General features: G+C 41.7%; 1 protein-coding gene across 1 annotated transcript; it reads left to right on the top strand.

Moving 5' to 3' along the window:
* Positions 1 to 36130: 36130 nt before the first annotated feature.
* Positions 36131 to 70689, top strand: LOC140063940 (MOB kinase activator 2-like). The gene is made up of 6 exons (XM_072110234.1): positions 36131 to 36349; positions 47134 to 47232; positions 50648 to 50796; positions 56153 to 56246; positions 67893 to 68017; positions 69734 to 70689. The coding sequence occupies exons 2-6, from the start codon at positions 47195 to 47197 to the stop codon at positions 70009 to 70011; spliced, it is 684 nt and encodes a 227-aa protein (XP_071966335.1). The 5' UTR covers positions 36131 to 36349; positions 47134 to 47194; the 3' UTR covers positions 70012 to 70689.
* The last annotated feature ends 1400 nt before the right edge of the window (positions 70690 to 72089 follow it).

Genomic DNA, 72089 nt, shown 5'->3' with positions numbered 1-72089 from the left:
GGCTTATACACAAGTCAATAATAAAAAAAAAATAAATTAATACTCACCCTCCGGCTCTCGGAACCTCGGCGTGGGCTCCCGGTCCTCGGCGGCGGCTCCTGGTTCTCGGTGGCAGCTCCCGATCCTCTGTGGCGGCCCTGCTTCTCTCTTCTATCTTCACTTGCCGGCAGTCGCGTCTATGCGATCTGCAGGCAGGCGCACAATATGATGCAGCGGTGTCGCCGCTGATGACGTCATCAGCGGCGACACCGCTGCATCGCAGTGTGCGCCCGCCGGCAGGTCACATGGACGCGACTGTCGGCTAGTGAAAAAAGAGAACCCGCCGCCGAGGACCGGGAGCCGCCGCCGAGGACCGGGAGCCGTCACTAAGCATCAAAGGTGAGTATCGTCGGAGCGTGAGTATTAAGTTTATTTTTTTATTATTCGCTAGGCATACTGAGGGCAGGCTGTATAATACATGGGGCAGGCTGTATAATACATGGGGGCAGACTGTATAATACATGGGGGCAGGCTGTATACTTTTTGGGGCAGGCTGTATACTTCTTGGGGCAGGCTGTATAATACATGGGGGCAGGCTGTATACTTCTTGGGGCAGGCTGTATACTTTTTGGGGCAGGCTGTATACTTCTTGGGGCAGGCTGTATAATACATGAGGGCAGGCTGTATAATACATGAGGGCAGGCTGTATACTTCTTGGGGCAGGCTGTATAATACATGGGGGCAGGCTGTATAATACATGGGGGCAGGCTGTATAATACATGAGGCTAGGCTGTATAATACATGAGGGCAGGCTGTATAATACATGAGGGCAGGCTGTATAATACATGAGGTCAGGCTGTATAATACATAGGGGCAGGCTGATTGTATACTACGTGGAACAGGCTGTATACTACAGGGGCTGGCTGGTTGTATACTACAGGGGGCTAGCTGGCTGTATACTACACCCTCGGCTTATACTCGAGTCAATAGGTTTCCCCAGTTTTTGGTGGTAAAATAAGGGGTCTCGGCTTATACTCGGGTCGGCTTATACTCGAGTATATACGGTAACTCAGAAATACTGGAAAATCCACAGGATTTCTAATGCTGCACATCTGGCAGCAGAGAGATGCTGTGTGAGGACGTGGCTTTCCCGTTTTATCTATCTCCCTTCTGGCCTTATTTATAGTGCACACTTGCAGATCAGAAGATTCCTTCCATAACCAACACATTATGTTCCTGCCTTTCTCTCAAACGTTTGTATGAAAGCTTCTGTCAGCGATTCTGTGTCCTTGCTAATAACATCAATAAATACAATCTTTGTGTTGCACATTGAATATATAAAATTAATTGTGTGAAAAATAACCTTCTATAATGTGGATCAGCATTTCTGACACTCAGCTCTAGCACAATATATGCTCTTCATTAATTTAAGGGTTCATCTATTAATTCCACAAGTTATTATGTAATGGCTTCTTAATAGGACATCTTGTTTGGTGAATTTCCTTCATTAGGCTTCAGCAGTTAACACAATAATATTAATACCATATATACTCATGTATAAGCCAAGATTTTCAGCACAAAAAATGTGCTGAAAAAACCTCACCTGGCTTATACACGAGTCAATTAAAAAAAAAAAATAAAAAAAATAATACTCACCCTCCGGTGCCCGGATCCACCGGCGGCGTCTCCCGATACCCGGCGGCGGCTCCCAAAGTTCAGGACATGAAATAAATAAACGTAGTTCTCACCTTGCGGCAATACTCACCCCCGATCCTCGGCGCCAGCTTCCGATCCTCGGCGGTGGCTCTCTATCCCTGGCGCCGGCTGTCTTCTTTCTTCTTTTGCCGGCGGAATCGCGATCTTCCATGCGATCTCCCCGCCGGCGCTCACTATGATGCGGCGGTGTGACGTCATCAGCAGCGACACCGCAGCATCATAGTGAGTGCCGGCGGGGAGAGCGCATGGACGCGACTCCCCTGGCAAAAGAAGACAGCCGCCCCTGGGGATCGAGAGCCACCGCCGAGGATCGGGAGTTATTATCGCCGGAAGGTGAGAATTAAGTTTATTTTTTTTTATGTGCTTAACATACAGGGGGGCAGGCTGCCTGTATATATGAGGGGGCAGGCTGTATATATGAGGGGGCAGGCTGTATACATGAGAGGGCAGGCTGTATATATGAGGGGGCAGGCTGTATACATGAGGGAGCCGGCTGTTTATATGAGAGGGCAGGCTGTATATATGAGGGGCAGGCTGGCTGTATACATGAGGGGCAGGCTGGCTGTATACATGAGGGGGCAGGCTGGCTGTATACATGAGGGGGCAGGCTGGCTGTATACATGAGGGGGCAGGCTGGCTGTATACATGAGGGGGCAAGCTGGCTGTATAAATGAGGGGGCAGGCTGGCTGTATACATGAGGGGGCAGGCTGGCTGTATACATGGGGGGGCAGCCTGGCTGTATACATGGGGGGGCAGCCTGGCTGTATACATTAGGGGGAAGGCTGGCTATATACATTAGGGGGCAGGCTGGCTGTATACATTAGGGGGGCAGGCTGGCTGTATACATTAGGGGGGCAGGCTGGCTGTATACATTAGGGGGGCAGGCTGGCTGTATACCACTTGTGGCTGGTTTTATACTACACCCTCGGCTTATACTCGGGTCGGCTTATACTCGAGTATATACGGTAATCAGGAAAAGTACAAGTAAATATTTGTATGACTATGTAAAAGTTTATTGTGACCAGTGTGTATTGAGATAACCCGAGAATAAGTGGAATGTAGAGAAGGGAATGTGGACTTAAAGGGATGTTCCCACAAAGACAACTTTCTTGATATATACTCAGGATAACAAAATAACACATTCTCTAACTCACTGTTATTAACAAAAATACAGCATTTCACAGAAATAATTCCAACTTGTCAGTACAGTACATAACTTCGGTTGTCCCTAGTTTACGACCCTGGATCTTCTGATTTTCGGGTCGGCAGCCATGCTTTTCTGTCTGACGCTGTGGAATTGAGCTGCCCCCTGCCTCTAGCCCCTCCCCCCGCATTCCAGAACAAGCTGACACTCACTGACTTCCTGCTGGTGTAGCGCTCCAAAGTACACCTTTGGGCCCCTTCAACGTTTATTAATGTGATGTTTTGTAATGAATTGCATAGTTTGTAATGTGATAACACTGTTCCTATGTCATTATGCATGCATGTAATGTAAATTGGTTGTACCACTTTAAGGTTCAAGCCCTGCTAGGTCGGGAGGTAGAACCTTGTAGGAGTTACCTAATATTGAGAGTGTCAGAGCAGAGTATATAAGGAAGGGCCCACCCCCAGACATGTGCTAGGTTAGTATGTCCTCAGTCCGTGAGTGTGTGCCGAGAGTGTCACCCTGACACAGCAGCAGGAGCTTGACCACAGGCAAAAGATCATCATCTGCAGCTCACAGATAGGGAGAAAGATAGTCTCTCACCTTGGGTCCAATCACACACGGTACGCCCGCCATGCGGGCATACCGCCGTGTGCTGGGGAGGAGGAGACCCCCCCTCCCGCCATAGAGAATAGCGGTGCACGGCCACACAAACGCATTTTCTAAATTTTTTCGCGGTTTGAGGCCCGGAATGGTGCCACGCATGTGTGGCACTGTATCTGCGCCGCTATTGCCGTCTATGGGGACGTACATGCGGCTGCAAATTTGCGGCCGCATGTACGTCCCCGCAGACGGCCATGTGAATGAGCCCTCACCCAGTCTCCAGGAGTAGCTGGATGAATGTCTCAGTATAGAGGCCATGGCCTACAATACGGAGACCATAGAGAAGCCAGAGGATCTTAGACCCAGATATAAGGGTCCAGTGAAGATAGAGCACTGCCACACGAACCCGCTAGCCACTTTGACCCTACAGCTAGCAAGTCACCCTAATAAGCAGACCGCCATTCAAGGGTCCCGGCATTTTAAAGCCTCTGCGTGGGCCACCACGGTGCCCACGTTAACCACTCAGATGCCACCTCACGTGAGAGGGGTCAGAGCATCCAGCCTGCTGACGGTCACCCATGGGAAAAACAGTGGTCCCGCTCGCTGCACTGGCAAACAGCACATCACATCACATTGTAAGGAGAGCTACAAGCAGATATGTTCTTTATCCAGGGAGGAGGAGGCACATCAGATCTAGCAGTGTGTCGTGGAATAGCGGAGATGTAGCAGAGCTGATCATTGTGTGTAATATCCATCTCATGGTTCTCATCTCTGATGTGTCTTATTTTTCTTTCTATGTGTCAGATACTACTGAAATGTTCAGAAGGTAAATGAAAGTGTATATAAACCTGTACCATGATAATCTAACTAACAGAACTAGAGGGATGTGCCTGCTTAAAGAGTCTCCGCCCACAAATTTTATACCGACCATCACTGTGATAGTAATAGTAAAATTGTAAAGTAAGGGGAGATTTTTTTTTTTTTGTGGGCAAACCCTTTGAAAGAAAATCTACCATTTGTTTTTATGCATTGGGAACCAAAAATATCTTAAGAATGTTGTAGCGACACTGATGCAGAAACATATCTTGTTTAACACCTGAACCAAAAAAACAATTATAAAATTCAGAACCTTGGGAAAGTTGGGTGCCTACATAAACACAATACACATGGAGCTTCCTAAACTGTCCAGACAGGACTAATCAACCTGCGCTGAATGACTTATACGGTACAGAGCAGCCAGGGGATGGTGCAGGGATTGATTACGTCATTACTGTGTTGTCCCTGACAGTCATAAGTATTCTAGGCTTATGCTAGGCAGGACAAGGCTGAAGCATTGCATAATCCATAGTATTGTTAGGATGTGTCCTCAGAGGTACTAAAACAACAAAGAGATGCGACCCTGTTTCGGATTACACAGGAAGCATTTCCCCCAAGGCATTGTAACCGGCAATGCCGCTGTTTTATAGTGCACAGGGTTTTAAACTGTTAGTTTCACCCACATCCAGGGGTGGACCTTAGCAAGGCTTGAAGCCAATTGGACACCAATGAGATTTCTGCTACTATGTAGCCGATGGTGTATACGTAATCATCATCATGGATAGATCCATTCTACAATGGGATTGTCCATCCCAGCTAGTGACGCAACTCAGGATCCGCCCCTCAAGGCGAAATCGTAATGGATCATGCAGACCCAACTCTTAATAGGGTTGTGAAGGAGACCATTGAAAACAGGATATCTCAATTTGGCAGTATGGCCATGGGTATGTATCAACACTCTAATGGCTCATTCAAGATAGGAGCCTCTGTATACAGAACATTCTGTAGGTGACTTCTACTGAACCAAACAGTTCTACTTGTTACTGCTGTCTAACTTTAGGTGATGGCCTTCCCATGCCCAAAACAACTGAACTCCAATCCAGCACATAATTCCCAAGCACAGTGCAAAATTGAGCCAAGTCCTTACTATTTATGGGCTCTCTACACCCAACTTCTACCGGCAAATTGGGCAGTGGATACACAGTCCAGTTAAAGAAACAAATAACTAAACAAAGGCATCAGTGGAATACATTGCTTTTTAGAGAAAGCCATGTTCACTCTTCTTACAAGATGTATTTATGTTTTGGGCACAAAGGGAAATGGTCCAGTCCATTTTGTCAATGACAATAACATTTTAACATTTACTTAGCAGCTAATCCTCTTATCCTATCTAATCCTCTAATACTGAATATAGCTAAGGTCAGAAAAATTAGATTTTGCCTTTCCAATCCCTTCATTTTAATAAACATAGGTGGCACCAGAGGAATACCTTTGAATATTGTATTTATAAGGTCACAGGCAATGGCTGCTAAACAGAAGAAATAGGTATTTTATGCTGCTTCTCTTTCCATCCCTAATACTATAGGCTACATTCACACTACCGTTGTCCGCTGTACAGTAGCACCTCTCCATAGCCTAACATAGAACCCCGCACCGTATTCCGTTGAAACATGCCTTATCTTTCTATGGGGTACGGAGCAGTACGGTGCGGCACTGTACCACTCCCATACCGTGCCGTATATCCCCCATACGTTCGTGTGAATGTAGCCTTAAACTGATTTTATCACAGCAGCCACAGGTTTTCCATGTAACCTTTCTGGTAATGATGTATCAGTGTAACATGGCAGATTTGCCACTTAGGAATACACTGAAGGTGAGCCCTACATTCATATAATGTAGTTTTGTACATTCAGCATTAATCCAGGAAAGCTCTCGGGGTACACACTGAAAGTATCCATAGACATAGGGGCACATTTACCAAGGGTCGCACACTGCACTTTTGTCAGACCATGCACATTCTTCATGGCTAAAACAGTTTGCACAGGTATTTAAGAAGCGTCTGTGCTGCAATTGAGTTGCACGCAACACTTTTGTGGCGTAGCTGCGCTGGCTTCCATGCCACACAAATTATGGGGCGTGCCATCGGACGTTCTGACTGATTCGGACTAAATCAGATTAATGATTTCGGGCACATGATCTTAGCGAATCACATTATAGCATTATAAACAAACAGTGAACTGTTAAGGTTGGGTAACACACGACGGGGGATAGTGTGCCCTGACCATCGTGGGGCGACTACTTGAAGACTCGGAATATACTTATTAAGGCTACATTCACACGGACGTATGAAAATGGCCGTATACGTACCGTTTTTTTACGGGTTACATACGGCCACATTCATTTCAATGGACAATACGTCCAACCATTTATATTGCCGTTTTTGACACTGGAGTGTACCGTACCGTATACTGGCCGTATAAAAATATAGAGCATGTCCTATTTTCTTCCGTATTTCAGTTCTGTATGCCCTAGAAGTCTATGGGCACGTATAAAATATGGGTTAAATACATGCTGCATACGGATGAAAAACGTCACGTATATACGGGCTCATACAGCCCATAAATACAGGACTGGAGAAATCATACGGGCGTGTGAATGTAGCCTAAGTGTGGGAAGGGAACAAGACAGACAGACTAACAAACATAAAGCACAAAAGAGAAGTCAAACTAGCCGGAGTCACAACGAAAGGGAACGTCAAGAGGGTCAACGTCAAAAACTAGCCGAGCTCACAAGAGCAGGTCAAACCTAATGCAGAGAGCAAGCGATGAAAGGGATTTCAAACACTGGCACAGGTGAGTAGTGAAGCTGCAATTTATGCAGCCAGAACCCCACCACCAAAACCTGATTGGAGCTGAACAACTCGAGCTGGGAATTAACCCCTCATGGTGCAGAGCAACAAAGCACAATCGCAGACACCATGCAGAGGTACCACAACTCCCAGCAGTCCGGAAAACAACCCCTAAACAGTGCAAGGTCTTAGCAGTCGCCGCCCGGGGCGCTCGCCAGAGACCACTGGTAGCAGACGAGAGGTGAAGTCTGCACAGAGACCGCAAGGAAGGACCAGAAGTCCCAGCGTTCTCCCCTGCAAACCTGACAGAACTATCCAAATTTGTAAGTAAATGTGCCCCACTGTGGCAGTGATATTTTGCCTGCACAGTATATATCATATCCAGCAGGGAAAAACTGCTTTCTCATTCTGCTGGGAGGTCCCCAGTGATGTACCTTCCACCCTGAAAATGTTAAAACCTCCTCCCGCTTTTATGGGGAAGCAAGTGGTACAGGACAATGTATCCCACTATATGTGTTGGATATGTCCTAGCTATACTTTGTAAGGTTATGTCGGGGAGATATCCTCCCAATGGAGAGCTAAAAACGTGAACCTATCCCGAGATCCATTGGTAGCAGCATACGGCTGGTTGCTTGGGTGAATACTGTACTTTTTTTACATTAAGAACCTACTGGCCTAATATAGAGATAGTCATCAATCATCAGCAGTCACTCTGCAGAACTCTGTGTATTTTAAATCTGTTAATGGCACATATTTTATGAATTAGCCTTTATGAAAGGATGTATTATAAGTTACTGAACCTGTGTCTGGTGATGATTCATCTGGTATTCCTGAACATCTGCCAGCATGTACTGTTCACAGTGCCATATGGCTGCCACGTATGTGGTAACTACTCTGCTGCAGCTCACAGTAGCATTAATATTCATCCAACAACTGTGTTTCTTCTTTCGTCCATCTAAAAACGTACATGAGTGTGTGTGTATATCAATTGCTGATTGCCATACACATTTGACTAGAGGGATGAGTTCCCTGATTTTATTGGTATTGGTGGACCATCTAATATTTAAGGGGTCCTCCCGACTCTCTTCCAGTAGCAGGTTGAACAGACATAAGGAGCGGTCTGAACACATCTATAGACAAAAACGGTGGTGGTTTTGGTCTCTATCTTGTCAGTGTACAGTACATCACCATACAGCAGGAACTACAAGATGAAAAAGCGTATTAGCGGACGTTATTTCATCCTCAAAAGGGTCCTTTAAAATCAAGGGTTCAGGCCATAAACTCTGGACAAGGACCTCAAAGGTGGTGTTCTTTGAAATACTGCCCTGCCAAACAAGCGGCTCAAGTTGGTATAGAAAAAAGGAGTTTGTAGCTATTGGCCACACGGTCTAAAGCAGGGACGGGCTGCATCTCAATTGCAGGGTGCAGCTTTATGTAGGGAAATATGGAGAACACTTGTACAGAGTAAGACAGTGTAGACATGGAAGAGCTATGGTATGTAGAGGAGGAAGGGCCTGGGGTAAGACCAGCAAATTAAGAACCAAAGGAATAGGGATAGGGAAAAATCATCAAGTTTATGTACACTAATGCCAGAAGCCTCACAAACAAGATGAAGGAACTAAATCTCTTAGAGGAAAACTACCACCAGAGTGTAATGATGGCTCGGAGATTCATGGACAACTAACCAGACAGTGAGCCCTAAGTCTGAGCCCCCCAATGCTGTCACCTGCCTACTTGCCTCCGGTATCCTATTGATACGGGACAACCACGAAGACGATCCCTTCCTAGGCTACAGTGCAGACAAAAAACACGACAAACAAACAATACACACAGGTAGCGAAGTCAGGTAAACCGGGTCACAACGGAGAGAGCAATATATAAGCAGAATCAGAAAGCGAAAGCCGAGGTAAGTAACGAAAGCCAAAGTCAGAATGCCAGAGAAGTCAATATCAAAACAAAACGCTGAAAGGACTGGGGAGCTGAAAAATACGAATATTACCAGCGCTGGGGAACCTGTGCTGGGAAGTAATAAAGGTGACTGGGGAACCTCCCCTCAAGGTGACTGGAGGAGAGATCTGTCATTCACAGCAGGTTAACTGTTGCTAGACTGCAGGGAAGCGGGTGTGGTGCAACAATCAACCCTGCAGCAATCTCAGTCCCAGTTCACGAAGGGCGCGTTCACACGTTGCGTTTTGACCTGCGTTTTCATTGCGTTTGAAACGCATATACAACAGCTGAGGAGAGGTGATTTGCCTAATTTCATCACTGTTAACGCATGCGTTAACAAAACGCATCGTAAACGCAATGTTAACGCGTGCGTTAACAAAGCGTTAACGCATGCGTTTTGTTAACGCATGCGTTAACATTGCGTTTACAAACGTAAACGGTAATGTAATTAGGCAAATTACCTCACATCAGCTGTTGTATATGCGTTCCAAACGCAATGAAAACGCAACCAAAACGCAACGTGTGAACGCGCCCACACAGGAACACTGAACAACCTCAACGCCTTCTAAGCCGCATACCGCGGACAGAAGACGATACAGGCAAAGACGTAACAGTACCCCCCCTTTTACGAGGGGCCACTGGACCCTCATTATTCCCACCTGGTTTAGAAGGATTTCGGCAGTGGTATATGTTGAGGAGACGTGGAGCATGGAGATCTTTACCCGAAACCCAGGTACGATGTTCCGGGCCATAACCTTTCCAATGGACCAGATATTGGACAGAGTTTTGTACCCTGCGGGAATCCAAAATCTTTTCTACCTCAAACTCTAGTTCACCTTGGACCACCACAGGAGCTGGTGGTTTAGTCACGGGTAACACGGGAGGGATATATTTTTTCAGAAGAGATTTGTGAAAAACATTATGAATGTGAAGAGAGCTAGGTAATTGTAACCTAAAAGAGACGGGATTAATAATTTCGTTAATCGTGTATGGCCCAATAAATCGAGGAGCAAATTTCCCAGATGGCACTCTGAGACGCAAATTTCTTGTAGATAGCCACACTCGTTCCCCCACATTATATTCAGGACCGGGAGATCGTTTTTTATTAGCCTGACGTCGTTGGGTATCTTGGGCTTTCACCAGGTTCGACAGAACCCGTGCCCAGACTGAGCTCAGCCTTTGGAACGTTGCTTCGGCGGAAGGGTTAACAGACTCAATGTCTTGGCAGGACGAAAACTTTGGGTTGAACCCGTAATTACAAAAGAACGGCGACATTTTAGATGAGGTACTAACCCTGTTGTTTAAGGCAAATTCGGCGAGCGGGAGAAAGGATCTCCATTTCTCCTGGTTATCGGAAATAAAGCATCTTAAAAACTGTTCAAGCGATTGGTTAAGTCTCTCTGTCTGCCCAATAGTCTCAGGATGGAAAGCGGAAGAAAACGAAAGAGAGATTCCCAATTGACCACAAAATTCTCTCCAGAATTTAGAGACAAACTGTACCCCCCGATCAGAGACAATATTTTCTGGTATACCATGAAGACGCAAAATATTGTTTATGAACAATGAGGCCAATAATTTAGCAGTGGGTAATTTCCTGAGGGGTACTAAATGACACATTTTCGAGAATCGGTCACAAACCACCCAAATGACCGTTCTCCCTTGAGAAACAGGTAAGTCAGTTATAAAGTCCATGGAGATATGAGTCCAGGGTTTTTTAGGCAGAGGGAGAGGTTGGAGAAGTCCCTCTGGTACTCTTCTGGGCACCTTAGACCTGGCACATATATCACATGCTGCTACGAACTCCTGAACGTCATGTGACCACGAGGGCCACCAGTACAACCTTTCTAAGAGATACTTAGTGCCGGCAATACCAGGATGTCCGGCGAGCACAGAGCAATGGATCTCCTCCAAGACCCGGAGACGAAGATTATGTGGCACAAACAATTTACCCATAGGAAGATTACTAGGCGCAAGATCTTGAGAGTTCGAGATAGCGGTGGCGAGGTCATGGTCAATGGCAGATAACACAATACCAGGTGATAGGATCTTATCTGGGACAAACTCTGGGGTATTGTCGTTACCAAAGCTACGTGAAAGAGCATCTGCTTTGATATTCTTAGTGCCTGGACGGTAAGTAACAACAAAATTAAAACGAGTAAAGAAGAGTGCCCAGCGAGCTTGTCTGGGGGACAGTCGTTTAGCATTATCTAAGTATAACAGGTTCTTATGGTCAGTAATCACAGTTATGCGATGTTTAGCTCCTTCTAGGAAGTGTCTCCATTCCTCGAATGCCCATTTTATGGCCAAAAGCTCTCTGTTACCCACATCATAATTATGTTCGGCAGAGGAGAACTTCCTGGAGAAGAAAGCTACAGGTTTTAGGTTAGTGAGAGACTTTGATCCCTGAGATAACACTGCTCCCACCCCTACTTCGGATGCATCAACTTCAACTACAAAAGGGTGATTCAAATCAGGTTGAGTCAAAACTGGCGCGGTTACAAAACATCTTTTAAGCTGTGCAAATGCTTGCTCCACCTCTGGAGTCCAATTGGTCAGATCAGCACCCTTTTTAGTGAGATCCGTCAACGGCTTAGCCACAACAGAAAAATTCTTAATAAATTTGCGGTAATAGTTGGCAAACCCTAAAAACCGCTGAAGGGCTTTAAGAGTGTTGGGATGTTCCCATTTCTCGATAGCCGTGACCTTAAGTGAATCCTTACAAAAAGATTTAGGGGTGATAATATAACCCAAAAAAGTAATCTTTTGGACCCCGAACAGACATTTAGACAACTTAGCAGATAAGGAATTCTTACGTAATCTAGAGAGAACATCCCTGATCTGTCGGATATGAGTTGACCAGTCAGGGGAAAAAATCAGAATATCATCTAGATAGACTACCACATATTGACCCAGGATATCACGAAAAATATCATTCACAAATTCTTGAAATACTGCTGGTGCATTACACAACCCGAAGGGCATCACACAATATTCAAAGTGTCCTTCGGGGGTATTAAAAGCAGTTTTCCACTCATCCCCCCTTTTGAGGCGAATCAGGTTGTAGGCACCACGGAGGTCAATTTTGGAGAACCAGCGGGCACCCACCACCTGGTTAAGCAAATCAGGGATAAGAGGAAGTGGGTATTGGTTTTTGACAGTGATGTTATTCAGTTCACGGTAATCAATACAGGGTCTAAGTCCACCATCTTTTTTCCCAACAAAGAAAAAAACAGCCCCCATAGGGGAATTCGAGGGTCGTATATGACCCTTTTGAAGGCTCTCTTGTATATGCTCTCGCATAGCCTCTCGTTCTGGGGAAGACAAATTAAAAATCCTTCCCTTGGGATATTTAGACCCGGGAATGAGATCGATCCCACAGTCATAAGGCCTATGTGGAGGCAGGGACTTGGCAGTCTTTTTATCAAAAACATCAGAGAAATCAGAGATAAATTCAGGCAGAGTTTCCTCCTCTGACTGACATTCAGAGAGGAACAGCGTATTACAATGGGAGGAACACAGCGGATCCCATTTAACCAGTTCAAGGTTACGCAGTGTTTGCGGAATTCCATGCAGTATTCCTCCACAGAGCGGGTACACTGCGAAAGAGACAGCAAACTGGATTCCGCAAGCCCAACATGATCGGGTTCTGAGTATATGGCCCCCAAGGATCGAGAAAAGCGTTCCAAAGAGGACCACTCCTCTGCGGTTGGAGGTAGTTTCAGGGCCCATGCCTGGGGATCCCCCTGGAGTAAGGAAATAACCACCCCTACCATTTGAGTCTGGGAGTATAACGGGTTAACCCGAAAATAAAGCAAACAGGATTCCCTGAAAGTCTCAAATTTCTCTCTATCACCTGAGAATCGATCCGGGAGTAACATTTTTACCTTGTTAATACTGGGGAGTGGAGGTTGTGGAGCAGCAGGAGACGTGGCAGGGGTCTCTGCTCTAAACTGAGTTAGAACATGGACCTGGTTAGCCAGATCAGTCACAATGACTGCTAGGCCTTCCATGCGATGCACAAGATCCGGGATGGAGCTCATCCTGGCGGGTCCGGAAGACGTAGCAAACTAAGGATTTTAAAGGGCTGGTAATAATGTAATGATGGCTCGGGGATTCATGGGCAACTAACCAGACAGTGAGCCCTAAGTCTGAGCCCCCCAATGCTGTCACCTGCCTACTTGCCTCCGGTATCCTATTGATACGGGACAACCACGAAGACGATCCCTTCCTAGGCTACAGTGCAGACAAAAAACACGACAAACAAACAATACACACAGGTAGCGAAGTCAGGTAAACCGGGTCACAACGGAGAGAGCAATATATAAGCAGAATCAGAAAGCGAAAGCCGAGGTAAGTAACGAAAGCCAAAGTCAGAATGCCAGAGAAGTCAATATCAAAACAAAACACTGAAAGGACTGGGGAGCTGAAAAATACGAATATTACCAGCGCTGGGGAACCTGTGCTGGGAAGTAATAAAGGTGACTGGGGAACCTCCCCTCAAGGTGACTGGAGGAGAGATCTGTCATTCACAGCAGGTTAACTGTTGCTAGACTGCAGGGAAGCGGGTGTGGTGCAACAATCAACCCTGCAGCAATCTCAGTCCCAGTTCACACACAGGAACACTGAACAACCTCAACGCCTTCTAAGCCGCATACCGCGGACAGAAGACGATACAGGCAAAGACGTAACACAGAGTCAAGCATGTATAAATCTTGGGCTCTTACTCATAGATCCAGGCACTGTGACTGTTGTAAACTTCTTATGTTTGTTATCCATGACTTCCTACTTTCTAGGCAGAGGCAGAAAGTGGGGTGAGGTGCAGAGAGAGCGCGGAGGGGGAGACATTCTAGCACAGAGGCTACAGCACAGAGGGGTTCTGGTAACAGGAGACTAGATGAGCCCTTCTGCATACATCCCAAACTTTGGATAAGAGAAAGAGGGACAAAAGCCCCTCTGCCTTTTTGTAAACGACTTCCACTGTCCCACCCACAAGCATAGTATAATATCGACCTTGACAGTCCCCAGATAGTACAATGCCCCTTACTTTGGCCACCCCCCCCCCCCCCCCCCGGACCCGTATAATACCTCCTAATGAAAATCTGCAACATATAAAACCCCTCCCTTTACATTTGGTTATTTGGTTTTCTACATTTATTTGTCTCCACAAACTTACACAAAATACTATCTGTACTCCTATCCCTATCCCTGCTCACACGGTGTGGTCCTTGTTCTCTATCCGCCTCATAATGTGGCATCCTGTCCTCCAGTCTCCTCCTATAGCCTCCAGCCTCCTCCTGTAGCTCAAATCCTACAGGCCCTCCTGTAGGCCCCTGTCCTCCAGCCTCCTCCTGTATTCCATCTTCCTCCTATAGACTCCTGTCCTCCAGCCTCCTCCTGTAGCCTCCTGTCCTCCAGAATCCTCCTGTCCTCCGACCTCCTCCTGCAGCATTCTCCTCCTGTCCCCCAACCTGCTCCAGCATCTTCCTGTCCTTCATCCTTCTAATCCTAGTATAATATCAACCTTGATGGTCCCCACATAGTACAATGCCCCTAACTTTGGCTGCCCCCCCATGGACTTGTTTAATGCCCCGTAATGCAACTCTGCAACACATAAAACATATAAAACCCCTCTTTAATTTTATCCTCCCTTTACATTTAGCTTTCTACTTTTATTTATCTCCCCAAACTTACACATATTACTATCTGTACTCCTACCCCTATCCCTCCTCACATGGTGTGGTCAATGTTCTTTATCCTCCTTATACCGTGGCCTCCTGTCCTCTATCCTCCTTCTGTAGCTCCCGTCCTCCAGGCTCTTCATGTAACTCATGTCCTCCAGGCTCCTCCTCCTGTCCCCCAGCCTGCTCCAGCATCCTTCTGTCTTCCAGCCTCCTCCTCCTGTCCTCCAGCCTCCTCTTACTGTCCCCCAGCCTCCTCCTCCTGTCCTCCAGCATCCTCCTGTCATCCAGCAGTCTCCTGTCCCCCAGCCTCTTCCTGTCCTCCAGCCTCCTCCTTCTGTAGGCTCCAGACACCCTGTCCTCTATCCTCCTCCTGTAGCCTCCAGCCTCCCCTGTCCTCTATCCTCCTCCTGGTCTCTTCTTTCTGTGCCTCCTGTCCCCTGGTGGTAAACAAAAAAACTCAGTTTCTTACCTTACCTCCTTCCCCCGCACTTATTCTGTCTTTTCCTGGGCTCGAGTCCGACTGACTCGGAGACCGGGACGGTTGTGAGGTATGCTTCTGGTCCATTAGCATAACTTTAAAATGTTTATTTTAGAAGGAAGGAAGCCATGGATAACAAATCTAAGATTATTACCACAGTTACAGTGCCTGTGTCTATGAGTAAGTGTCCCTATTTTATCATGCTAGATTTTTGATGGTAGATTTCCTTTAAAGGACATCTACCACCAGATAACCGGTGGTTGAGTGTCCTAATTAGGCTGCTCATTCTGCCTAGGTGATGGGGGGAGCTGTTTTTTTTTCACATTTTCTGACATCACCGGCTGGATCCTAATTCCCTGGGTGGCCGGCAGAAGGAGGAGGCTTGCAGCGGGAAGGAGTGGGGGCATAAATTAAAAGCCGGGGAAGCCAAGAGGCCATGCCATACCCTGTGGACAGTGCTTCATTGGAGCCAATTTCATCCTACAACAGGACAATCACCCAAAGCACACCTCCAAATTACTATTTAGAGAAGAAGCAGACAGATGGTATTCTAACTGTAATGGAGTGGCCGCCCATTCACCAGATCTGAACCCCATTGAGTTGTTGTGTGAGCAGCTTGACCGTATGGCACACAACAAGTGTCCATCAAGCAAATCCACTTTGTGGGAGGGGCTTCTGGAATCATGGGGTGAATTTCACCAGATTACCTCTGTAACAGCTAGTATGCCAAAGGTCTGCAATGCTGGAATCGCAGCAAAGGGAGTGTTCTTTAATGAACGAAAAGTTTGAAAGAGAAAATTCTTATTTCAAATGAAAAAAAAAATATTTTATACCTTATCAGGATTATATTTTCTATTCATTTTGCAACTCATTTGAAAAATAAAAGTATAAGATTTTATGGAAAACACAAAATTGTCTGGGTGACCAACAAACTTTTGAGCGGTAGTATATACATATGCACTGTTACACAGATATACTTATAAGCTTGTAAGAGATTTTTATCTAGGACTCAAAACAGTCCTTCATGCTGTAAGGTCCCTTTCGTTTTAACCCTTTCATGGCTCCGGTAAAGGGGTGAGAGCACACTCTAAGACACGCGCAACTGCATATATAAATAACATAAAATCATCTGCATAGGGGCGAGAAAAGGTGATAGAATACTGCAATGCTATTGGCCATAATGAGTATACCAGGACATATCCTTTAAAACATTCTTCCAAAATGTTGATGAACTATGTACCATTTCTCCCAGAGACCTTGTGAGCTCTGTATAAGTCACAACATGGCCTTCACACAGAGAAGCTGCAGCTTCAAAAATGTAAAGGTCCAACGTCCTCCTGTACTCCTGTACTGAATGGCACTGCCATTCCCTGCTCTACTATATAGCCCAGCAGCTCCCAGCATCCCCTTCTGGATGTTCAAATCATTCTAACTGAACTGAAAGCCTCCTGAGCGTTTCCAGACACCTCCGTGATTCCTGTGGTGTTCCCAGTGTTCCTGTGGTGTTCCCGTGTTCCTGTGGTGTTCCCGTGTGGTGGTCCTGTTATCCTGTGGCGGTCCTGTTATCCTGTGGCAGTCCTGTTATCCGGTGGCAGTCCTGTTATCCTGTGGCAGTCCTGTTATCCTGTGGCAGTCCGATTATCATCCTGTGGCGGTCCGGTATCCCAGTGTCCTTCCGAGGTCCTGCCAGCCATCCTTCCGAGGTCCTCCCAGCCATCCTTCCGAGGTCCTACCTGTGGTCCTGCCTTCCCGTGGTCATGCCTACCCTGTGTCCCTACCTTAGCTGCCACTGCGGGCCTAGTCGCACACCCGTGAAACAACCTGTTGGCTCCCCACCGCAGCAAGACCATCCCGCTTTGGGGGGGCTCTGGCGAAGACCAGGAGTCTATTTAGACTCCGCTCACGGGTTGCAGCTAGTATCGTTATCCCCCGTGGTGGTCCAGGGAATCCACAGACTCTGCCCATAGACTCTCTGATGGTTCGTCCCTATGAACCGTGACAGAATGGCTGCAGAGAAGAGCAACCAAGCTTATTAAGGGAATAGGATAGACTAGACTAGAATATAATTAAAGATGACAAAACTTGAGGTTATTCATCTTAGGAAGGCTCCTTCTACATGAGTGAATGTCATGCATCCAACTCGAATCACATTTACAGCGTGTGCTGGAGACGAACACCGAGTAACCATAACTGGAGTCATGCATGTCAGTTCAGTTCCAATTGTAAGCTTTCGGACGGACATTCCAGTCAACACACTGAGAGTATGATGCGAGTTGGATGCATCGCACTCACTTGGGTGTAAGGGGCCTTAGAGAGAGGGATGCCATTGCCATAGACAGGGATTCTTTACTGTAAGAGCAGTGAGGCTATGGAACTCTCTGCTGCAGAAGGCTGTTATGGGGGATACTTTGTACATGTTCAAGAGAGGCCTGGATGCCTTTCTAGTGCGCAAAAATATCACATTTTGTTAATCTAATAGGTTGGACTTGACAGACCTGTGTCTTTTCCATCTACTATGATACTATATTCCTACAGACTTCTGTTAAAAAAAAGTATACGTTCAGCAGGGGCTATGATAGCCGATGGAAGACAGATGTCAATGTACAGTGGTGGTCAAAAGTATTGGCACCCCTGCAATTCTGTCAGATAATATTCTTTTTTATTATTATCTTTATTTAAAGGAAACCTACCATTTCAAATGGTAGGTTTAAGCTGTAAACACCGAGCACCAGCTCAGGGTGAGCTGGTGCCAGTGCTTAGTTTCGTTAGTGTTAAAACCGCTAAACTTTATAGCAGAAGCCGCTTCGGCGATCGTGCGCACGCAGCGCCGAAGCAGTTTATGCTATAAAGTTTAAAAAGTGTTAAAACCGCGATACCGCGGTTTTAACACTAACGAAACTAAGCACCGGCACCAGCTCACCCTGAGCTGGTGCTCGGTGTTTACAGCTTAAACCTACCATTTGAAATGGTAGGTTTCCTTTAATTTGTCTTCAATGGAAAACCACAAAAAGAATTGTCAAAAAGCCAAATTGGATATAATTCCACACCCAACATAAAAAGGGGTGGACAAAAGTATTGGCACTGTTTGAAAAATCATGTGATTCCTCTTCTAATTTGCGTAATTAACAGCACCTGTAACTTACATGTGGCATCTAACAGGTGGTGGCAATAAATAAATCACACTGGCAGCCATTTGAAATGGATTAAAGTTAACTCAACCTCTGTCCTGTGTCCTTGTGTGTACCAGGGGAATGGAGAAAAGAAAGAAGACCAAAGAACTGTCTGAGGACAAAATTGTGAGGAAGCATGAGCAATGTCAAGGCTACAAGTCCATCTCCAAAGACCTGAGTGTTCCTGTGTCTACCGAGCCGGTGTCATCAAGAAGTTTATAGCCCATAGCACTGTGGCTAACCTCCCTAGATGTGGACAGAAAATAAAAATTGACAAGAGATTTCAATGCAAGATTGTGCTGATGGTGGATAAAGGACCTCGACTAACATTCAAACAAGTTCAAGCTGCCCTGCAGTCCGAGGCTACAACAGTGTCAACCTGTACTATCTGTCAGCATCTGAATGAAAGGGACTGTATGGTAGGATACGGTTCCTACAGTCAAACAAGGCGGATGTTCTCTGATGTTTTGGGGTTGCTTTGCTTCCTCTGGCACTGGACTGCTTGACCATCTTCATGGCATTATGAAGTCTGAAGACTAGCAACAAATTTTGCAGCATAATGTAGGGCCCAGTGTGACAAAGCTGGGTCTCCCCTCAAAGATCATGGGTCTTCCAGCAGGACAATGACCCAAAACACACTTCAAAAAGCACTAGAAAATGGTTTGAGAGAAGGACTGGAGACTTGTAAAGTGGCCAGCAATGAGTCCAGACCTGAATCCCATAGAACACCTGTGGAGAGATCTCACAATGGCAGTTTGGAGAAGGCGCCTTCACATCTCAGGGACCTGTAGCTGTTTGCTAAAGAAAAAAATCTAAAATTCCAGCAGAATATTGTAAGAATCTCATTGATGGTTACTGGTTGTTTGCAGTTAATGGGGGAGATTTATCAAGCTGCCTGAAAGTCAGAATATTTCTAGTTAGAAGCCCATGGCAACTAAGCACAGCTCAGCTTTCATTTTACCAATGCTCATGAATATTTTAAAGGGGAGCTGTGATTGGTTTCCATGGGCAACTGGAAATATTCTGACTTTCAGACACTTGATAAATATGCCCCATTTTGTCTACCAAGTATTAGGCTGAGGGTGCCAATACTTTTGTCCAGCCCATTTTTGGAGTTTTGTGTAAAATGATCAATGATTTGACTTTTTCTTCATTCTTTATTGTGTTTTTTCATTGCGAGCAAAATAAATGAAAATATTAATACCAAAGAATTTGTGATTGCAATCATTTTCTGGAACAAAACAAGTATTATCTGACAGAATTACAGGGGTAGCAATACTTTTGGCCACCACTGTATGGTGTTCCACCACAGCCTACCCTAGACCTGATATATAAGGACAGTTATGTAAGAAGGGAGACACCCTGAACATTGGCAACAGCACATCTCTCCACTGCCTGCTTTCAAGGTGAAGGGGTTGAACAAGAAGATTATTCGGTGGGGTATTTTGCAGCCCCCTTTTGTACATATACTTACAACAGAGTTGAAACCAAGATGCAAATGTAGCATAAAGTATATGGACTGCTTGATTCAGGTTGTGTTGGAACCAGCCTATGCCAGCTGTTGTCAGTCTGCTCAAGCTTTTGTTTTCAAGGTTGTATTCTGCTCTTTAGAGCTGGTTATTACTGGAAAGCTGGACAAACAAGAAGAATGCTGCATGGGTGGGGAGGAGGGGGTGTTTGGTCTGCAGCTGTAGACAGAAGCCATTACCTGCACTGAAGCATGCAAACAGCTGAGATATATACATTATACCTTACTGGTATTTCAACCATTTAATTTTATAATATGACACATTGTAGAAGAGGACTGAAAGTGAAAATCAAGGGTTATTTCCAAGGTATGAAAGTTGCCCATCCCTCTTTACAAGATTGTTTCAGTTTATTGAGGTTTGTGAGAATTCTTTTATATAGACTTTATAGGCTTTCCAAGCTCCTTTACTACAAAAGAACTATGCTATTCATAGCATATGTTATTAGTAGTTGATAGGAGGGGGGGGGGGGCACCAAAATCATTATATATGGATATATATATTGTTAAGGAGATCGCACTGGTTTCGGACGCCATCTTGACTACTGTCCGCCATCTTAGATACAGTGGCCATGTTCCCTGACCACTGTCAAGTTAATGTCATGATTCAAACTTCATTTTATGTAACCTGTTTGCTCACCTGTCAGCTAATAACCTTTGACATTTAATGAGAAGCCAGTCTGTTCTTGATTATATTATGATTCTGGAGTCCCCTCAGGGCCGGATTAAGGTTGGTGGGGGCCCCTGGGCGCAAAATCTGGTGGAGGCCCCCACTGATTGTAGCGTACATACACGTCCTCCTGCTCACTTTCCACTATCCCAGCAGTAACACAGCTACATACAGCCGCCTCGCCCCCAGTAACACATCTACATACAGCCGCCTCGCCCCCAGTAACACATCTACATACAGCCGCCTCGCCCCCAGTAACACATCTACATACAGCCACCTCGCCCCCTGTAGCACCGCTACATACAGCCGCCTCGCCCCCAGTAACACAGCTACATACAGCCGCCTCAACCCCAGTAACACAGCTACATACAGCCGCCTCGCCCCCAGTAACACAGCTACATACAGCCGCCTCGCCCCCAGTAACACAGCTACATACAGCCGCCTCATCCCCAGTAACACAGCTACATACAGCCGCCTCGCCCACAGTAACACATCTACATACAGCAGCCTCGCCCCCAGTAACACATCTACATACAGCCGCCTTGCCCCCAGTAACACATCTACATACAGCCGCCTCGCCCCCAGTAACACATCTACATACAGCCGCCTCGCACCCAGTAACACATCTACATACAGCCGCCTCGCCCCCAGTAACACATCTACATACAGCCGCCTCGCCCCCAGTAACATGGCTACATCCAGCCACCTCGCCCCCAGTAGCACCGCTACATACAGCCGCCTCGCCCCCAGTAACACAGCTACATACAGCCGCCTCATCCCCAGTAACACAGCTACATACAGCCGCCTCATCCCCAGTAACACATCTTTATATCTACCTTCACCCCTACCAGATATGCAGTCCCATGTAACGTACATCTCATCCCGCACAGCCACACACATACATTCACTGTATAGAACATATACATACATACCATATACACAGCATATACAAAAACACACATCATATATATATACATATATTTAAAGGTGCACATATATATGCCCCCGGCAGAGGAATTACGAAGGACGGGGGCTTTTTCGCGCTGTGGGACGGCGGGAGTACTAGCGGGGCTGATTGTTCTGCCTGGGCGGTGTTCGGGCAGGTGTTTTTTCCAGCGGGGGGAGGAGTTGCAGGTGGCGCCGGGAGTACGAGTGCTATTGCTTGTGTGGCCGGGGGGAAGGATCGGGGGTTCGTGTTCGGACGTGTGCGTTTTCCGGCGGTGGAGGCTAGGAGTTGCGGAGGGCGGGTGCTTTTTCGCGCAGGGGCGGCATGAGTACTAGCGGGGCTGCATGGTGGTTCGGTCATGCGGGCGTGGAGGCGGTCAACTGTGCCGGGGGGGGTGTGGCTCGGCCTTGCAGGGGAATAGCCGGGGGCGATCGACCATGCAAGCGGATGTGTGGGTGGGGAGGCGGTGACCTGTGCTGTGGAGGCGGTGACCTGTGCTGGGGGGGCGGGCAGGTGGTAGTCTCTTGTTCCGCAGTCGGGCTTCAGGGAGATTTTTGCTCAGGAAGTGAGGCACGGGGGGTGCTATCTGGTGGGGGCAAGATGGTGGGGGCCCCGGGTGCCCCGCCTATGATCCGGCCCTGAGTCCCCTTATCTTATTCTTCTCAGCAAATTAGTATAAACAATATCTGTGTACAAGGTCTCTGAGAACTGAGCACAATTAATTAACTTTTTTCTCAGAATGTGCTGATGTCCAATAGAATCTAAGTGCCTTATCTCCTTTCATACAACACCCAAAATGCTGATTTCTCTGTATTAAAATATAGCTGGGGTTTTTTGAAACAAACAGTGTGATTTGAGTGCATCTAAAGACCGGACTGTGTCTTTAGCAATCTCATCCTCCCTCCAAGGGTTAATTAGGACTCGCCTTACAAAAGCCAAGAGGTCACAGTGGGCAGAGGGGTCCGTCTGTAACTATGGGTTGTCTGTAAGTCGGGTGTTCTTAAGTAGGGGACCGCCTGTATGTATCAAGATCATGTATGTACTTCCAATTTTTTATTTTTAAGCCATTCTGTTGTAGATTACTACAAATTATTTTATTTGCTTTTCAAGCTTTTCAAGCATTAAGAGTAATGCCATTGTATTAATGATATATATTGATGATATTAATGATATTTATTAAATACTATTTGTCTACTTTCAGCAAATAATTTAGAGTGTAAGCACGGCCAGACAAAGGGTAGGTAATGCAAAACGCCCATTACTGTATATGTGATTATTACTTATAAAAAAAAGACATTGGGCAGTGACTGTCACTTCCTATGTATTATTCAACAGATATTGTTTGTGTAAGGAAAAGTTATACAATTTTCCAATTCCTCACGGTTTGCTAGATCTCTGCTTGCTGTCATTCAACTGAAAGCTTCATCCACATGGTCTTGTGATGTCACACAGGTGCACGGCTCATTAGTCTCACAGAGAGCTTTGTGTTATTATGAGCCGCCCCCTGTGTCACATTACTCGACCAGGGACAGATTTCTATCCACTATCCATATTCATAGGTGAGGAGTGGACAGGATGCAAATCGGGACAGGAAAAGAACCTGCTCTACAATTTGCGGCTGGGTTGCCTGGCTTGGTTGTGGTGCAGTGAGACACAATGGACTTGCCATACTGTGCTTACAACACAATAGAGTATGCTTAGTCTTCAGGACGTCCTCTTGACTTACTAAATGGGGAGTGTGCCTCCTGAATGCTATTATATTTTTACAAATTAATTTGTCACATGTTTGTTTTCAGTAGAGGTTGTATTTATACGATTAGAAGACCTTCTATAACACCTATGGAAAGAAAGGGGCACAATATCTGGAGAAAACAGATATTTTACCTACTTCATGAACTTTTGACTACAGAATCTAAACGATAGATTTGGTTCACTGAATGCTAAATTCATCCTTTTCCTTGTGTTACACCATAAAAGCCTACCTGTCTTCTCAAATAGTCATAGTAATTTTCTCAGTACAGACAAACCTCCTGCTCAGGACAGTGAAACTGAATGATATCCATTTTAGGTAAGGCCTGGGAGCAAAACAATCTGGACTTTGATGCTTCTGGTGTGTTTAGCTCCAATTTGTCTAGACTTCTCATCTAATATAACTATAGGTCTCTACAGGTTTTTAGCCTTAGGGTCTAGGCAAGAATGTTTTTAATTAACTGACAAAATACACTACTGAAACACTAGGTGTAACCACGGTTAAGTGGCAACATATGATTATTATTAGTATAATTGAAAGAACAACCAAAGAGGCATATTTCATAATAATAGAATTTTTCATTGGTACAAAATAGCACACAATATTAAAAGCCAGCAAACACCTACTGTATTGCCCACAAACGAGTGTAATGCAATTAACTTGCATTACACTTGCATCGTAAGCGTGCCTGAATGTCTGGCCCGAACCTTTAGAGACCGGAACTGAACCCAGCAGTTCAATTCTGGTCTCTGATGGTTCCAGCCGCACATTCGGGCAAGCTGAGGGTGGTGGCACGCGTGGCGTCTTGAACCCGTTTTTAGGCCGTTTTTAAGCAGTCTGTTAAAGAACGCATGCATTTTTTTGAAAACACATCAGTGTTTTGACTGTTTTTGTCAGTTTTCCAAGGATCTTAATTAAGATAATTGGGAAAACTGTCATTTTTTGCACTTGAATCTTCAAAGATTAATAATAGTTTTTACTTAAATATTGAATTAGATTGTGATTGATAACCACCCATCCACAGTACCAAAGAATGGCCAAGACTAGTGGAAACCACTGCTTATTAATAGCATTGTATATAGTAGCATAAATAAAAAGATCCTATTGACAGCCCCGTTATTTGGTTGTAAAGTTTAATAACAAGTGCCCATTCAGGCAGGGGAAACATGCGATCAACTGACACAAATGTGCAGTTAAAAAGAGGCCCAGCAGGTAAGGTGGTCCACTGCTACATAACAATTACTAATGGCTTCTTACTGCAGTGAGGGTTTTTTAGCATTAACTTAAATTAGTAGCTGGCAGCTGACACCCTTCTGCAACACATGCAATCAGAGATAACCCCAATCATGGATGTTAACCCTTGATTGACTAAAGCCCCTTACGGCACCTTAAGGATGTGCCAGAGTTACACGGCAAACCTGAACTGCAGGATCTTTTAGTGTAACTTACAGTTCTAATACACTGCAATGCTAATGTATGAATAAGCAATCAGAAGATCAATAGAAGAGGGACCAAAAAGTTTAAAATAATGTCACAAAACACCCATAATACATATAAATATGTCATGCAATAATAATACGGTATCACTATGTTCGTATAATACAACCGGTCATTATATCACCCACAGGGTGAATACCCATCTTGCTTAACTAAAAAACAAGATAAAAAGTGATCAAACAGCTCTAAATGTTACTCGTAAAAAGCACAGCTTGTCCTAAAAAAGCAAGCCCTCATCCAGCCCCATCAATAGTAACAATAAAATTATTATGCCGTTCAGGATATGGCAAAGGAAAAACAGATGATTTTGTGCTCTAATTAGTCTATATTAAATAAAATTTGTAATACATAGAAAATAAACAATAAAAATTATGTTTGCACAAAAACACTTTATGCCTTAATATATGGGACTGTACACAGAATAACTTACTTTTGGTCATTTATGTGGACATACACTGGGCTGCGCTTTGGGCAGTTGTGTAATGTCACTACTTAAAGCCCATTGATGGGTCGAAACACATGTGGTGCCTGTTTTTGTGTCTCCAAAGCCACAGCTTTGTTTCTCAGGTAACTGGGTGTTTCTTGTAACACCCTACTTTTTATGCAACTCTGGAGCTGAGGTTAATCAGGCAAATTCATAGCTGATGAAAAACGTGTGCACAGAATATGTTAAGCAACACCATTACCTTAATGACCCTACAAAGTATAATCCCATCTAATAGAGAATAGTGTCCCCACACTTTACAAAATTAACAGAATATAATCGGCCATTATTTTTTTTCTTACTTATGTGAGGGCAGGCCATGGAGACGAAATTAACCCCTGTCTACCCCAATCTGTATATGGGGTTAATAGGAACTTTAAAACCTTTTCCCAAAGACTGACTTAACCACAAGAAAATTACTTAATTATAATAATATCTTCATATGGAAAGGCACTGAATATTTATTAGTCGACTTTTTCTGAGAATTAATATTTTAACCAAAAGCAAGGAAGTTTCAGCACACAGTGGGAGGGGGAAGTGTTCTGTGAAGCTATAGCCCCCGTAGCCCTTCTGGCTCATTAGCATCATTTTAAAAGTTGATTTTAGAAGAAAGCAGGCCAAGGATAACAAATATAGGAAGATTACAGTCCATTTTCCACTGAAGGACATACCTATTTCCTTTCTAGAATAAAACATTAAACACATAAATTTGCAATACTGGTGGTTACCAGAATGAAATACAATGTCAGAAATAGTAGCAAATGGAAAATTTGTCCCCTTTAATACTCACCAGACACATTCACTTTACCTCAGGGGGAAATCCATAATTATTTTAAAGTATGGAAATGAATACAAATCCACATTTTCAACCCCCCAAGAAGTAAACAGACATATTCTAACATATTTATACCTTGGAAAAAAGTGACTTCCTTTTTCTAAACCAATCTGAGTAATAAGGAGGAAATGAGCAAACTCCCATATATGGTGGCCTGGGAAAAAAAATCTTGAAGCCACATTTTCCAGCAGTCTATGGGGGATGGCTATGGGTTCCGCGGATTGCACTTTCGTCCGACGTTTTCGGGATTTGCACGGCTGTGACAGGTATTTAATTGGGGATCGTGTCGCACACGATCGGATTGTGGCACAGCTGCTCCGGCTTCCATGCAGACAATCTGACGGATTCGGACTGAGCGCTGGATTTAACTTACAAATTGTGCCGCAAGACTCGTACATACACCAGGAAGAAGAAAGTGAATTCCGTCGGACCTGAGCTGGGAAATGACACATGCAGGATATGGGGCGCACAATCTTAGTGAATTGCGGCAGATGTGTATTCCGTTCAGACAATGCACTTTCGGGGAATGCGTCAGGATAGGTAAGTAAATGTGCTCCTATGTATTTAGCACATACCACCTTACAAAATGTTTCCCATTTAGAAGCAGAAATAAAATCTTGTATGCACTGCTACTTTACTCCCTCCCGCTCCATCCGCTGCCCCTAGATTCCTGGGGAATATGCAGCCAAAAGGGAACTCTAGTACAATATCCGTGACCCTGCCCAAAAATTAAGCCAAGATGCATGCAAAGTGATTAACAGTTTGGTCAGAACAAATATTACATTCTCCCCAGCAACAGCTCTACTTTTGATGCACATAAAATATTACCTAACAATATCCTGATGGCCACGAAACTGACTATTACAAGACCCTGAAAGGTTTTGGTGTTATAGTTTTGATGCAACAAGTTAAGATTTATTGCTGTTTTTGTGCACTAAACATCATTTGACACCATCATTTAAAAACTTGACACAAGTGAGGAGGTCACAATCTCTTTACAGCCCAGGTCATTGATAGTCTTAACCCTTACAGGACACAGCCCTCTTTCATTTTTTGCATTTCTGTTTTTTACTCCCCTCATTCCAAAAGCGATAGCTTTTTTATTTTTCCTCTAGCAGAGATATGTATATGTGCTTGTTATCTGCAGGACAAATTGTACTTTTGAGTGGCACCATTTAATATTCTATGCTTACTGGAAAGCTGTAAAATAATTTGCAGTGCAATGCAGTGAAATTGCCAAAAAAAAACACATTTGCAGAGTTTTTTGACAAATTCTGAGGTGTACGGACCTATGCAAGGTGTAATTTTTGTAATTACTGTACATGCTGATATTTTAATTTATATCAATTTGAGACCTATATGACTGATTATTTATTTATGCAAATATTCATGGATGGAAAAAAAAAATCGAGAAAAAGTGTCGATTCAGACATTTGGGCGCTATTTTCTATTATGGTATTCAAGGACAGGACTAATCTTTTTCATACGCAACATTCCTCACCTGGGCCTAGAGGCAGCCGGGGCCCAGAATACCAGAGTGGCTGGCGGTTGCGGCTTAGGCACGCTGTGGTCACGGTGCTTGATATGGGGACCGGAGGGCTGTCCTACAGCCTGGCAGGTCTCCAGCTGGTGGTGTGTGCAAGCAATTAGATGAGGGAGAGGCTGATGTACTGGTTCTCCCTGGGGCAACCCCTTAGTGTATGTAAGATATGTCCCTGGGTAATGGATGGGTAGCCCTTGGTGGTGATACAGCCTTATCCAGAGATCAGACGGAGGCCACGTTGTGCAAAATAACTCACGGTACTTTATTGCAACAACTGCAGGCAACGGGCCAAACAATCTTGTAACAGATTCCGGATTACAGGATGTTCCGGTTTACTGGAGTGGTCATGGAAAGTGGTCCTCAGGAATTGGGTCACCAGCCTGTTAGCAGATGCAGGCTAGGATGGAGCTGTGTCCAGTTGTGGAAGCTGCAGCTTGTGTCCTGGGTTTAGCTGAGTGTCAGCCCTGATGGTGGACTGACACTGTCTCCCTTCACTCAGTGTGTTCTGGAAGGTGTGCTTTGCAAGAGAGCTAGTTCCCAAGAGACCTGTGCTCTTGTGGTAAGAGCTAGGAGCTAAGAGCTAGCCCCTCCCTGTCCAGGGTTTTTTTTAAACCCTGGTCAGGTGGCGGCTCACTCCCCAATCACAGTCCAGTTACATAGTGGAATACAATTGGATAATAACTTTCTGATACTTAACGCTTACCTGTCCAGGCAGTACCTACTGCTGCTAATACCTAATGTCCAGTGATAGAAACTTCTAGAGGGTTCATGACTCCCTCAGACAGCTCCTTACCTGGAGAGGGCGCTGTTCGCAACTACTCCCTTGCCACTGTATTGGCAGGGGTGTTGCACATGCTTTGATAGACGTGGTGATACCTTACATGTTTATGGTTTTTACTGTTTATTATTTATTTTTTATATGTGTTTTAGGGAAAGGGGAGTGATTTAAACTTTTACTTATTAAAAAAGGTTTTAAATATTTTTTATTTTATTTATTTTTATTATTAACTATTTCATAGTTTCTAGGGTATCTTCACCTAGCAGGGTCTGTGTCAGTGTCCCGGGTCGCAGGCGCACCTGTGCCCTCCTGTGCCTCTCCATGACTAAGCGGCAGCACTTGCTAATGCGTAGCAAGCCGAATCTGCAATATTTAAAGGGCCAGCGCGCCGCTAATTGGTCCTGCCGGCCGTCTCACCTGATAAGTAGCCAGCCCCTTCCTTTGACTCCTGTCGGATCTTTGTGCCCTATGCCTCTGAGAAAGCGTTCCCATTCTGCCTGTGTGATTTCCTTTGTGACCTCCTGCTATGTCCCGACTCTGATCCCGTGCTGCCTGTCCACGACTCGGTCTCTGCCTTACGATTTTGCACCTAGCCTGGCCGCCAACGCAAGCAAAGTCGCACCTGTGGAGCGACCTGGTGGTACCACACTGCAGCAAGTCCAACCCGCTTTGCGGCAGGCTCTGGTTAAAACCGGGTACCACTTAGACTCTGCTCCCAGGTGTCGGCTTACGTCATCGCTTGCGGTGGTTCAGTGGATCCACTACTCCTGAATCCTGACAGTTTGATTGCTCATACTATACACTGAAATACTACTGTATTGCAATATATAATAATCTTAAAGACCATTTTTAACCCCTTACTTTACAATTTTATTCAGTTTTATTGCTGTTTAGCTCTTCTAACATAGTGATTTGTTAATAACATTGAATTAGAGAATGTTATTTTGTTATCCTGTTTAAATTTGAGAAACTTGTCTTCATGGAAATATCCCTTTAACAGGCGGATGTCAGCTGTGTTATACAGCTGACACCCGCTGTGTATGAAGAGAGCTCAGCTCGTGAGCTCTCTTCATACCCCCCCCCCCCCCCCCACAGCACCAGGATGTAATAGTACATTGTGGTGTATGAAAGGGTTAAACATATGTATGCAATGTAGTGTAGTAGCATAATGTAGGAAAATAATGTGTGGTGGGAGGGAGGGGATTTGAGGGGGCCCAGAAATTTCTATTTGTGGCCCTGCTCTGACCTGCTTGGGCTTGGGACACTGGGACTAATCTTAGAAGTTGAAAACCGACAGGGACACTTTGTCACACCCTTGAAATAAGCCCAAACCAGTCAGGTGACACAGATCCACATTCCACTGCTTGTTGTACTATTAACAATTGTAAAAAAAATTCTAGTGATGATGCTGGAATTGGAATTAAATATTGTCATGTATGGTAACATTTTGGATCAGAAGGCACAGTTAGCTTGAATTAGTGGTTCGAGTGAGAGACTCCAATATCAAACCAATAAACAAGGTCCTAAAAGGAGACCTTACTAGCAGTTACACAGACCCATCTTATTCATAGATACAGACACAGGGCAGTTACTTGTTTCTATAAAATTCAGTAATAGTAATCTTAGTCCTATAATCTAAACTGATATATAATGTATACAGATGAACCTATCTTTCAAAGTGAAATGAATACAGGCTTGACTATAGCAGTAACAGATTGTGTATTTGGTGCAGAGAAGAAGAATCTATAAGTGACCTGACATAACTGCTGGGACTTCTGCCGTGACAGAACATTTTGGAATGATAGCGGCAGGTCATGCGGTGTCTCCGCAGTGTTTACATCTTGGCATGTGTACAAGTATGACAATATAACTGTGTGTCAGTCTGTGTAAATGTAAGAGCACAGAGCTGGGACAGCATGTAACTGTGTACAGTATGTACAACTAGTCTGCACCCATCTGTGCATTCCTCTGTCACATTTTACATAACATGTACATGTTAAAATCTTGCAATACAGGTATTTTATATGACAAGTCTACAATATCAATAGTTACTACAAAGTCCACATCATGTACAGATTCTACTGTTACCAATATGTTAACTTTGTAACATGTCAACCAGTCACATGCATGCTCAGTCCTCCTCTTCTATACCTCTTGGGGGGAATTTATCAATTTGTCCCCCAGTATAGAGCTAGCCAACACTAGTCTTCTGCTGTGCCACATTTATTACTCGGATGATAATCCTGGCACTGTTGAGTTCTGTTATAGATCTATTTTTAGGTCACATTGTGGCATACCCTCTTAATTTTTTTCTTTCACAGAGGCCACACCCTTGGGGTGGTGGCACATGTGGCGTTTTGAACCTGTTTTTAGGCCGTTTTTCAGCAGTCCGTTAAAAAACGCATCTGTTTTAAAAACATGTGTTTTTTGAAAATGCATCAGTTTTAGACCATTTTCCCCAATTATCTTAAATGTCAAAAAAACGATGAATTTTCAAAGAACGCATGCGTTTTTAACGGACTGCTTAAAAACCACCTAAAAAGGGGTTCCACCACCCTTAGTCGAACTAGTTGAAAAAGTGTCAAAAGAAGTTCTAAAAGCTAGAAATCTTATCAAGTGGTTTAATAAATTGTCTAAAATTGTATAAAATGAATCAATATTCCCTTGTATCCATGATGAGAATAAAATATAAAAACTGGTGGAACTTTTATTTATCAAGTTTACCAAATGCACACTTATGTCACCCTGAGTTTGCACCTACATTTTCACATGTAACCATAGAATGAGCACTATTGTTCACAATACCAGCATCTGCAAGAGATACCTGCCATACTGAGATATATAGATAAGGATCAGTGAAAACAATGGGCCCCTTGCATACTGCAAAGATGATTTCATCCAGACATTCCCATGACCTTCCATCTATACTTTACATGTATAACACCATTTATGATAAATGTTATTTTATTATTATCAAGCCGTAGAATATATTAGCACTTCAGTAGATAATAACCTTCACTGACTCATATTAAAGGGATATTAGTCCTTAGTCCCACCCTGGAAAACGTATATGCATATTATGTGACAGAATTTGTGCTAATATATTCTAAGGTTTGATAATAATAAAAGAACATGTATAACATATATTATTATACATAGAATACTATAAGGATTATAATCCTATATTAATCCTGTATTATACTTAGAATCCTTAAAGGAAATCTACCATCAAAATCAGGCATCAATAAATCAGGGGTACTTACACTTAAATTAAGTCATTGTTACTGTGGTAATCTTCTTATATTTGTTATTTTGCTAAAATTAATATTTGAAACTAGGCTGAGCATGAAGTGCTATGGGTTTCGTTACCAGAGCCCCTGTGCTGTAGCTTCACAGGCTGTTACACTCTCTCCCTTCCCCTCTTCCTGTTGTAATCTCATGACAGCATTGAGTTATAGCACACAGCAAGAGGGGGAAGTGCTCCTGCACAGTGTAAAAGCCTGTGAAGCTACAGAATGTAGCATCTCTGGTAATGGCAACCAGAACATTTTAGGGGATTTTGAAGGGATATTAAATTCCAAAATGTGATAATCTATCAATATAAAACAGTCCAGGGTTTAAAATCTAGCACCCCTGGATGCCTAGGTGTTTTTTTTCATATCCTCGTTTTTTGTGTCCCAGGTCCATTAAATTTAAACAGCAACTGCGCCATTTATTTTGCTGTGCCAGGTAGACCGCAGTGTTAATCGTAGTGCAGCAGTCACTTTAAGCTACAACTCTCTGAAAAACCCTTTAAATAGGACTCTATGGGGGTTATTCATATGGCCTTTCAAACGGAAAGCTGGCAGTGTTTTTTTTTTTTTTTTACCTTTTTGCACCTCTTGCATTTTAATTTATAAAGTATTGGTGCCACAATATTGGTGTTTTCTGACACTTACGACTTGTTCTATTTATGGGTGCAAAATTTTTCCGATGCTTGTGAAGCCACCAGTTTTCCAGCGCTTCTATTGTTCAGACTTTTTGGCCTGATTTGTGGCAAGAAGTTGTAGGGAGTTCTAAGTCCGTGCGCCAATTCATTAATCCCTTGCACCACAAACGTACATCCCACTGAAAAATATAGCACGGTTCCAGAGCCACCCTGCGCTAACATTAATAAATGCCCCTCCATACAATTTGTTTTGGTAAATATTTCTGTATAATGCAATGAATGATTTACATTAAATAACAATGCAACAGCTTTATCTTAGAACTTTGTAGTTTAACCCTTTCATAACCCTTGATGTAATAGTCAGCTGCAGGTGCATGGAGAGGGCTCACGGGCTGAGCCCCCTCCATAGTCAGTAAGTCTTTCAGTAACGATTTACACATTGTAATGAAAGAGGAGTAAAATCCCCATATACAGTAGTATAGCAATGTATGGTAGGATCAATCAGACAACCTAGGTTTAAAGTACCCTAGGGAGTCGGAAAAATAGTAAAAGTAAAAATAAAAAAAAAAGTCTTAACCCCTTAACGCTGAAGCCACTTTTCACCTTCCTGACACGGCCCATTTTTTCAAATCTGCCCTGTGTCACTATAAGTGGTTATAACTTCGGAACGCTTTAACATATCCAAGTGATTTTAAAATTGTTTTCTCGTGACACATCGTACTTCAGGTTACTTGAAAAATTTTGGTGGTATGTTTTGCATTTATTTATGAGAAAATCAGATATTTGGTGAAAATTTGGAAAAATTTTTGATTTTTGAACTTCAAAATGTTCTACTTTTTCCATACATAGTCATAACCGCAAAAAAACGTAATAACTAACATTCACTAAATGTCTAATTTATGTGGACATGGTTTGTTATGCATACTCTTATTTTTGTAGGATGTTATTGGCCTTTGAAGGTTAGGTGCGATTTTTCACATTTTCATAAAAAACGCAAAATCCTGCTATGGAGGGACCTGCTCAGGTTTTAAATCACTTTGAGAGACCTAAATAAAAGTAAAACCCCATAAATTACCCCATTATAGAAACTACGCCCCTCAACGTACGTGAAACAACTTTTATGAAGTTTGTTAACCCTTTAATTGTTTTACAGGGGTTAAAACAAAATCGGATGCAATTTTGAAAGTAAAATTTTTTTGGCTAAATTAATATGTTTTTCAAAAAATGTACAAATTCTCAGTGGATAAAATACCAAAACGCTCCACAAAATTTGATACCCAATCTCTTCCGTATATAATAATATCCCATATGTGGTGGTAACCTGCTGTATGGGCACACGCCAGGGCATCGAAGGGAAGCTGCGCCATTCAGAGCAGATTATGCATTGTCAATTTTTATTGGCTATACAATCTTTATTTTTTTGACAATTTGGACATATAAGGGCTTATTTTCTGCGACATGAGATGCACTTTACAAATACTTCATTTTAGTGGGTCATTAGCTTATTGATGAGATTTTATTAACTCTTGAATGTATGGGTGAAAAGAAAATTGTCAATTTTGGTTTACTTTCTTTTCGTATTTTTTTGGGATTGTACACCGTACACTAAAAATATTATATTATCTTCATTCTATAGGTCACTACGATTACGGTGATACCTCATGTATATAGTTTTTCATTTATTTTTACAATTTTACTGGATAAAAACTAATATAGAGGAAATCTCATTTGTTTTTGCATCGCCATCTTTTTGGAGACGTAACTTTAATATTTTTTGGTTGACAGAGCTAGTTTAGGGCTTATTTTTTACATGTTGAGTTGTTCTTTTCAGTGGTACCATTTTTGCGCACATAACTTTTTTTGATCACTTTTTAGAACATTTTTGTGTAGAGATTTTATTTAAAATTTACATTTTTGGCGTGTTTTTCGGGTTTTGTTTTTACGGTGTTCACCGAGCGGGTCCAATAATGTTTCTGAGTTATTGTACGGATTGTTACGGACGCGGTGATACCAAATATGTGGGGTTTTTGGCGATTTTGTGTTTTTTTCACTTTATTGCATGTGTATAGGGAATATTTGTGTTTAGGGGACTCTAACTTTATTTTATTAATTATGTTTATTAAAAAATTATTTTATGTAGTGTTTTTAACAGTTTTATTAACTTTTACAGGTTAGCTTGAACAAGTGATCCACTGATCACTTGTTCAAGCTCTTCTTCACATTACACAGTGTAATACAGATGTATTACACTGTGTAATGTAACACACTGAGCATGCTGCGCATGCTCAGTGTGTTACAGCCGGGTCCTGTCAGAAGGCAGGACCCGGCTACTGGAAGGAGGATCGCGCAGCCCCGGGCACCGGCAGTCCCGGGGCTGCGATCAGAGCAGCGGACCCCCCCGGTAAGCGCCGCGGGGGGGTCCGATTCTTCTGCAATGCCCCTTGCACGCCGCGGTCAGCGCGACCGCGGCGTGTCAGGGGTTAACACCCGCGATCGGAGAAATCTCCGATCGCGGGTGTTAGAGGCAGGTGTCGGCTATAATATATAGCTGACACCTGCAGCTTCTGGCGCCGGCTCCGTTCAGGAGCCGGTGCCAGAAGCATGACGTAATAGTACTGCATTTTGCGGGAACGCACCTCCCGCGATGCAGTACTATTACGTCAAATGTCGGGAAGGGGTTAAAAACAAATTTTATAATAAAAAAACCCTAAAAATTCAAATCACCCCTCTTTCCCTAGAACTGATATAAATATAAATAAACAGTAAAAATCACAAACACATTAGGTATCGCTGCGTCCAAAAATGCCCAATCTATCAAAATATAATAGCCGTTTTTCACTGCATTTAACCCCGTAACGGAAAATAGCACTTTTTTGCCATTTTGAAAAGTGTAAAAAAAAAATCAATAAAAAGTGACCAAAAGGTCATACAGTCCTAATAAGGGTAGCATTGAAAGCTTCATCAAAAGTCGCAAAAAAGACACCACCCACAGCTCTGTATACCAAAGTATAAAAAAGTTATTGGCGCCATAAGATGGCAAAATAAAAAAAATTTACAAGAGTTTTTGTAAATGTATGAAAACATTATAAAACCTATACAAATTTGGTATCCCCTTGATTGCACCAACCCAAAGAATAAAGTATACATGTCATTTGTGGCGCACAGTGAAAGCCGTAAATTCTAAGCAGCTCACAAGAAAACGCCACAAATAAGTTTTTTCACCAATTTCACAGCTTTTTGATTTTTTTTTCTGCTTCCCAGTAAAAGGCATGGAAGAATAAATACCATCACTATGAAGTGCAATTTGTTACGCAGAAAACAAGCCATCACAGAGCTCTTTACGTGTAAAAAAAAAAAAAGAAGGTGCTTGAAGGGTTAAAGTACCTCTATTATTCCTCTTGGAAACGTATAGATGTTACTATTCCCATTATTGGCGGATTTTGCAACCCCATAACATCTAACTTTGTCCTTTCATCCAGGGCAAACGTTCCCTATATTAATATCTAATATTCCCAGTTTTCCTCCGGGGAACATGCCTTATGAGATGATTTTCTTATTGCAGGACACCACATTATTTGTTGATAAACTGGTATCTGCACAGGAGATGCTGCAGAAAAGTGAGATGAGGTAAAGTTCTATATTGTGTATTCTCATTGATTATATGCCTGGGCACAGGCTGCAGGCTTGTGGCTGGTAGTAGCCGCTGGAAGGTGACATAATGCTTCCCTGGTTGCCATAGAAGAGCACCGCCCTGCATGGCTGCAATAGGCTGTGTGCAGTGAATAAGCCCAGTGTGAGCAGGCAGGTTTGGGCTGGGCTATGTGTATGGTAAGGGGAGGAGAGCATGTGTACACTGGGCTGTAACAGCCTCTGGTTAGGCAGGTTCTCCCTCTTTTGTCTGCCACTGTGTTTTCAAAAAGCTTTCCAAGTTGTTGACTGAGGCAGAGCATTAGCAGCTGGGACTGGACACAGAGGACAACTTCCTCAGCAGGATCTGGAGGAGACCAGGGGTAAGTACATATACTTGGAGCAATCCTTACACTATATCTGAGACTCATGGGCCCTGCTGTATGTTGAGGTAGGGCCCCTAGCCCCTATATATTACATGTAACTAATAACACCTTAAATATACAGACAATACGTTCTGCGGTAATCTACTACCACTGGTTTTTCATAGGCTGATTCATTTAACTATGGTATATATAGATGCTTGCTGTACAGTGTTCTAGTATATGTAGGTGTTATTAGTCTTGAATGCTACTAGAGACGTTGCCCGCTTTAATGATTGTGACCGATCCAGGAATACAATTCTGTTTGTTTACTTTTTTATGTTTATTTGATATTTATGGACTTCTATTATTGATTGTGGTATATACAGTTAATATTTGGTAAATTTTATATATACACACAGTATGAAGCTTAAGACTGTCCAGAAGTTAATCAGATGAACACAATATTCTTTTAATATATACGTGACCCTTATGTTGACATCCATGACATAAATCCTGAGTGAATAAATCTGCCGTATAATGGCGACCCCTTGGTTTTTCCGTACATAGCTGGCTGGTATGCGGACATTAGTTTGGCCCGTCTTGCCAGGTGATTGAGGCAGGTTGTAACAGGAGGTTCATTGCCGGACTGACATTCCATGCAGCCCTCAGCAGGTCTGTGCATGTGGAGGAGGACATCTGCTACCCCACTCACACACTTCATAGACTGTATATGACCCTATTCTGTGAACCGTATTTCTATCACACGATTGGACTATAGATGTAAAACCATGTGGACACAATATGACGCCGATTTATAGTCCAAAGTTTTTTGGAAGCGTTTATAATGTAGGCTCTATAAGAGCTATAACACCATATGGCACATAAAACACTGAGACATAACATATGCTTTGTTCAGTAGATTCCATAAAGCATGGCGCTCCCTTCGAAGTATTGATTTATAGCATTCCTATGTATAAGATTTTACTCTATCAATACAATTAATAAGACCCTGGTTTTATTTGCCGCCAGTTTGTGTTTGTCTAAATTCTTTGAGTAAAAGCCTGGCTACCATATGGGCCACAATTCTAAGGTGTGTGGGGGTGTTACTGTTACTATTGGCATGGCAATACAGTTTCCCTTCTAATGTATAATGGTTTAGTAAAAATATCCTCCGTAAGTGCTTATACCAACCAAGATATTGTTTTTTTTCTTTCCTTGCAAGTAAAGAACAGTGGGGGTCATTTATTATGGCCTTTCAACTGACATCTGGCGCTTCTATTTTTCCGACACGTATTTTGGTGCAATTTATTTTGTCTTTACAAAAACACTGATATATATGAGTAGCCTTGTTTTTACTGTATTCTTTTGTGTGTTTCTGCTGATTCAATTCACATACCAGTAACTTTTTTTTTTTTTGCTTCTAAAGATTTGTTTTGTAAATTTAGTGTTAGGCTTGTGCCAAGCAGGTATAATAAAATTGCATTGTAGCATTGAAATTACCGTCATGACATTCAACCGTGAGGATCCAAGGTAGAGACGTGCAGGTGTTGTTACACGCAGGGTTCACACATTCACTTTTTCAGATGCAGTTTTTGAAACCAAAAGCAGGTGTGGATCATAATGGGTGAGAACATATCACTGAAAGGTGCTGCTCCTCCTCTTTTATTTTCACTCCACTCCGGGTTTGGACATCAAAAACTCCATCTAAAAAACTGAACGTGTGAACGCACCCTGAACCTTCTCTTTGGAGTAACCTACACTTGTTCCTGCTAGAGGCGATAAACCAATCTGACTCAATGTTGCTCTTTGCCGTCCTTCTTAAAGCTAGTGACAGTTTAGAAATTGTAACATCCTAAAGTAGTCTATAGCCTGAAGGCAGTTTAGCAAGGAGCAGTCCCTATCCTTCCATAGTCACATCATGATTGTCCGTATAAGGTGTTTATGCTGATATACTGTATTTGGTGCTCTGCATTATGGACACACATATCTACTTTTTGTTTGCTCAATGGACATGTTTATGGAAATCTTCACTGGTGCAATTCGCCATTATTGTTTTATAGGCACAAACCATAGTTAGGTGTATCGCTCCAGCGCCCCCATAACCTGGCAACCCCTTTAAGCAATGCAAGTTCTGACCTTAGGTAAATTTGCTGGTTGTTCCTTGGAAGATCTCTCAACTGTCTTGTATCTGACATTTTTTTTAAATTCTTTTCTGCTGTAAAACTATATAACTGAGAAGGAAGGTTACTTTTTGTTATTCTTGTGGCTATAAATCAATCTTCCTTAAGCCTTTTAGTATAGAGGTGGTCCATAAAGGGAATCTGTCATCAGGACCCCTTTTTCTGTCTCCCCCTGTAGCCTCATACAGAAAGGAAAACTTTCATCTAACTTACCGTATCTTTTTTCAGAAAAAGCCAGTTTTACTATAAAACCTCTTTGGCAATGTGTACACTATTCTCTATGCGGACATGGGGCAGCCAGACATAGGGCTACTGATGAAAGGTTCCCTTTAAGTTCTAGCTTTTCCAAAACTTTTACTAAGAGTCTACATCATACATGTATCCACAGCTTATTCCATTAACTTCAGGCATTCTTGTTTCTATTGAATCAGATAGTCCCTCACCTACCATTAGTGCACTGCCAAATTCTATCCTACCCACATCACCTATGTGGAGCCCAACATCTGTTCAGAGAGGGATGAAGAACAATTTAAGGGGCCTAATATATCTAAAAACTCATCATTCACAGATACTTAAATCTAGTTAGTGACCCCTGCCTGTAGATAAAGATCTGTCACTTAGTTCCCCACAGGAAGCCACTTTGTTTTGTGGAAGCTTGCATGGTTTTCCTATTTGTCATTGAATTCCTTTGTGCTTTTCCTTAATGAAATGTTTTTCTCCTCTTATATACTTTCACTTTCAAAGGTTATGCCTTGACTTGAAGAACCTGAAATTGTAGGCCGAACATCAGATCTGGATAACAATGTTCCATTAGCTACCTTATACTGGTCTGCTGAGCCGTCTGAGATAAGGTATCACAAACCTTCATCTCCTACAGACTGGATACTTTCCATTTGTTCTCTGACAAAGGTTTCTTTTCCACCTGTAGAGAAGATATACCTTCATTTGCTCTGTGGCTAGTAGATCTTGCCTAAATGTGCTCTAAATGAAAATCTAATATTAATCCACTGAACACTGAACCCAACACTGTCACGCTCAAATTAGATTACATTTTAGAAGATATGTTCAAAATAATTGGGTTTAATATGTCTAAGGGTGATGCCACATGTGGCGTTTTGAATCAGTTTTTGGCCCGTTTTTTAAGAAAAAAGCATGTGTGGCGTTTTTGTTAATATTTTTGTTGTTGTTTTCATTGCGTTTTTGCATCCTTTAAAACAATTCGTCATAATTGTATATTGGCTTTTTCAAAGGGTTTTTGGATAAAGTGTCTTAACTTGCCGTTTTTTTTTCTGCACTTTTTGAGTTGCGTTATTTTGAGGTGCGTTTTCATAGTGTTTACATGACTGCGTTTTTACAAATTCCAAGACACACAGTCGCATGCAATTATGCACATGAACATTTAAAAAAGACTTGCATTTTCAATGCGTTCAAAATCACAGCAGAAACGTGACAAAACCGCCACGTTTGTCACCGACCTCAGAGTCTGATCAGAGTGCAATATAGGTTTTGTCAGTGCAAAACTGACGTTTTTCATCAGAGTTCAGTACGTTTACAGTCAGAGTTTTTCAGTGTTTTTCACGTGCATTTTTTTTGGTGTTTTCAAAAAGGTTTCAATGCATTTTACACATGCAGATAACGTGCCTGAAACAGACTCATGACTGTGGTCTATCTTTCTTTTGTATGGCAATTGATCAATGAAAAACGCACTGCACTTGCATGTGTCTCAGAGATGCATCAAAAATGCATTCTATAGACTTGTATAGTACATAATTCACGCGCGTGACTTGCAAAAGTAGAGCATGTTGAGATAACCCATTGATTACAATAGGTCAGAGTGCAATGCAAGTTCTGCACTTCAAAAGAACGCGCAGAACAAGCACTTGAAAGGGGCCTTAGGCCGAGCTTCTCAATACTTTAAGTAAATTACTTTTTTAGTTAGTAAATATAAGCCATGAGCACATGTTACACCTGGACTACTATATTCCACATTGCTGGGAGTATCCCCTATTCTGGTCATTATTATAATAATTATCAGCCTGTTGCGTGTCTGTCTTAATGAAATTATATAAACTTGCCCAGAGGAACGGAAGCAAAGCCCTGATATGGACATCATCATTAGAGCTTGTCATGGAAACCTGCTAATAGTTCTGGAACAATTGTACTCTACCACAAGCAGATCCGGATATTTTTTTCTTCATGTTGACTGTTGAAAGATGAAGCATATCTTGACCTTTTAATGGTCTTATTGGTTTTGTGGTCACCTTGAAAAAGAACTGGTATAATGCTGCTCACCACAACACATGTTTATGTGTACACTGTAGATTAGTCTTGATATACCATGTGGCTGTTACCGGCTTGTAATGTCCAAAGGATAGGCCGTTCAAGTCTATAAAAACTACTCTATTCCAACCATTTTATTTGTACTACTACTTTTTAGAAAAAAAACTGTACTGTATGTTCCTATCATGGTTATTAATAATAATGTTCCCTGCTTATCAATATAGCTAAAATTGCTGATGTTGGATGTAGTGGATGTGAGGTGTGAACAGGATGCAGAGAGGGAGGAGATTTATGTTACAACACACAAACACATGGCTGATGGCTGATTTGTCCTTGGAAGGTTATTGTACCAGCTTAAGACTTCTTCTCAAAGTCATGGGAATGCTAATCAAGATTTCTTTGAGGTCACAACCAGCCAAGAATTGGCTGATAAGTTTGTGTCTGAATAAATTATCTGACTACATTGATTTTTGTTGATAAGCAAATACTTATCTAAACTTTCAGTTTTTCAAATGCGGTTTCTGAAGCCAAAAGCAGGACTGGATGATAATGGGTTGAGACAAATAGTTGAAAGGTGTTACTCCATCTCCTACTTTTACTCCATTCCTGGTTTGGGCATCAAAAACTGCATCTGAAAAACTGAATGTGTGGTTGCACCCTGAGGTTTCATCCTGAACATCCGATTGTGATCTCAGTATCCGACTGCTTTCCCCCATTTAGTACCACAAGTTTAAAGGACCTAGAAACTTATAGATTTTCACAGCCTGATATATAGATTCTCTTATCTTCTTGACGTGTCCAGGTATTTTGTGCCTGAGATTACCAAAAACCAATCTCCTGCTCCATACACCTTAGACTGCAGTCACACGTGGCGTTTTGAACACGTTTTTGGCCCGTTTTTAAGCAGTCCGTCAAAAAAGCATGCTTTTTTTTTTTTTTTAAACGCATCCGTTTTTTACAGGTTTGACCAATTATCTTAATTTAAACTGGTCAAAAATGCATGCATTTTTAAGGGACTGCGTTTTTTGACGGACTGCTTAAAAGCGGCCCAAAAACATGTTCAAAATGTCACGTGTGGCATCGCCCTTACAGTGTCTTGTGATATATGACCTCTAGCTACGTAGCTCTGTATTGTCAAGGCTGCAGTCTTGCAATCATGTCTTCAATTGGTGTTCATTAATAATTGACATGGATGTAAATGCATACTTCTTTATTCCTTGTTGCTCTGCTGCAGGACTATTTTTAAGCCAGCAATAGAAGGAAAGGAAACCTTATATCCACATTTTCCATTACACAAAATCTGGAATGACTTTCCATCTTGATTGTGTGGGGTGGTAATATGTAGTTGGTGGCTGCCTGTGTATGACTTAAAGGAAACCTACCACTTGTAGTGGCAGGTTTCCGATGGCAATACCGGGCACCAGCTCAGGGTGAGCTGGTGCCGGAGCTTATTTTAGTTAGTGTTTTAAACCGCGGTATCGCGGTTTAAAACACTTTTTAAACTTTATAGCCGGCGCAGGCAGGTACGCGCTCGGCGCTTACCGTGCACGCGGCTACATAGGAAGTGAATGAGAGCCGCGTGCACGGTAAGCGCCGAGCGCGTACCTGCCTGCGCCGGCTATAACGTTTAAAAAGTGTTTTAAACCGCGATACCGCGGTTTAAAACACTAACTAAAATAAGCTCCGGCACCAGCTCACCCTGAGCTGGTGCCCGGTATTTCCATCGGAAACCTGCCACTACAAGTGGTAGGTTTCCTTTAAGAAATAGGAGGAGGTAAATGAGACCTTGTCGGCACTTATTAGGACATGCTGCTGCAGAACATCTTGTGTGATTAGTCTCTGGTTTTTAGAATTGAGACAGTTTAAACTTCCTTAGAACGTTTTGTTTTACTGAGAATCGAAACTTGTTCTTTTGTAGTTTATTTATTGAGGTTTAAACTACCATTTAATGTAACATTTAACTGAATCAGTTTCACAGATGCCTACACTTCTAGAAATGAAGATAAACAGGGTTAAAGCAGCCAAATGCATGGTAAACATACAAAAACGCATGCATTTTTAAACTGACTGAAAAGGCATGCTTTAAAACGATCCAAAAATGCAAGTCCAGGGCCCGGGGACAACTGATAACCTCTCCATCCTCTATAGATATACAACTGCTCATAATCTAGAAGATTATGGTAATCTAAAATATCTTGTATTTAGGTAAATGTAATGGATGGCATATGGGGTTTCTGGATTGAAAGTATTGATGGCTTAGATAGGTTCCTCTATATCAGTTTGGTAGGCTGGAGGGTCTGGCTTCCCCATTGATCAGCTGATAAATGAAGAATACAAAAGAACAGCTGAGTTCTGTGAATTGGCTGAACTGATGTACTGCATCTTAGATCCTATGGAAATAAATGGGAGCTGATCTGCAGTAACCTAATCTGATCACTATATAGATAATGGTGCCATCTGGTATTGAGGATCTATTTTATGGATTTACCAATATTTTTAGCCCAAAATTAACCGGTTAAGCTCTTGACATTTCCATCCAGTGCCAGATCCACATGATGGACAGCCAGTATTTTACACTGGTTACTGTTTTAATTCATAACTTTCAGTCCCTCTTGCTATAAACTGTTTTTCTCCAAAAATATTTGTTTATCTGTGGCCTAAGAATGTTTATCAGTCTGCCCACAGAAAAGACATGTGAATAACATGGCTAAGCACCAGACCACACACTGTGCGCTGTGCAGTCCTTACAACCAGGATGCAAGCTGTAGGTTCCAGGATACTGGTCGTCTATTTGCAGTATGCAATTTGTCTCTTTCGCTCAATACACAGTTTCACTCTGTTGCATGTTTATTATAAAAAGAGCACTTTGCAAAAAGTCTCTAATAAAAATATCCTGTGCTCTTTATAGAGGTACTTTGCAGATTTAAATGTATCGATGGATACAGACTATAAATAAACCCTATGGTGACTGATCCTGTATGAAGACTACCCCCGACTTTTCCTTTCAGATTCAGAATACACAAATATTTGTAGGCTGTAACTATTTGGGGCTATGTGCCAGGAATTGCAACTTTGCAATTGCAATCTTTTTTGTGGCTAGGTGTAAAAGGCATTATAGATGGGAGTATGTAGTCCATATGCGTGCAAAATTAGTGCATGCTGAATTTTTTTTACTCACTGATGTATGGACCATGAAAAAAATGTAACCATAAGTAAGTTATTAGAAAATTATGAGTATCTACACCATCAGTGAAGATCACCGATGACAAACGAATGTGAAAAACGCTAGTCTGGAAGAGCCCTTCAGGCAAGGGAAAACCATTCCAGATTGTACACAGAACAAAGGCAGTTTCTTCTAGATTTCTATTCTCTTATTTAAATGCAGCGAATATCTATCTTCAGCAGGAATGCTTTGCATGTTACTGGTTAACGTTCAGCTAAATATAGATCCTTTAGCCATACACCAGGAAACCTATAGCCTTGTAGAGCTGAAGGGCAGCTGTGATATTGTGAGAAATGTGCATAATTCATGTATTTGTACAGTGATAATGAAAATAGTCTATATTATTGTGTTGCAGGAGCTGTCGGCTGTGCAGATTACAATTCTTGCTGGGAACGTTTTTATGGACTGATGCATGTCAGTTTACTAATTGTGCATTTTGTAAAAGTAATTTTCTTGGATGTATTGTCTCATAATATGATGTGCACGGTGGTTAAAGAGGATTTATGAAACTTTTTTTTTTTTTTTTTTTGCGGGACTATAAGGCTGCTCCCTTCGCATATGGTGAATTGGAAACAGATTTCTTAATTTTGGGTGAACATGTCGTAATAAGACTACCTGCATACAATGGGGCACATTTACTAAGGGCTTTGTGCTGCACTTTTGTCGGACTGTGTATGTTCTTCTAGGCTAATATGGGTTGCTCAGGTATTTAAGAAGTGCGATTGTTTTGCACGCCACCCTTTTGTGGCACAGCTGCACTGGCCTCCATGCGGCAGAAATAAGGGGGCAATGCTGTCGGTCGGTCCAGCTGATTCAGACCAAGCACCATATTTTACTTGCAAATTGTGTTGCACTCCCTAATGTTAAAGGTGCACCACAAAAAAGTTAGTGAACTCTGTCGGGCCAGTGCGGGGAAGCGACAGATTCATGATTTCTGGCACACAATCTTCGTGAATCACCGCACCCAGCATTTTACATGTATATGCGCCCCAATGTGTGCAGTTGAAAATGGCTGCCTGGATGCAAACCCTGAATTGCAACTCTTTTGCCTCTCAGGAAGTTGGTTCATGCACAGGACCCTGGAATCTAGAGCAACGTGCTTGAGCCCATAGAAGGGAATAAGGACGTAAAAATAAATAATAATAATAATAATTCTTTATTTATATAGCGCACACAGATTACGCAGCGCTGCACAAGCATGTCAAATTGGTCCCTGTCCCCATGGGGCTCACAATCTAAACAACCTAACAGTATGTTTTGAAGTGTGGGAGGAAACCGGAGTACCCGGAGGAAACCCACGCAAACACAGAGAGAACATACAAACTCTTTGCAGATGTTGACCTGGGTGGGATTCGAACCCAGGACCCCAGTGCTGCAAGGCAGATGTGCTACTCACTCAGCCACTGTGCCGCTAAGGGTGATGTCACACATGGCGTTTTTGGTCAGTTTTTAAACATCCATTTTTGGCAGTTTACCATGCATTTGGCTGCTTACAACCTGTTTATCTATTAAGATAATTGGGAAACACGGACTAAAAACAGACCAAAAATGCCATGTGTGGCATCACCCTAAGGCTGCGTTTACTCGTACCACTAGTTTTGTGGTACTCGGCCCAGTCCCATATGCGGTAAAGGTTTCCTATCGCATGCGTTTTACTGGAAACGCATGCACAAACGAGCCGAGTCCCGCTCCCCATGCACTATCGTTGTGTAAGGAAACGCAACACTAACGGAACAAGTGACTGCACCATTATTGATAGGTCACCAATATCTGCTTAAAAGCAGCCTTGTGTAGAGCAGAGCTGTGCCCAGTAAACTATGCAGAGGACCACATGAACGGTGAAGCCCACGCCCCATCAGTGGGTTCCAGTAGCTGGATCTCCACTAGTGATGACATGATTTTGCTAAATCATTGCATTATAGTAAATCTGCATGTGAAATAAATAATAATCTTAGGAAGTTACATTCATATTTTGCATCAAGAAACTTTTTTGTTACTTTGACTTTTTTTGTTTCACGAAAAACAAACTTTGATCACCATAGAACCCTGTGGTGAACTAAGTTTGATTTACGTGAAGGGTTTGTCCATTTTTAAAAATGAATTGCCTATTCTTAGGATAAGTGATGACTGCTTGATGTAGGGGTGTGCAGGTGCACACAGATTCTGCATCAGAGGCAAGCACTATATGGTTTGAGTTGTAGTATTTTTGTGTATAGAACAATTTTGCTGTGGTACAGAAGTAAATTTTAGCATTTTTAGTTAATAATTAATTTGGTCCTAGTGTGGAGAGAGTTTATTATTTGTCTTGGAATGTGACCTTGCATGGTATAAAGGTTACTACGTCCATAATTAGTTCATTGGCGTCAATGTTTTGTTCTATTGTGTTCCGCATAATATTTTGAACATTTTTTTTTTTTTATCACCATGGATAACCTTCTTGTCAGCTAAATCGGATAATTGTAAGGTGAATATACCGTACTTATATTCCATGTGTCAAGTATGTGCTACTGTCAAGCAGCTTATAAGTTACAGGCAATAGAAATCTTTCCAAGAAGAATGTGCCCATTGTTTTTTCCATGGATTTTTTTTATACGCTATGGCAGAAAGTAGTGTTTTTGCATTGCTTTCTATATTTGACTTCAAATAGAAATACTGCTAAACTAATAGGGAAATCACATAAAAATTCCCACAATTTTATGCAGTATAAAGCATCTGAATAAGTCCTAAAAATATCTGTAAGTTCAGCAGGTCAGGTGCTAAGACTGCACGTTTTATTACAGATCTCCTGTATGGCTACAATGTTTTTCAATCAACAGTACAACTTTTAAACCTAGAATAGGTAGAGACCCAGTAGCTCCATGTCTTTACATGACTATATCTATCCATTTTTAACAAATCCTGATAATACTAGGCCCTTGCAGCCACCTGGTGTGTGTCTGTGACACTAATGAGGGATACAATTGCTTCCTGGTTAATCTGCACAATAATTGTAGCCCTGGAAGTTATTGGGTGTGTGGTTTCAGGCAGGTCATTTGCATTACATTGCTCTTTTGTTTCGCGTTCATGTTTGGAGAACAGATACAGTCAACCCTCTGACAGTCTCTCGTATTCATTCCCAGGTCTTGAGAGTGAAGGTGGGAAGCAGCTGCTCTTCTGTCTACATTAAAAGCACCCAGCAAAATGGTTTTTCAAGCAGTTGGGAAACTACTCGGAAAGCAGTAAGTGTTCTTCTTTATTTTTAATTCCATTTGGTAAACCTGCTCAGTCTGCATGCTGGAAAAAGACCCCTAATTTTACCACCAAAAACTGGGAGAACCTATTGACTCAAGTATTAGCTGATGGTGGGAAATGCATTGGTCACAGCCTCCAGTATACTGCCTGCCAGCCCCCAGTAGTATACTGCCTGCCAGCCCCCAGTAGTATACTGCCTGCCAGCCCCCAGTAGTATACTGCCTGCCAGCCCCCAGTAGTATACTGCCTGCCAGCCCCCAGTAGTATACTGCCTGCCAGCCCCCAGTAGTATACTGCCTGCCAGCCCCCAGTAGTATACTGCCTGCCAGCCCCCAGTAGTATAGCAGTAGTAGCCAGCAGTTGGCCAAGCACAAAAAAAAAACTTACATACTCGCCCTCTGCCGGTGCTGCTCCTCTTCTATCTTCTCTATGTTGTATTAGCCGGCAGAGACGCGTCCCCGCGATCTGCCAGCCGGCACGCACTATGACATCATCAGCAGCGACACCGCCGCATCATAGTGTGCGCATGGACGAGTCTCTGCTGGCTAATAGGGTTGATTTATAACAAAATCTGGCTATACCTGTTGCATACCTTCAAAGTCGTACTCAAAAATGGTTTGACCAAGGCTGTATGGTTTTAGGCATTGCATGGAAATTATCTAGAAGAAAATTGGGATATCCCATCAGTCACCATTTAGGCCGGCGGCACACGTGGGTTTTGAATCGGGTTTGTGGGCCATTTTTAAGCAGTCTGTTAATAAACGCATGCGTTTTTTGAAAACTCATCCGTTTTTGACAGGTTTTACCAATTATCTTAATTAAAACTGGAAAACGGACTGCTTAAAAACGGCCCAAAAACAGGTTCAAAACACCACGTGTGCCCTCGGCCTAAGGGTCATATGTCTCTGTAAACTCTATGGAGAAGGGCAAGAGAGGGGCCAATCTACTCTGATATAGCTCACCTTAACCGTTGGATAAAAAAGTACTGTGTAATACATTTCTATTAGCTAAAGCACATTACAAAAAGCTGCCACTTTAGGAGACTCATTGAACAGAACAGTAAATTGGTTGACCTTGATCTCAGAGCTTAAACCCCCCTATAACCAGTTATTCAGGCCATGTCCTATCAAAATATGTGGCTTGTGCTGAAATGGCTCTTTAGGCTCTTTAGCTTAAAACTGCTTATTGAGATACATTTAAGCATCTGATTTTTTTTCCTTAATTGATATTTCAAAATGATGATCATAATTGTACTTTTATCATCATAATCAAAATTCCCCTCACAGGAAACCATGCATTGAAGAAGTAAATATAGACTGCTAGACAGCTATGTGATGTGTCATGACATACCTGTGGGCGATCTTATCAGCAGCCCTTATGTAAGCAGGATGGTTTTATTTACCAGTTTTTCCTTAAGACAATGCATGGACAGGAAATGATGTAACACACTCGTCTCTTTGTTCAGGGTCACTGAAAGGATCCCAGGAATTTACTATTGGCCCTTAGGTGCCCTAAATCAACCATCAATATTAAATAAAGTGGTTGTCCCACGTTCTATTGTTCACTATCCACAGGATAAGTTATAAGAATGTCACCTAGGGGTTGCACAGCCTGGAGTCCCGCCAATTATGAGAATGGGGGACCCATTTCCACTAATTGATGGATTAGCAGGTCAAGTATACATCCTACTACTTTATTCAAGGTCTAATAGAGTGCTGGTCATGTCCAGCATTAGCGTATAGAATATAATCAGTGCTCAACTTTTTCTGGCATTCCAAAAGATATTGAAAGGAGCACCAGGACATATGTTGGATGTGATGTTTTATAAATTATGGGTAATGATGTGATCAGATTGGTATTCTCTATCCTTTGGACATTCAATACACTAGACCCACCAGATCGGGTTTCTTTGCTACAAGCATTGATCAAGGTTTTAGGAAGCCTGAATCTTATTATACAGTGATGTGATAATAATGTTATGAACTTGTGAATTTTCTATTCTAACTCTAAGCACATTTATATGGGTGTATTTATAGATATTGTAAATCCCTATAGATGTATCCCACTCCCTAAAACACTTGAAGTAAAACATTATTTTAAAAGCCAACAAATTGTGAATTCTCTTATATCCAGCTGGATGGTTTGCATCACAGTACAGTATATAGTGTTTATAACCATATTATTAATAAAAAAAGACATCTCCACTTGTTTTTACTAACAACTAATATGGGTACAATTATAACCCATAACAGTGTGACTCTTTAGGCACACTGTTCTGCCGTGTGACTTTTTAAGCGCACTGACGGCCATTCTAGTTTTCTCTCTACTAAGTTGCACTTGATAAAAGGCAGCCAGCAAGCCACAAGAGTGATATATCCATCCCCATTGGCTTATATTTATTGAGGGATTTCAAGGGAAAATGCTATTTAATTTTTTTGGACCTTTTAATCACAACTATTTATTAGATGCAGTAAACTGCTCATAAATGTTTATTTATTAGGATGTTTCCTAGAAGATCCACCCAATTATTATAGGCTTGTTAGAACCTAGAGGGAGAGCAGTGCAAGTAGTATGCACGGGTGTAAAGCTGGGAGCCAGATAAAGGTGAGGCCCGACTATCCTGCTCTAATTCTAGCTGTCACTTATCATTTCCTGTCATTATCATAAATATGAAGTCAGCCACCGATCAAACAGTATGAAGTGCAGGTGACTTCCTTATGGCGCGTTTCAAACACCATAATATATTACACTGATAAGTTTAAATTAAAATGCATCATCGGCCTTGTTTTATCTAGCAGAAATTCCTCACGTAATTCCTCCTCCTTATCTTCAAACTACGGGGATTCAGAATATCTCTCAAAAATCAGAACCCAAAACTGCTGCATACATCAGCTTTTCTAGAAATGAGAAATGTGCCAGCGTACTTCTGTTATGCCATTCTGTATCATCGGAAAGCATGGTTGCCACAAGGAGTTCAAATGAGTTCTGCTATCCTGTCCCCTGGTTTCATTGATATCACATAACCCAGGCCTATTACTACAGGTTTAGGTGGGAGCTGCTGAATGTAGCTTATGATGAATGATGTCTTGTAGGACAGGTAAATCAATTCAACATGGGACTTCTCCTAATTTATTTAATTTATTTACAATGTTTAAAGTTCTGCTTCTCAATAAATATTCATGGGTATTGTACAATTATAACTATCCTGTATATTCATTTGCTTAAGGCTTATGCACCTAAATCCTCAAGATACGTTCCCATTGATAATTAAATGTTAAAAACACATTTACTGTGCTTGATTGGAACGCAGGAACCCATTCTGCAAGGCCAGAACAAAGCCTGTGCACAATATGTCATTTAAGTCATAACAAACAAATTGACGTATATCTTCTTTTACTGCAGCAATAGAATAAAAAAGAAGGCAGCCGCAGAAAGTGAGAAGCTCTACCTAGAACCGCGATATACAGGAGCACGAATACTAGATGCTGATATCCTGATGCTGGTGGCATTACCCAAAGGACTCAATGTAGATGAATGGCTGGCAAGTAATGGTAAGTTGTCTAGTCGTTGTTAAGATGTCTTGATTGAAAAAACCATTTGGTTTTTAATATCTGATTTCTCTAGTGATTAACACAATCCACTACATGGGTCTTTTACTTGAGAAAATGATCATGATACTAATAATCTACCTGAATGTTTGTTTTTGATCATGGGCACAGGCAGCAGAACCAAATCCCGTTTCAGCAAATAAATAAATTGCTTGTAAAATATAGCGAGTACAATTTTCCAATTAAATAACTATTTCAATTCTTCACGGTTTTCTGGATCTCTGTATGCTGGCTTGCTATAGGAAGTTTCATTGTTCCACTTCCAGTGAATAGAAATCTGTCCATGGTCACGTGATGTCACACAGGTGCACAACTCGTTCACATCAGAATATAACGAGAGCTATCTGATATCATGAGCTGTGCACCTGTGTGAAATCACATGATCATGGACAGATTTCTATCCAATAGAAGTAAGCAGTTGTAAGGAAACTTTTTATACATAACAACACTAAGCACTTTTTGTATAACTTCTCAAAATGTAAAAAATAACATTTATTTCCTGGAATTGCACAACCCTTGTGATAGAACAAAATTTGTCACTTAAATCTGTGTACACATGCTCCCCATAGCAGATTGTAATCTATAGAATAAGGCCACTAGGGTTTCCAAGCAGTCATACAAATGAAAGGGCAGATTCTTATTGTACATCTTACGAGTGTTTACAAAGTTCCTCTACGGGAGGATTCTATAGACTTGAAAGGAGCTTTTTGGTCTCTGGAATCCCTTTCTCCTCGTTTGAGTGACTCCTTAATAGCGATAATCTCCTCATTTACTGTGTTCAGAAAATCCATCCAAATCTTAAAATCCATAGTAGCATAAGTCGAGGACAACACTATTCACATTCATATACATTCAATGACCGCAAGCAGAGATCTAAAAAACAGGAAACAAAGAATGCTAGTAAGTTATTTACTATAGCCTATAAAAATGATTGACTGGGCTCCTCTTCTTTTTAAGGAGTATCTGGTGGAGGCCAAGCAGCTGTGCCCACTGCATGGGACAAGTTTGGTCTAAATTTAAGTTGGTAGCAATGGACCTCTATTGCCACAATCATTCATTTACCAGATCATCTTACGGTGCAAAAAGTTGTGTCCTATCAGAGAATCTGGTTAAATGCTATGCTAATCTGCTATGTTTATCTATATGACTTTAGAAAAGAGTCTCACTGATTCTACAGCTGTAAAGCTCTCTAGTTATGTTTTTAAGCTTATAATGTGGGTGACAACATATCTCCTAGACCTGTCCTTTGTGTACTTTACATTGTGTTCTGTCTCCCATGTTTGGATCAGGTTGTGAGAATGCAATGTTTATCATGCCAGGTGAGGCATGTGTATGTTTTCTTCCTTGTGGTATGTGATGAGTGCCATACTTTACATAATTGTCACATACTTGGTGCTTGAGTAAGAAGCCCATTACTAAGCTACTGTATGTTGTAACTGTAGCCATGTTCTCAACTTGGGATCCGCAAGTACCAACTCTCTGTATCTCACTACATGATGATGTTAAAATGTGCATTTATCAATAAAGTTGTATTGTATTAGTCCATAGAAGTAAATGGGGACATGTGCAAGCCACCAAAATGATTTTTGTCAACCATCTGCATTTTTATAAAAGACAGAAGCCAAAGCTTGCTCACAGCTGATGTGTGTTTTACAGTTGCTCTGTGGTTGAAAAATTGTTCATGCCTCAATATTGTCAAGGATCAGGGCAGAGATTAATCGCCAATTTGTTTATTGCATTGTAGCCCTTCACTGGTTGACTATGAACAAGTTGTTCAGTTTGGACACAGACATTAAGTAACCACCAGACAAACCGTAATTTGGCAGAGGGTTACTAGTCCTGATTCCATGCCAACTATGCAGGTTTATCTAGTGGAGAAGTAGGAGCAGTGTATCTGCCAGATAATTTTGGTGCTGCTTATATCCAGCGAGGGGGAAAAACGTGAAATGTGTCGGGTACTTTATCTCTGCACACAACAGCACATAGTTGGAGTTTCTTACCTCTGTCTCGGTAAAACTTTCTACTACAAATCCCAGATTTGTCCATAGGGTGTGTCTGGTGTAAATGTATGGAGCTGATCCACGGTAGCACTCATGTGGACAGATTGTTTTCTGGGGTCTACCGTCAAAATTAAGCAGGGGTATTTGCTCAGAGATCCACACACTGTTACTGTGGCAATCTTATATTTGTTATCCATGGCCTCCTTCCTGCTAAAATCAACTTTTAAATGTATACTAAAAAGCAGAAGGTCTCTGGGTGAGTTACCTGTGCCCTTATGTGCTTCACAGGCTGTTACACTATGCAGGAGCACTTCCCCCTCCAACTGTGTGCTGAAACTTTCTCTGCTGCAGGGAGTGTACATCTGGCTGAGGGGAGGGGGAGACAGTGAAACAGCCTGTGAAGAGGAAGCAGGTAGGGTCTCTGGTAACACCTCTCTTCAGGCTCAATACCATCATTTTAAAAGTTTGATTTTAGAAGTAAAGAGGTCATGGATAGCACATTTAAGAAGATAACCCCAGTCACATCGTCTGGATCTATGGTTTATCATGCTTGATTCTGATGGTATATTGATGGTAGACAAGTCAAGACATTTTAGTAGTGGTTCCTGGGGTGTCTGATACTGCATGTCTTGTTGGCACCATTTGTTTTGTGTACCATTTAACCCCTTCCCGACGCGCGCCGTACTAGTACGGCGCGCGCCGGGTCCCGGTGCATGGAGAGGGCTCGCGGGCCGAGCCCTCTCCATAGCCGGTAAGTCTTTGCTGCATATTGCAGCAAAGGCTTACCGGTAACACCCGCGATCGGTGCTAGCACCGATCGCGGGTGCTTTCACCGCGATCGCCTCCGGCAATGCTGCCGGAGGCTTCAAAAAGATGGCGCCGCATGGGCGCCGCCATCTTGGCGCGGATCTCCGCTCCCCGATGACGTCACGGGGAGCGGTGATCCGTTGCCATGACAGCATCGGGCCTCACGAAGGCCCGAAGCTGTCTCGTTTTAACCTATTCATTACAATGTGCTATCAGCACATTGTAATGAATGAGGAGTAAAATCCCCATATACTGCCATATTGCAGTATGGCAGTATATGGTAGGATCGATCAGACAACCTAGGGTTAAAGTACCCTAGGGAGTCTGAAAAATAGTTAAAGTGAAAGTAAAAAAAAGTTTAAAAAAAAAAAATTATATTAAAAAAACCTAAAAATTCAAATCACCCCCCTTTCCCTAGAACTGATATTAATATTAATAAACAGTAAAAATCATAAACACATTAGGTATCACCGCGTCCGAAAATGTCCGATCTATCAAAATATAATAACGGTTTTTCACTGCGTTTAACCCCGTAACGGAAAATAGCGTCCAAAGTCAAAAATGACATTTTTTTGCCATTTTGGAAAATATAAAAAAATTAATAAAAAGTGATCAAAAGGTCGTACAGTCCTAAAAATGATAGCAATGAAAACGCCATCAAAAGTCGCAAAAAATGACACCACCCACAGCTTCGTACACCAAAGTATGAAAAAGTTATTAGCGCCAGAAGATGGCAAAATCAAAAAAAAATTTTTTGTACAGGAGGTTTTAATTTTTTTAAATGTATGAAAACATTATAAAACCTGTACAAATGTGGTATCCCTGTGATCGTAGCAACCCAAAGAATAAAGTAGACCTGTCATTTGGGACGCAGAGTGAAAGCTGGGAAATCCAAGCCCACAAGAAAACGTCGCAAATGTGTTTTTTCACCATTTTCACTGCATTTGGAATTTTTTTCCCGCTTCCCAGTACGCGCCATGGAATATTAAATACCGTCACTACGAAGTGCAATTTGTTACGCAGAAAATAAGCCATAACAGAGCTCTTTATGTGGAAAAATAAAAAAGTTATAGATTTTTGAAGGTGGGGTGTGAAAAATGGAAGTGAAAAAAATAAAAAAGGCCAAGTCGTTAAGGGGTTAAAGGAGTTGGACTTTAACATGTTTTCTGAAGAAAATATATTTTTAGTCACCTACTCGGGTCTTCTTTCGATCTCTAAGGCTCCATGCACAACCTATGAGCCCTAAAATTATTGCAGTGCCTTGTGAACCATCAGACATTGCAATTATTATTACCCTTTACACCACCTCCACGCCAATGGAGCGTGGAGGTGGCAAACCTGTGGGACTGCACGGTTTCTCTACAGCCAGTTACCGTTCAAGCTGAATGATTGTAATAACACAAATGTATGGATGACAGGGCCTGGAGAAGAACTGCATCTTGCACAACAATTTAGCTAAGATTTTGATTTTAAAGATAACACTTTACAGATATCTTACAAATTTAATGAAGAAACTGCACTAAAAATCAAAACTTGCACCAAAAGAAGCATCAGTTTCTGTCTGGATGTACTGTAGGGGCGCATTCTGAAAGGACGTGAACTGCAGACAATAAAGTTATCTTGTGAATGAGGGCTTCTTATTCAGCATCTGTTGCTCATTTGATGTTGAAGGAGAATTTCTTGATCTGACTTCCAATTTCTTGTCCAATTTTTTTTTTACCACAAACTCACTCTTCTGAGTTTCTTTATTTCTCTACTCGGAGCTCAGGCTCTGTTTTCACTACTTGTATATCACAGAGGTTAGACATAATGCAGAGTTATGGTACAAATGAGACTGTTAAAAATAGATGGCGCCTGTGGCACCGCAGGATGTGTTGGCAGGATTTTCCTACCAGAGACTAAATGTGATGTTTGTCCCTGAAATCCTTCCATCCGATAAATGCAGTGAAAGCTTGGTTGTATGACAACTATGATCCCCACATGTTCCTTCTTTTATATTGAAACTTGGCTTCTCTCATACTATTTAATGAAAGAAGTTATGGTACTTGTGGTGATATTTTATCTTTAGCCAAAAACTGAGTAAAATGATTGAACAGCCTATAATTGCATATCAACATTAAATGTCAATGGCTTGCCTTAAACGACTTGTAAACCGTACATTATAAATACTTTATAAATACTGTACTTGTATTTCCTCTGTGTACAATACCAACGCTTCAGTTCTGTTTCTGCACTGTATGATTCTCCTGTCCTCCTATAAATACTGTGTACAATAGATGTGACTCCAAAACAATGGAACCCTCTATGATGACATAATATTGTATATGTATCAGAGCTGCCGAGTTGGATCAAATGTCCTAAATTATGGTAACTGGAAATGAAACCAATACTGTAGCTGTAAGTCACAAGAGGGCAAAATTGCTTTATTGGCAATAAACAAGGGCTATATACAATTGGAGTTACTATGATTCCTCTTTTTACACTTTCCCCAGCTTCTGCCTTCTACAACCATGTCAGTCTCATGTATGGATCTATCTCTGAATTCTGCACAATATCCTCTTGTCCAACAATGAAGGCCTGGTCAACGTGAGTATTTCATATTTATACATGAAAATGTACCTTACTATCTATATTTAAATTAAATCCTTTTTTGCATGCCGTTAGAAAAAATTGAATGTCCATTGGAAAAATAGTATGTATTGTATAAAGACTCGAGAATGCAATATGATTTCCAATGATTTAATCATGCTATAGAAGCAATGAATGCAGAGCCTCAAGCAGGAATGATAAGACGGCAACACAAAGTGCCTGCTAGTCCATTATTGGGACTCTGGAGCCTTACAGGGTCCACACACACAGCAATGTTGTGTGCACAGGTACTAAGCATGTTGTATGGTCTGTTTTTATGAAAATCGTTCAAGAATCCTGGTAATTTACCATGATATGTAGTTGGATTACTCCATTATTTAATGTTGGAGATGCTATGACAACAAACTAGACTTTAAGAAGTTAAATTACTAGTGGACTGCAATGGTGTAATACCACAAGGTGAAATTACGCTACGTGAGAATCACATGATGCCCCTCTGACTGAGTCATTTAGCTTTGGCTTTTTTCCATGTGTATTATGACACTATTGATCAGTCAATTATTAACTTGTGGCCAAGGCTGTGTTAATGCTCCATCTATTGTTTTATGATTAAAGCATTAGAGGATTACAGGGGGAGAGTATACTTAGGGGTCTATACAACCCATACATATACCTTCTGAACCCCTCAAGTAATGCCAAGTGAAATAGCTGGGTATTGCCTTCTTTCCCAATGAAGATGAAAGAGGTTTACCCACCAAACAAGTTAGGCGTTTTGTCCTATACCGTAAAAATAATAATTATGATAATAATCCTTTATTTATATAGCTCACACAGATTACGCAGCGCTGCACAAAGAATGTCAAATTGGTCATGCTGTGGGAAAACTCCTTTAATGTTGGCCAAATGCTTTGATTTTTAACAGTACCAATAGCTGTTGGCCAAGAGCTGTCTATGACTGGCTACCTACCAGTATGGGCTGTTCTTGGGATGCCCCTGGTCCATTCTTTGTGGCCCGTGTGTAAAACCTGTGTAAGATCTGCTCACACAGGAATAGGACCAGCTCCTTGTTTTGTGGCTCAAGCTGTCATTTCATACATGGGGCTGTTGAAAGCACAGCTGAGTGCATGATCCTATAAAAATACATTGGGACATGTGGTAACTATTTGAAATAGATGGTACATAGTCCAAAACAATGATATTGACCACAAGCAATCCAGTATATGGTCAGGTTTAGACCTCATTCTAGTGTTTTAGTGGAAGATCTTAAATCACAGTTTCCAGGCAAGCGTATATTACTCGGGAGGGGGGGGGCTACATTGGGACACTTTATCTGTCTAGTTTAGTATCCCCTCCATATTGGAAATGTACACACATTCATTATAGTTGCAGGGTCTTTCAGTGGATTGGCTCATTTCTATTCATTTATGACTCCTGTAGAACTTTCTGTTTTTAATGTTTGTGAGCTGTACACATGATTTTCTTGTATAAATGTCATGAAGGAGGATTCCAGTGAAATTCTGTGTAATTTGGTCTTTGTTTCAAAAGCGCTCCCCTTTCTCTGAAAAAAATGACACTCTGCAGAAAGCACAAAGCACTCTGATAATAAACATGTACAAGTATAGGCCTGCACTCAAGGAATCCGGCTACACCTTTTAAAGGATAAAAATTCCTTGTCCGTTTTGGCATGGAGCCTAGTTTGAAGGGGGGAGTAAAAACATCATAAAATGTCTGTACTAAATTTAACTGGATTCTCTCTGGACAGCTCCTCTGTTTATTGGACCAATATAAACATTATAGAGAAATGGCAGGTCATGAAAATGTCGACACATTCACATTTACAGTGAATTTATGTCTGTTTTAAACCTACTAAATCATATTTACAAATAATGAGCCTTGATTAAGTGTAAGCAAGTGCTGGAATGTAGCAATGTGCGCTCATCTGCAAAAATTTTAGCTGACCCTTCAACTTTTCTTTTTTTTTTTTTTGTTATATTTAACAAATCAACAAACTCCAGATGCTGCACTTGTTTGGTATCACACTTAAAGTAAACCTGTCGCCACATTTTCACATATACAGCTAGGTTTATAAAAAAGTCCTAAAAACTGTACCCCTTATATCCAAATAAATCAATTTTATAATATATTCCCTGGCATCAGAGAAGGCTTGTCCTGCATGGCCAAAACCTCCCATTTACCTCCTTCCCATGCCTCTTCTCAGCATGTCATGCAATCAGGGTGACATCAACATAGCTTTTTTAGCCGTCTAACATTAGCAAACTGTACACCGTGCATATATCTGATCACATGAAATCACAGCAGCCTGCATGGAATTCTACTTCTCCGCATCCTCAATGGAGGCTACTGTGATTTCATGTGTTCAGATACATACAGGAGGTAGATGTTGCAGACTTAACAGGACCTTAGATGATGTCATCCTGGTCACATGACTTTAAGAGCCCAATGATGTAACCAAGCTCTCCAGACAAAAGAATATCAAAGTCCGTCAATCGGGAACAAGGAGGCAGGGAAATGCACGTATATTTTAATATGCATGACTCAATTAGTGTGAATGACTTGGCTCAATCAGATGAGCCGCATATAAGTTAACAAACTGATTTTTGAAACATTACAGCCATGGAAAGGAACCATTTAGGGACGAGGGCCCTAAAGCCTTTATTTTGGGTGGGTTAATTTGCATGACAGGCAGGGACGTAATGCAGTAGTGGTTGTAGCAACTGCTATAGGGCCTGCTTTGTCGGGGGCCCAGCCATCCCACCTGACACACTGAAGAATGGAGGATGTGCACTATTATATACATGTTATGCTGTACTTTGTATATAACAGTACACATCTTTCACAGTACACGGCATGAATTGGCAGCTCAGATAAACAATGTCGGGGGGAGAGAGGGGACAGCAGAATCTCATGAATAGAGATCTCTCATCTCTAATTCCTGCCGTGTACTTCCCCCATGTGGTCAACGGCTACTGGGACAGATCTGTGTTAGGGTGATTCACCACTTCCTGTTTTTGGACCGTTTTAAAGCACGCGTTTTTAGTCCGTTTGAAAACGCATGCGTTTTAAAAACACATTTTGCCTGCTTTATCTATTAAGATAACATGGGGTTTTTTTTTAACCCGTTTAACAGGATAGACAGGTTTTAAAAACGCATGCGTTTTTTTTACTCTTTACCATGCGTTTGGCAGCTTTGAACCTGTCTATTAAAGCAGTTTAAAGCAGCCAAACGCATGCGTTTTTTAAAATGCATGCATTTTTAAACTGAAAATGCATGCTTTAAAACTGTCCAACAACGGGACATATGTCATCACACTAAGTGTATAAATGTATGTATCAGTGTATAAATATGTGTATGTGTGTAAGAGTGCATAAATGTGTGGGTGTACAACTATGTATATTTGCCCCATTCAGGAGTATGCTATGGGGCCCTGCCTCTTCTAGGTACACATAAAGAGGAGTGCACATAAATAGCACAAAAATTACAAGTTGAAGGAGGACCCAGTCTGTGAGGGCTCATAACCTTTATGAGAGGCAAGGGATAATAGCAGTAGGGTTATTATCAGGGGTGTAACTACAGGCGTAGTGGCTGCAAGGGTGCCCGCTAGTTCAGGGGCCCGTGGCACGAGGCAGTTCATAATTAATTATGCGCTGTGAATAGCGCAACTTCAATAAAGGGGACTGAGGAAGAGACAGAGGGGGCTTGTTTGTCATGAAATGGAGTGCAGCGGGGCGTTCCTGTGCAGGGAAAATTCGCTTTGTGCAGCGCTGCGTAATCTGTGTGCGCTATATAAATAAAGAATTATTATTATTTCTAAGCCAAGCAGGGCCTTCCATAGAGATAAGCGCTGCGCAGGCCGTAGCCGAGAGCAGAGTAGTGGCGGGGCTATCATACACCGGAGCATAAGCACCGCCATATGATAAATAACCCCCAATGTGTGTATACGATGTGTATATACTATGGGAGTTTTCTGGTGTGAAATAATCACAAATTTATTATGTGACTACACCACCTCCACGCCATGTGGGCGTAGAGGGGCACGGCCCAGAGTAGGCAGGCAAGGGGCGTTCTTGCCCTGTGTTTGCAGAGTTTTCAAAAACCCGCAAATTTTTGTTCACAGGCTTCTGTGATAAAGTACGCCAAGTCCAACCTGGCATATGTTTGCTGATGGCTTTCAAGTTATATATATTAATATATTTTATAAAGGTTCTTGTAGTTACAAAGTTTAAAAAGTTGGTGACCATTTAAAGTTACCGATACACAATGAAATTCCTGCTTTGTGTAGCCATTAACAGAAGGAGCTTTGGAATTGACTGCATATTTATAATATAATATTGTCAAGAATAGTATTTAAAATAAACTTTCAAAACTAGTTTAAGGAAACCTACCATTAGATTTGATGCATTATGAACCACTGATGATGCTGTAGCTATACTGATGCAGAATCCTATCTTGTTTATTCCCTGAACTGAGTGGTTTTGCTTCAAAAAAAATGATAAAATTATGATAATTGAAGCTCTGTCGCTCCTGTGGCTGTCCAAGCACTCTACTCACTGTAATTATGCACTGCTCTAGCCTTGTCCTGCCCAGCATAAGCCAGAATAGTAATCACTGTGTTGTCCCTGACAGGCAGAAGATAGAAGATCAATTGCTGCACCATCCCCCAGCTGCTGTGTAGGAGTCATCCAGCTCAGGTTGATTTATCCTGTCTGGACAGTAGAGGAATCTCTGTTTATGTAGGCAGCCAGCATGAAACCCAGCTTTCCCAAGGTCCTGAATTTTTTTTATAATGTTTTTTTTGGAGCAAAAGCACTCAGTTCAGGGATTAAACAAGATATGTTTTATGCATCAGTGTAGCTAAAGCATTCTTAAGCTATGTTGGGTTCATAATGCATGAAATCAATTGGTCGATTTCCTTTAAGGCTAAAAATGGTATGTGATAAAAGCTGAACAACTCCCAGTATCTATGAACCCTGACATACAGTTCAGTACAAAGTCTGCCTTGAGGTTTTAGTTCTCATGGGCGCCTAGGGTACTGCTCAGCTGCATTCCTATTGGTGTCTGTAAAATTACTTTTTACCTCCTATGTGTTGTTTATAGACAAGATGTTTTGCCAACATCATAATCCTTACTACCTATCATATAAATTTGATTCTTGGGCAGATTTATCCATTAAACGGCCCATGCTGCTTCAAGTCCAAGACTTCTGTAGAGCACCACCCTGATGGCACCGGTAGTTTCATCCTATGGTAGAGCAAGGAGCAACAGGCACAATGTTTCATTATTTGGAATGGAGCTTGGATCATGGAATGGCATAACCTGGAAATCCCAAATTTGTCTGGTTGTGCATACTCCATCAAAATGAATATAGAGGCAGGAACAAGACACAAGGAATAGAGTCCTTCACATTTATAATGCAGAACAGTTTTATGTTGGTGACATTGGGTTAAATAATGAAGATAAAAATAGTGCAGTATTTTTTTTTCCTGCTTTCTACTAATCAAACATTGGGCTTGGCATCATGTCAGTGCTCGTAACAGGAAGTCTTGTAAAGGGGACAGGCCCACTAATGGAATTCAGCATACTGACAAGGAAATATATACTTGAAATGAAAGGTAAAGGTGAAATGACAAGGGCACGGATGAAGAGACGCACTAAGGGTTAGATTTATCAATCTGTTTATGACATGTTTCTGTTGTAATTTGCATCAAAAGCCTGCCTGTGCCACTCCTTCTCGGTGAAAGATCCTGTGCACCAATAATTTTGCTAGTATTTTGACAACGTATAGGAGGTGAAAAGTAAGAGTAGAGAGTCTAACACTATGGCAAATTATCATACCCTTTTGTTAAATCTGCCTTTTAACCCTTTCCCTGCCCTGCGTTTCTGGAAATTTTGGTGTGTTGTTGGTTAGAGCAATTTTTGCAATTTTGACATGTACAAATAACACTGAAATGACAGCTTAATGAATTATACTAAACTCCACAAAACTCTATATTTTCTGAAAGCAGGCACTTGTCCCATTTTCAAAATAGCATTAAGGAGTTTATGGGCATAAGTACCTTCATGCAATTTTGATTTAAAGTGTAAAATTTTATAAGAAAAAATTACTTTGATGGTAGTAAATAGGCTCCAAACAGAAAATAATTAGCTTCAAACCTCCTAAATGTAATAAATAAACATTTGTAAATTTCAAAGATACCTTTCATAGTCATATTTTCAAATGAATAGATCATCATGAAATTACTGAGAGTGAAACCATCCAAAATCCGCTTTTTAAGCTAGAAATAGCAGTCTGCAGCAGTATTCTGGCATAGACTGAACATAAATACATGTGGAAACTGGTTGTACATGTATTTAAGAAGTATTCCCACCAGCATTGTGTTGCGTCTGCACTATGCACGCTGCTACTCAAAACTGTGCACGTAAATGGGTGTTCCGGTGCGCATTCGCGCCGGGCCGCCACATTGTGGCGCACGCCCATTAAACTGAGTGCACCAGAAAAAAACCTGTTGCCTTCAGTTTAAGCACTTTGGGCACCTTCAGGGTGTGCCACATTCATGAAGACAGTGCACATAGTGCATTCTGCCTCACTATTAATAAATCTAGGCCATTGTTTTATGTAGATGTAGAAAACTGTACATCGGTCACAGCAAAAGGTTCTAAATGGAGGGGGTTGTAAAAAAATTGCATGTATTGGCATAAGTTACAAAACTGAATGTCAATATGAGATGAGGACAGATGAGAGATGTAGACAGGGAAAGCCGAGACAAGTAGGTTGGTAATCCATATTGGTAATCATGGGAGGTAGTACAACTAGAATCCCATCGAAGGCGAAAGTTGTTGTGATATATATATATATAATATTTATTCCATGGTTGTCATATGTTATCAAAGTGCTCCATTCTAGTTGCTTCAATAAGTTCATATGCCATAAGATTAAGACAACTAGTGACTACAGAAACATTAAGCAAGCTGTTTTCTCCAACTTTTAGCAATATTTATTTTTTTGCTATTGCAAAAATTGTAGAAAACTGTTCTGTTATTAACAGTAATCGGTTCATCTCCCAAAAGACACACAGAATGGTAGAGAGGGATATAAGTCCATGATCCTGACAATCGTGGACCACAATTCCGAGACATCTGGACTGGGCCACCATACATGCCAATGGTGGGACACGCACACACAATGTAACCTAGTTGGCACCTGGTAGGTACGGCGCAGTAATCTAAGGGAAGTCTCTCTTAAAGAAACTTGATTGCTATCTCTTAAAAAAAGTTTTACAACAATACTGCCATTTAACAATCGACATACTGCATACCATATAATATCCCCAATAAGATATACTACCCCTATTGAACGGATTGTATGTACAGATTCTTTAAAAAAAAATTAAGAATTAGGTGGGGGGTTAGCATTTCAGCTACAAATTTTAACAAAATGCAAAATATAGTGACTAAAAAGTAAATGCACCCCTAAAATGTAAATGCATTGCTGGCAGACAAGACATGTAAGAAGCTACTGGTTTACTGGCAGACAAAGCATGTAAAAAGCCCCATTTCTGAAATTTTTTGTTGCTTTTCCATGCCACATGCCATTTTTATCGAATAACCCTCCCACCCCATATTTACTATATCCTCCACTGGAAAAATGGTGAAGACTGTAGTTTGACATCAGACCTAGTGGAGGTTACTTTCTGGTGCTGATACTTGGTGCCAGATTTACTAAAAGGCCTGAACCTCTTGGTAAATCGGCCTTCATTGTGCCCAACGTACCCAAGGCTAAATGCATTTCTCCTTTTGTGTTATATAAGATCAGTTTAGATGACCTCGCTGCCAGTCTTTAGGGACTTGGATTCGGGAAATCCAATGTAACACTTGTCTGTGTATGAGGTGTGCAAACACTGCCTTGTTGATGTGAAGTTGCTATGTAACGTGTATATACAGAAACAGCTGAGACAGGCCCCAGGGACATATAATTAGCTCCCTGTGCACCTGCTTCTCTCTCCACCAGGAATGGAAGTGGTCTATAGCCTAGTCCCCCATGTCATTTCAGCTTTTATCTGTACCCAATATGAAAATACCAGTTAAAAATGCACATAATGTGCATAATAAATCTGAAGACTATTAATGTGACACAACATAAAACAACACATAACTAGTTAAGCTATCACATTATGACTGATGGTACATGTCCCAAACTTGCTCATGACGTCTGTCTTGGGATGACCTCTCTTTTGTCATCTCCCTGGACATTGGCATGTTCATGAAGGCCTGGTGAGCCGCTGAGCTGCTGACATCAAGATCGTCGAGTGGGACCAGGCTGCCATTATATATGGTGGCATATATTAGATGCTGGTGGAGCTGAGAGGCCCTTGGGTGATGTAGCTCGGAGCGTTTGTGGTTAATTTGAATATTTTTATAAAGTGTTTTTAAAAGAATGCTGATGATCTGAGAGATAACAAATGCGAGGTCATCCCCTGACAGATGTGACGAGTTTGGGACATCTACCATTCGTAATTCTGATAGATGTTCTTTTAAAGAGAATCTGTCACTATTGTACCCACATGAAATAAATATAGCGTGTATATACTTGCTTCTTGGCCTTGACCCCATTTTAGATATTGCTCATGAGTGAAGACTGGAGCCCTATATATGGCAACCTAAAATCTAATGCTTACTGATATAAGATGTATAAGAACTGAATCCCTAAAAATTTTCTAGGATTTCTGCAATGATCTCTAATACAGTTCTAGACATCTTTTCTCATTTCTTTTATCCAGCACATTGTGCAATTATCCAGTGCAATAAACCTGGGTTTTTTCCCCCTCTTAATCAGTTGTTATTTTTGTAACACATACAAAGTTTAATAAATACAGGAGATATAAGAATTACAAAGTATATCAATTTATACAATCTTCCGATACTGCCGATCTTAGGATCTTACAACAGACGTCGTAGCTTCTAGAAGTCTCTAGGGAACTGTCTGTCTGAGAAGAGGCCTTACTGGCAAAAGTTGTGTTTGTGATGTTTTTAAGAGCCAAATTTTAGAAGATGTTTAAAGAAATCTACCATCCAAATCAAGCATAATAAATTAGGGGCACTTGCTTATAGATCTAGGCACTGTAACTGGTAATCTTATATTTATTATACATGGCCTCCTGCTTTCTAAAATCAACTTTTAAAACTATACTAACGAGCCCTAGGAGCTACCCTAGCTCCTAAGTGATTTGGCTCTACGGGCTTATACCCTGTCTCACCCACCCCCCTTCTCCCTCCGCACTTGTGCAGTGAGCCAATCCTGATAGGACCTTGTGCTTGAGCTTATAGAAGTAAATTGGAACGTATTTTCATCGGATAGCACATGTCCTCCTTTTATATTATTATGTTCATGAGCCGTAAAAAAGACTTTTAGGATGCAGTAGAGAGTATGGACGTTATCCTGAGGAACTGGAAATTGATCTGCCTTTGTCTCATAAAAACATTTAAGTATAAAATGCTAGTTCGATAATAAGGGTAAAAAGGTACATTTTTATATTTTTTTTTTTTGTGGATGTATGTTTAAGTATCTTCAGTAGCTAAGATCAATTTATCAATTTAATTTCTGCTTTATGGCAGTGCTGTGAAAAAAAAGCATGGGTGACTTGCCAGCTTGAATGTGCTTCTTGCTCTGTATAGGGCTTCGTGTTTATAGAATCCACGTGAAATTTCATATTTCTTGGCTATCACACATGTGCATATTTATTAAACAGAAACTATTTACACCGACAACAAGAATCTCAAGTCAGGTTCAAAGCATGTGACTCTGTAATATCAATCGGAAAATTGCAGTGAAGGGACTATCAGGTTTAGAAAATCTTTATAATAACTTACTAGTGCAGTCTAAATTACTTGATGTATAGAAAAAACAAGGAAAACCAAATCCGCTGTAGGGAACGGCGTAACGGTGCAAGAGAGACAAAAAACGGATAAAAGTCCAAATATCCAAACGTAGAAATACAAAAAATGCAAAAGTCCCTCTGCATCAACGTCCTCCATAAATATTTAGATAAAAAATAATTAAAAAATAATCAATAAGAAAAGACACAGTACCTCTCCATTTTCAAACATATGCGGTGCGAGTGTCCGGTCTTCCGACTCAAAAACTCATACTCCTCCAACGTTGGTTCCGCTGGGGTCCGGAAAGGGAACACTTCAAGTCCATTCACCAATAAGGAGAGAAAGAACACACAATGGTGCAATAGGGTTTTGCATAAAACTTTTTCTTTTTATTTCGTATACTCACAAAAAAACTTCTGATAAAAAGGCCTTATAAGAATAAAATGGTTGCACGTCCGACATTAGCAGTCCTTGATTGCTAATGGTGATTTGTTTAGAAGGAAGGAGGCCATGGATAACAAATATAAGAAGATTCCCACAGTCACGGTGCCTGGATCTATGAATAAGTGTCCCTGGTCTATCATGCTTGATTTCGATGGTAGATTTTCTTTAAGATATACGAGGGGCCAGGGTCTTAAAGAATGGAATTGATATGTGTATGTATCTGAAAAATCTGGCTCAGAAATCGGGCTACTAATTATACAGAAGTAGCAGGTATAACTAATTTGCCAACTTTGCCTAAAACCTAAGGACCAGGATAATATTTTTTTTTTCAGTTTTTCCTTTCTGCTGTTAGAGAGCCATAACTTTTTATAAATTTAATCTGTCAGCACAATCATATGAACAATCTATTATATATGTAAAATGTTGTTTTTTTCTTAAAAAGCAGATCCTGCCAGAGGTTTGCTGGCATAGCTCGTTGTATGGTTTTTTGCAGTTCAGCCAATTTCTCCCAAAAAAGGACAGATCAAACAAGCACATCTGTCCTTCCTAGTTTAGATGTGGATTTAGGTGCCGTTTCTCCATTTAACAGATGAAAGGCATGCGCCAGAACTTGATTTTAAATCTGCTCCTTTGGTTGCGCCGGAGATACTAGGAGGCCTTAGTATACCTGGACCCTGAATGTGCGGCCCTGCTTTATTTAGAATTGTGCCATAACAAGCAGTCTTTAGCCATTGCACAAGCGCCTTCAACTAGTGCATTGCATACATTATCCATTACTTGGTCAGATATTATAGAATTTAAAGAAAATCTACCATTAAAATCAAGCATGGTAAACCAGGAACACTTACTCATAGATCCAGGCACTGTGACTGTGGTAATCATATATTTGTTACCCAAGGCCTCCATCCTTCTAAAATTTACTTTTAAATAATGATGAATCCTGAAGGGCTCTGAGGGCGTTTACAGGGCTCCTCCATGATGCATATGCACAGGCTGTTACAGTGTACAAGGAGCCCCCCCCCCCCCCCTCTCCCACTATGTGCTAAAACTTCCTCTGCTGGAGTGAGATTACATCAGGCTAAGGAGGCAGGGGGGAGACAGTGTAACAACCTGTGAAACTACAGCATGGAGGGGCTTGGTGTCTGGATCTATGAGTGTTTGCCTATGGTTTATCATGCTTGATTTTGATTTAGATTTGATGTAGATTTCCTTTAAGCAGACCTCTACTTTGCAAGATGGATAAGTGTGTAAAATATCAAACAAGGCCCATATCTTGGTCTTTATATTTTGCTTGTTTGTGTCTCCAGGCAGATCCAGTGGACGGATGAGAAGGGGCGCAAGAGAAAATGCTCAGGGCCACAATATGCAGACTATGCTGCCAGCATCATTCAGAAAATCCTGACAGATGAAGACCTGGTTCCTACCAAACAAAGTGAGTAATGTGCCTTTTCCTTAAGGGTTTATCTCTGCTCTGCTTCAAGCACAGAATGGTTCTGTTTCATGTCTTGTTAAATGCAGAGCACACTGAAGCCATGTTTATAGGAATAATATTACATAAAAGCAGCCTTAGGCACATTTTTCCATTGACTATAATGTACCATCTTTCTGATGCTATTTACAGACTGTAAACATGATGATTCTTTTAATATACCTATAATGTAATATCACAAATTGTACACTGAAGGGGTTGCCTGCTTTTATTCCCTTTTATGATAGAAGAGTCTCCCAAAATATAAGCTGAAAGACGTATTGCCCCATGGCTTAGATGTCTAGTTATTTACAGTCATCTAGGAGAGTGTGAGTCTTCAAGTCCCCTGCGGTGCCACCATAAGGAATGACGTGGAAGGGCATTTGTGTTCTGAATCCTTCAGAGCCAGAAATGGTCACTGGCTGTGTTACTCTGTTATCCAAACTGCTTGAAAATAATAGTAACCATATAAGTTAACTCTTGCAGCTAAGCTACTTGAGTAACGGAGTCACTGATCCTGATACAAATAACTAACCGGTTACTTACCGTACTAAATACACAATGTGGTAAGAAGATGACTGTAGACGGTACTGAAAGTGTTTTATCATGGTGCCAAAACATGATCTCATCAATAGCGGCCACCTGCTTGGTCTCTGGCACTTTGCCTATAGTTAACCATTCAATATGAAGACTTTCTGCTTTGTGTTCAGTTAAAAAGAAGGACTCTTAATGTTGTCCTTCTTCAGCCGTGATCATTTTGCACACGTTTATTGTTTAGTGTGTCACATTTGGAATGTTATCGGCACATCCAAGCATTATACAGATAGCTTATTGAGTTCAATTCAAACTGTGTAATTCTTAATGTTCCCTGTTTTGGCCGTACAACGTGCTCTTCCATGAATTACATTTCATGACTCATGATATAAGCAATGTGACATCCTTTGATCGTTTCTTGTTTGTGGACTTTATCAGAAAGCAATTGTCCAAAGCTTTGACCCCCCCCCCCCCATGCATTGTGTCCTGTACAACAGAATTTGCCTAAATAAAATGTTGTAGCAAAATTTAGTTCTAGTTTTAGTCCAAATTGGTTGTTACACAGGGCTGCATACAGTAAAAAGTGGTTTCTGTTTCCTTGGGGAAAATCTACCATCTATTATCTACTTTTCTTAGTAGTTCCAGCGGTAGATTCCCTATGCTTGTCTCAACCCCTGACTGTTTTTACGGTTTCCTGCAATGCCTCTTATAAGTTTTTATACTTATATACCTGCAGAGGCTATTTGGGGCATGAATTTGCCTTCTTGAGCCTCAAGGTTATGGCTACTCCATGCCCCTGAGTTGCCTCTGCAGAACAGCCCCCTGCATGACCCATACAGGCACAGTGGTTCCTTGCACACTGCCAGCTGGACGGGAGCTCTGCATACGCGCCAAAGCTCCTGATCATCTGCAGCCTTCATTGAGCGCCAGTGCGCCGGGAACCACTGAACCGGCACAGGATAAGCTGCTGCATCAACAAGAGGCAATGCCACGCATCAAGGCGTATCTGCTTAGCTATGCATATTGTTGAGTAGCCTTAGCCATGTAAGCTCACAGAGGCTACTCCACGTCCTGAGTTGCCTCTGTTTATGTCACCACCTTGTTCTTGTTCATTAAAGTGTCACTTCTGAATTTCTTTTTCTTTAGGTAAAGAGTTTCCAAAAGCCTTCAGACCAGCTATCCAGAAGACCTTCCGTCTCCTATTTCACCTCCTGGGTCATATTTATACATGTCACTTCAGAACAGTCGTGAACCTTGAATTGCATCCTCATCTTAACACCCTGTACCTCCACCTCCTACTCTTCTGTGCAGAATTTCACCTCCTTGATTCCAAAGAAATGGCCTTAAGTGAAGACTTAACCACAGCTGTGATACATTCCAGCCCACCTCCTCGAACCTCAGGAAGCCACTCGCGCAACACCTGAAAGAACACAACAAATAGGCCCCTATTTTTACATATACTGCCACCAGGACTTGTTACCACTATGAATATAGCAAAATCTACAATATATCTGTGTAATCTAACTTTTGGCATAGCACCTTGAGCACAATCTCTTATAGCCAAACTAAAGGTTACAAAGTAAAAATAATGGACGAGTTACAGGGCATTCTTGGAGATGTGTTAGCAGACAGCTTGTAGCATCACATGGAGCTGGTTTGAGCTGACCACACACTGTGGGATCCACCAAGTGCATCAATCACAGATGGCATTGATTTATAAATCTGCTAAGACAAGCGAAATACAGGCAGTGCTGGCAAAGACATTCTATGTTACCAGGCAGAAGACTGTTTCTATGGGCGAAGTTGTTTTTTTTTTAACCAACACTGGATGACATATAAAGACTTTTACATGTAAAATTTGCAAAGGTCAGAATCTCCAGAATGGGCACTTTTTTATTTTATTTTTTTTCCAAGAACCGAAATATTTTAATTTTAAATATAAACATTAATTTCTCATTTTATGGAAATGCATAGAGCTGACAGTTACATGTACGGTATATTTTACTTCAGGGGATATGTTACTTTTTCTTAAAAAAAAAATGCACTTAACTTTTGTAATTTATTCATTTAAGTAAAAAAAAGGCATCGACTTTATATGTATAAAAAAAAAAACTGTGTGTGTGCTTTTTTCACTTATCATTGCACCAGTATCTGGACTTATATAAGCCATCAATCTCCTCTTCTCACAGAAGCTCGTAAGTGACAACTTCACTTTCTCATAACAATATTGGTATTTTAAAACTTTTTAAAATTTAATTGAAAGAAAAATAAATTTTTCTGAGCAGGTAAGAGTCATATCTGTTCCATGAAACAGTAAAGACAGTCTACTATGGCTTACTTGGTGCCAAATATTACAATGGGATGCACTTTGAGATGAAAGCAAGATGTTATAGGTAATGTTATCCTTTGAGCATTGCAGAACATCTATCGTTACCATGACATTGTTTAGAAAAGTTTCTGCAAAAATATGACATGACACATACTTTAAAGCATAACTGTAAAGCTATAGTGATTTTACCAAATTATTATATGTGATTCCCCCTTTGGAGAAAAAAAGAGGATGAGCAGCACAAAGTAGGCATCATTCTGCTTGTTTTCAAAGTTATGGCATTTTCTGTTCTGAAACTGTTTGACAAAAATCTTTCTCACTAGAGGTGAAGTCAGCAAGACTAATACCCAGGGCCGCATCTGCCATGAGGCGAGATGAAAATCTCGCCTCAGACGGCAGAATGCGGATCCCTGTAAAGGGCGGCGAAATTCGCACCTGCTAAATAAATTGCGCCTGTCTCTTTAAGACTCAGGCGCGATTTATATGCGGAGCGACGCAGCGCCTTTCTGGCAGCTGCGTCGCTCCGTTCCAATCAGCGACACAGGCGTCATGACGTCACGCGCCTGTGTCACTGTGCGGAGCCGCGGCTCACAGGAGAGCCGCGTGAAGACGGGACCCGTGCGCCGAGGGAGCAGCTGCCTGCAGGTGAGTATTATTTTATTATTTTTCATGTATTTTCATTAATTAAATAAGTAATTAAATTAATTAAATAAGGGGGAGTGGGGAGGTGTCATTATCGTGGGAGGGGGGGGAGTACTGTATACATTCTATGTGGCCATATTTGTTGCATACTGTGTGTGTGCTGTATACCTTATATGGATATTATGGGGCCAGAATTGTTTTATACTGGGGGGGGGGGGTACTGTATATATTTTATGGGGCCAGAATTGTTTTATACTGGGGGGGTACTGTATATATTTTATGGGGCCAGAATTGTTTTATACTGGGGGGGGGTACTGTATATATTTTATGGGGCCAGAATAGTTTTATACTGGGGGGGGGGGGTACTGTATATATTTTATGGGGCCAGAATAGTTTTATACTGGGGGGGGGGGGGTACTGTATATATTTTATGGGGCCAGAATAGTTTTATACTGGGGGGGGGGGGTACTGTATATATTTTATGGGGCCAGAATAGTTTTATACTGGGGGGGGGGGGGTACTGTATATATT

The sequence above is a fragment of the Engystomops pustulosus genome, chromosome 6 (assembly GCF_040894005.1).
Source record: "Engystomops pustulosus chromosome 6, aEngPut4.maternal, whole genome shotgun sequence".
Classification (NCBI taxonomy): Eukaryota; Metazoa; Chordata; class Amphibia; order Anura; family Leptodactylidae; genus Engystomops; species Engystomops pustulosus.
Note: the sequence above shows the minus strand (reverse complement) of the source record. Positions and strands in the feature narration are given on the sequence as shown.

Bases quoted from the DNA above. Each gene is read 5' to 3' on its own strand.
- LOC140063940 (XM_072110234.1), top strand. From the start codon at position 47,195: ATGGTTTTTCAAGCAGTTGGGAAACTACTCGGAAAGCA. The intron at 50,797-56,152 runs GTAAGTTGTCTA...CACTTTCCCCAG, and splicing joins TGAATGGCTGGCAAGTAATG to CTTCTGCCTTCTACAACCAT. The intron at 56,247-67,892 runs GTGAGTATTTCA...TTGTGTCTCCAG, and splicing joins ACAATGAAGGCCTGGTCAAC to GCAGATCCAGTGGACGGATG.